Genomic DNA, 72089 nt, shown 5'->3' with positions numbered 1-72089 from the left:
GAAATACTTAAGTTCATAATGACAAAAATAGACGTTGTCTAGGCGAGTCCGTGTGCACACTGCAGAAGGGCTCGGTGTGCACTCGACCCGATTCATTTAGCCATTTAGAAGGATTTGACAGAAGCTTTTGTATTTCTCTATTTCCAATTCCTCTTTCCTAATATTTAAAATTACATAGGTCTTTACAGTCATCATTTTAAACATCTTGAGTTGAAACTCATTTTAATCACTTACTTTTTTTTTTAAACCATTTTAACCATGTAAGTGTGTGGTTTAAAGTTGTTCCACCATCGCCATACCCACCTCCAGAATGCCAGTTTCTTTTAAACAGCAAATTTGAAAACTGTGATCCAAAAGAATTAATTTGATTCCTAGGACAAATTGGGAATGATGGGATCCCAGCACAAGGTCAGGGGGCATGTTGGGGCCAGGACCAGTCGGGGTGGCTGGAAGCCTGTCTGGTGGAAGCCTGTCTCGAGCAGCAGGAAGAGGCAGACCTGGGTGCAGTCATGCAGATGAATAGGACGTGTTAGGTCTGAGGGACACGGCAGCTGGGAAGGGACAGTAAATGGCAAAGTCAGTGGCAACAGAAGAAGGCATGAGGGCGACAGGCTCAGGACGCTCTAAGGCAGGTCTTCCAGGAAGAAGCATCCAGAAGGCCTGATATTCTCTTTGTGGCTGCAGGACAAGAGTGGCTTTTAAAGTAATGTTGTCCGACCTGTTTTGCTTCTTGGCTCTTTGGGCTCCCGTTCTGCTCCATGTTCACTAGGGAAGGAGTTACCTCCTGTCCCACCGGGGAAGACTCCACATTGCATCACATACAAAGCGTGTGGCTGCAGAGCACTTTGGACCAGAACTGGTACCTAAACTCTTCTGGCGAAGACAGCTCTCTTCCTTCTTACTCCAGCCCAGTGAACCTAGCTTTTGATTTTTGCTCTTGTCCATTACAGTTTCGTGGTTGCTATTGCTGTTTGATAAGTGGATGAGGAGGCAAAGGCTTTGGGGAGGACTTGGCAGAGGAGTGGAGAGGGAGGATGTAGTATCCACTTCCCCACCTTTGCCATGAAGCAGCTCACGAAGCTGTGAGACCATGGAGCATGTGCCCTCAGAGCCCAGTGATCAGATGGGAACCAGCGTTAGGGAGGAAGCGGTGCTCTCTGCCTCTGTGTGGGGCGGCGTCTGTGTCCCAGCGGTGGGGTGTGCTGTGGGCCCTGTTCACATCATAGTCAAAGCAATCCCCTGCAGGATGGCTGTGCGGCCATCAGACATGGACCAAAGCAGAGTCGAGTGGTATCATGTGGTGACACTGTCTGGCAGCCCAGGCGTGGGCACAAGTAAGGCACCCCCAGGGATTGCACCCATAACCTGCGGACACCTTGAGGGAGGGTTAGGAACCTCCTCTCATTAGAGAGGCTTTGAGTTAACTCACCTGAGGTGACGTTATAATACTCCAGACCTTTGTAATATTTACTCCTCAGCTCCTCTGCCAAATGGCAAATGCACTAATTATGGTCTAAAGCATGAAACTTATTACTCTGTGGGACAATAATATCTCAACAAAGGTACTCATTTACAGGCAGAAGTGTCTCGTAAAAGATTTGCCAGCCACCGACAGAAGTCACTATTATTTTAAAGTGGCAAAGGTACTGCAAAATTTCTGCTCGGTGTAGGAGCCACGAAAGTTAATTCATTCAACCAGAAATATATTCTGAGATTCAATTATGAACCAGGCTCCAGGGTAGAACAGAGAAGCAGGGGCTGTTTTTCCCACTTGGAGACACAAATTTCAGAGGCGTCTGTGTAACACCTGAACTGAGCGTAGAGTGAAGAGAGGAGGCCTGGCGTCAACCTGGACACCCAGTAATGTGAGGAGAGGAGGGGACCAAGGGCAGTGGACAGTGTCCAGCCTCCCTCTCCTCAGCAGGGCACTTGGGGCCCCTGGCCATCTTCCACGCACGTGCAGGAAGTGGGAGGACCAGCCCATGTCAGGACTTGCCGTACTTACACGCGGCATTTTTCTTAACTCTGGCCGCTGTGTACAATCAGGACTAGCCTGCTCGGGACAGTCTTTTTCCAGAGTCCCAGATGAGAAGGATCACGCCTGGATTTCCTGTCCAGGCTTCTCCCATCTACTGAGGGGTGCTCCAGGCTTCCTTCCTCACCGTCTACCCTTCTGTCTCTACTTCCCGCTGGCCCTGCTCTCTCTCAGGTCTCACCTCCCAGCCCAGCGCTGTTTTCCATTTCGTTTCACTTTGCTTTGTCTTGTTGCCTCTGGTGGGACAGACACCAGCACTCATCAGGCATATCTGCCTTCCTACTCTGTCCTTACCCATCACCGATGCTCTAGTTCTGTTGTTTCCGTGGAACCCACAAATCCTCGCTCCTGTCAACAAAGCCCGGCCTTTGCAAATGAAAATCTTGGCCTTCACGTCTATTTTCCCTGAAACGAGCTTCGACACCCTTTTTGGAGACACCCAACACTGATTCCTTTGTTCAGGGCTGGTTGCTAGTGCCTCCCCCGCCCGCTCCAACCGCAGAAAGCCCTGGGCTTCCAGGGGTGGGCGCAAGGATTACTGGGAGGGAAAAATACATCCAATAATATTCCAAAATATTGCACTAAAAATCTAAAATAAAATGGTCTCCTTGTAGAAGAACATCAGGCCGCAGCTGAGGCTGGAAATCCTGAATTTGGAGCAGTGCTAATCTCAGTTACCCGATCTCCCCTGGCAACACTCGGAAGAGAGAGCTCAAGCAGAGAGACCGTTGGCCCCAGCCAGGCTGGCCTGTTGAGGGGCAAGTCTTGGAAGAAACGAAGGACAGTCGGGTTGAGGCTACTGAGACAGTGATGACTTGATAGTAGAAGAAGCGTAGTGAGAAAGGGGCTGGAGGAAACATAAGGGTGTGTGAGGGCCGAGGGGCTAAAAGTTTCAGTAAAACTGAAGATAAGCTGATTGGGAAGTGCCTGAGTCCAAGAGAGTGACAGTGCTAAATTGATGATTTTGGAGATGAAACAGTTTATGGACATTTGACTCAGATAAGGTCATGCCTAAGTGTTCAGAAAAGCATCTCGCTGCTCTCCAAGTTAGGCTGGGAATGCTGGACCTCCCCTAAGACCTGGAGCATTTCCCTTTGGATGCCCAGTAAGAGTCCATTGGCAAACTGCTTGGGTGGTTCTGCCAGCAGGAAAGACTGAGCCACTGGCTTCTGACTTCCTGGTCCCTTCACCACTGCTCCCCACCAGGAGCCACGCTGGTGGCTCCCCACTATCACTGTCAGGGAAGAGCAATGTGTTGGCACCGCTGGTGTCAGCCCTTGCAGGGTTTATAGACCCGACTTTACTGCTAAGTTATGGAAAACAATTCAAAGATGCAAGTCATAAAGGGTATTTGTGGAGTACTTTATACTTTACATAATTATTTTATTTACCTATTTTATTAATCCCCATGCCATTATTATACGTGTTTTACAAAACAGGGAAATGGAAGCCCAGAGAAGTTAAGTCCAAGTTCACAGAGCTAGTTTATTCTCCCCACCTCTCACACCTGGCCCAGGAACTGACTCCTGTGACACAGCTCTCCTACCTCTCAGCCGCACCCACGGGCCATCTTGTCCTCAACCCACATCTTGTCCTGCACACATCCTTCTACTAGGTGTGGGCAGTTCACTATGGTGTCAGCTTTCCTGTCTGTACACCATGTGGTTCTGTCTATACACCCGGGCAGAAGGCCCAGCCCTTGCTGCAGAGCGTGGCTCCCAGCAGCCCTCACGGATGGCTCTTCACTGAGGGAGCGAAGCAACTTGGGAAGATGCAGGCATTGAAGAACCTCTTGAAGACCCAGTGCTTCCTCCAGTGCATTGGCTGGGTAGCCCTGCAGTTGTGTGGATTTCCAGTGTGTGTGCTCACAAATTGCCTGGTGAAGAGCAAAGGCCAAGCAGCTTGGATTGGCCAGTCCTGGGGTATTGCAGGTAAACAGGACAGACAGTCTGGAAATGGAACTTTCATAGGCAGGTCATCTCTCCTGGGCCTTGGGTTTGAGGAAGAAAAATGCATGAAGGAGAACAGCATCTACCACGTGGATATAAAGGTGTAAAGCCAAACTTTAAAGGGAGAGAGACTGTCGCTTCTTCTGAAGGCTTTCCGTTGATGGTGGCGGAGTCTCTGCAAAGGAAGCACGTCGGAAGGAGCACTTCTCAACGGCAGTGTGAAGTGGCTTGATTACCTGCAAACCAGAAAAATATAACCAGCATATTTCTAGACTCCTCAAAGGCCAGCAACCTCCAGCCGGCCATTTAACCACTCAGGTGTGAGACACTGGCACTGTGCCCAGAGCCAGGAAATACAGCCCCGGCCTAGAACAGTTCATCCATCACCCAATTACCATGAAGTGTGCAAATAATCCAAACAGGCAGACGAACAACCCTCTGTGGCATGATGTGCTGAGGACAAGCACAGACTCTGAATACAGAGTAAAAGCATCACAGAGAGGAGAGTGATTACTTTTGCCTGGGGAGGTTGAAAAGGACTTCAGCCCAAGTCTTTAGTTCATCACAAGGTTTTGTGAGCTGACATAATCCTGTGGAATTAGTTATCCACAACTCCCCCCGCCCCCAGTAGCTAAATGAGCTATGTGGAGATTGGTATAATCCCTATATTTAATCAGCATTTAATATGTTAGTGTTATTACATGAATTATCTCATTTAACTCTCACAGCATCTATAATAAAAACACTCGTACCCCCATATTACAGAGGAGAGAGTGTAGCAGGATGAAGTATCTCCTGCAAGTTCACACTGAGCGGGCAGATTAGTGTTGTTTTAAGGACAGTCCCTGCTTGAACTAATGAGGGTGCAGGGTTGTGATCCCATGATATGGAGTCACATAGATCAGCGTTCATTTTTGAGGCACCGAATTAGCAGCATTCATTTAATTAAATAAAATTAGTGCAGACTTCTCAAAGAAGTTTTTCCTTTAAACAGCATCCCAGCTGCCCCTGCCCTCTGGATAGAAATGTGGGTAAAATAACTACTCGCGTGGCATGTCATGAGCTATGGCTAATGGCCGGAGGAGATGGGCCGAGTTCAGAACGTCTTTCATCTAAGCTTTGCTGGCAAGTTATACTTAAAGAGGCAGCTTTTTTTTTTTTTTTAAGCTTCAGCTCAAAATATCCTTGACTGAGTGTGTCAAACCAAAGCACCTAATTGAGATGACTTAGAGTAATACCTGCCTTTGTCACTTAATATCTTCTAACCACGAAAATCCAGAGGTTTTTACCTGTACCACAGAAACCTCACTTCCAAGGGCAGCGTAATCACTCTGTAGGCTTTTAACCTCCCGAACTCAGACAAAGGAACTTCAGAACTCATCTCCACTATTCCTTACTCCCTCGCTGGAAAGTTCACGATTACTTCACTCTTCCAGCAGAGTTAAGTAGAATCCCACAACAGATATCCATTTAAAGAAAAGTGACTTGCCAGCGAATTAATTATTCAGTACAGATCTCAGAATAGATGGTATTTAATTGCTCGAATTGTAGCCTGGAGTTGCCTGGCTTTGAACCCACTATCTCTACTCAGTAAATATGTGACACTGGCTCGCTCATTTAAACTTGCTATTGATAATCTGACTTTCCTCATCGGTAAAATATGGAAAACTGGAAAGGACTACAAGTTTCCCAGAGATCAGACGAGTTTAGTTTGGTTAAGATTTTAAAGAAGGCTGAATACCTACAGACGCTGTGCTGGAAGCCTTTCTCTCCTATTCCCACATTAGTACATGACTGTTGGCTAAAAGACATGTCCTGGTCGCCCTGGTAACCAGGTGTGGACATCACTAAATTAACTCTAATGGAATCAAATCAAATCAAAATTCAATCTGCTGCTTCTGGCGGTGCTCCTCCATATTCTCTCCCCGCTTCCTCCTGCTATCAGTACGGGCAACTCAATAATCAGGAGGAACACCCCCACGATCTTCAGTCCCTGAATGACTATATGGAACAGAGGCATGAGATAAATAAGGCTAATGTCCTATTTGCCATTACTTTTTAAGGAATTTATATGATGAAAGTCATCAGGGAGCTGACCCACACATGGCGCAGCAGACCTCTCCTGTCTCGCCTGCTGCTCCCCTCAGCAGTGTATTTCAGTCAGTCTGCCTGTTCTGTTCCCCGCTTCACTCTGGTGAATCCTCTTTCCCTTCACACCTCTGGCATATACCCCAGTTCTTGTGTGCATAAATAAATAAATATAAATAAATAAATCTTAAAAAAACAATGCCTGCACTCTTAGCACAATGCTAGCATGGAACTTTACTAAGCATGTGAGAAGATACTGGTAAAAAAAATGGGAGCGTGGCCCCCAGAGTGTGTGTTCAACTTCTGGTTGTGTTTTCTGAGTGAGTCTCATCTGAGAGATGTTTCAGAAAGAAATAAGAAATGGGAAACAAATGGAAAGTCTCCTCCCTGTTCTGCGTGTGAGAAACCTGAGGGCAACGCTGGGAATTCTCTGCATTCTCTCCGGGAGGCTGGGTCCTTCATGCAGGGAAAGCAAGTCACTGCAGACTTCTAAGTCCAATGACTCAGAAGCCCTCATCTGACCCAGAAAACCTCCAACCTGATTATAGAAGGCACAAGGTCAAATAGATAAGAATCTGAAAGCCAAACAGAAGTCTGTAATTAATGCCAACAATCTGCCCTTTATGGCTGCAATGTGGTCGCTAGTTGACTGTCAAATTAACTATAGTTCATTTCCTAGTACAGTCCACTTACAATTAAGCATCATAATGAAGGGAAGTAATGGCACTCATGATTTAAAATAGCAAGTACTACAAAAAATAATGTCATTGGACTTTGGGATTGTGAGTACATGGCGTTTTACTATTCACCAGGGACGTGTCCCCACCAAAAGAAGTGGGAACAATTGATCCATATCTCTTGTTTCTTAATTTTCTGTTCTCATGGTCAACTTTGCACAGAACTAAGGTAAAATCATGGCTTCCTTACTCGTGTAAATTGGATAAATCATTTCTCTGGACTGGTTCTACCGTGTTTTAAGTCTTGGCTAACCCATGGGGTTTCTGGAAGATGAACCCCCCTATAATGAAATAGTAAGTTCTGTAGTGATTGTGGCTAGAAAATAGGATCGTGGGTACTGTGCTGTCCATGTCACCCATCTCTTCCGTAGATGTGACCTGTTGTAAAAAAGAGCGTTGGTGTAGAGACCTGAAATTCCTTAATGAGCCATTTTCAGTCCGGTTGTTTTATTTTTAGGAGCTTGGTTTTAGTGGGGCTTCTCAGGAAGAAGAGTGTTTAAGGACTACAGGAGACTATTTGTTTCCTAACCTCTTGACCTCAGTGAAGTGTCTGGCTTTCTCCAGGCACATTCTATTATCAACAACAGGCTATGCCAGGCCCACAGGACAGAGGGGTTAATTAACCCTGCAAGAAAAAAATAGCTCCACAGTACTGATAAGAATGCAGCCACACTGCCTCCTAAATCAGTTCCGGGGATCTCAAAGAAACGTGGGCTAGTAAACTTTAATATATTCCCTTCCATTTAAATGCCACCCCCCATTCTCCTTGTGTTAAAAAGCAAAGAAGTTAGCAGGCATACCTAGTAAAGATAAAGATGTACCTCCCCAAGGACCTAGCTGTTGCACTCCTGGATCTGCTCCACAGATGGACACTCGCCTAGGCACACGGGCACACCTATGGCTGCGTGCAGGTTGCAAGCTTTTAAAGAAGGTCCTCCCAGAAATAGCAGAAATGCTCCCAATAAAAGAATGAAGAATAAATTCATGCAGTGGAAGCCTTTCCCATAATAAAATATGTCCACTGTGATGTATTCAAATATATAAGTATGAATAGATACAAGAACATAATATGAACGGAAAAAGCCAGTGTTTGACCTAAGTGTTGAGTTCGCCATTTGTAGAAAAAACAACACTTACAAAACGAAATTAAGTACTGTTAATGGATGTGTGTGTGTGTGTGTGTGTATGGCTTTATGTAACTTAAGAGCATGTCTAGAGGTCATTAAAGCTCTAAGTCGGGATAGTGGTATCTCAGAGCAGAGGTCTGAGGTAGGAAGAAGAATGGACTCAAGGACAGCACCAGCTAATTCCAGCAAACCTCTAACGTATTATTTTGTACAAAAAGATCTGAGTAAATATGGTAAAATCTGACAGTTTACCAAAGCCCCGTGGTGTCTGCATGAGTATTCTGCATATAATGTTCTTGATTGGCTTATGCCTAAAATATAGCGCCTGCCCCTGTGTGCCCTTGAATGGCTGTGCCTGGATGTCATGGCATCAGCTGTGTTCATAACAGGGAATGTGGTCACTGCTGCACAGCAGCAGTTGAGAGTAAGCCAGCATGCCCTGGAGACAAGGCCCAGTCCACTCTTAGCATTGTGGAACTGTAACAGGGGGGTCCCCAGGGAAGGGGGAGGTTCCAGGTTCTTGCCCCACCCAAGGAGGGGTGGAGCTGAGTGGCAAAGAGAAGAAGCTGGAGAGGAGACTGAGGAGAGAAGGAGGCAGGATGGAGAGCCAGAAGGAGACCTGGAGGAGGACATGGAGCAGAGACATGTAGAGAAACTGTGCTTGGTTTTTGGTCCTGGACTGGTTGAAACAGATGTGGGTGAGAGACCCGTGGGGCAGTTAACAATGGCCACTTTTATGTTGATTTAAATTTTGCTCTTTTCCTCCCAGACTTGTCTGGCTGTTTCTGCCTCTCTCCAATGGGTCCCCACCAGAAGGTGCCTTAGACTTGTGACAGGCTTTCGGGCCTCCGTGGTCCTGCTTCGGGCGAACGCTGTTTGGCCGGGCATTTACCCACCGGGGATGGGTAACTTCGGGAGCTTGATTTGGAAACTTTGTTTTTCCCCTTTTCTTTGTTGCACACTAATTGTATTAAAGTTCCTTCCATTAAAGTTCTTATATGTTTTGTCTTGATGCAGCAGATGGCAGAACCTATTTAGAGTGGGCTGGTTTGGGGGCTCTGGGGTGCCCCCCTCCCTGCTCTGTAACAGAAGCTCTAGGGGCAGCCAGCAATGTCACCTGTCGAGCACCTGTTAGGGACCGGGCCACGTGCCACACATGCTCCTGAATCCCTTTCGCAGCTCCTGTCATTCACCAAGTGTAGGTGTGACCTGGCCGAGCTGCGGTGGTGAGTGGAGAAGGGACTCTACCCAGGTCCTCTGGGACTCTACCCACCACTTCAGCTGACTCCTCTGATTGTGCCCATCGTCTTTACAAATAGTTACTTTACAGAATTTTCAGTTTCAAAAGTTCGTAAAGCTCTGATACAGGAGGTGTGCGAGTCCCCGTGTCGCTGCCACGACACCGGCTCAGACTCTGGCACACCTGCCAGCCCAGCCACTGCGCGGCTGTGACACCTGGGGGCATCTGAAAGCCTCCTGTCAGCAAGCGCTTGGCCGGGATGGCCAAGGCCTACCTTGATGACAGCTCTGGCGTCAGCAATGTTCATTCACAGTTTGGCTCTGTTCAGCAGCAGGCCTGAAACAGAGATGTCGTAAATCCCATCAAAATCTCCTCCATTATGTGACACACTTTGTTAGAACAGAATAAGGGGTTCGGCTCTGTTGGACCAAATCAAGTTGGTCTATGCGGAGTATCACATTTTAGATTCAAATCCCTGTTAAACCCTCTACTTAGGCTCGTGGTTAACAATATTTTTCTATCTGTCTGCAGAGATGACAGGCAGCCCAGCTCTCGAGCGGGCCCAGCGGCCTCCGCGCGGCTGCTTTTAGAGGCAGGCTCCATAGATGAAAGGCAGAAATCCCACCACCCCAGTGTCTCCTGATTAGCCTGGAGAAAAGCTGAATGACAAACATGTTTCCAATCTGCCTGGCCCACGCAGGGAAATGGGGCAATCTGGCCTGAAAGGGGATTTAGACTTTTGTTGTGTGCAAGGGAGGGGGGATGGAGAAAAAAGCTGATTTAAATCCATCCACAATGCTTTCCCACTTGGTGATCTCTCAGATAAGAAACTGCTTGGCTGTGGTTCAGACCCCTGCTACGCCCGTGCATCCTCCTTCTGCTTGCCCCGCCCCCAGATAATCTCGGCCCTCTCAAACAAAGTCAAACACTGCAGAGATTATTGCAGTGGTCGCTGCAGACACTCGCTCCTTTGGTCAGAATCTTGTCTGTTGATTAATAAAATTGACCTACATTAAGATTCTCTATAGAACGTCTAGGTTAAAATAAGCATCTGAAACAGTGTGTACATTACCTAGTGATTTACTCCTCTCACATCATCCTGCACTAGTTTCAGAGTTGTAATATCTTACATAAAGTGATATTAAGGCGCGGCAATGCTAAGAATTCAATATGTGATTTATTTGTTGGAGATGCTGCATTAAAACAGAATGTTTTCATTTCTTCCCAACAGAGAGAAGAGCCCCACAGATATTGCAAAGTATATATACATAGCCGAAGCAGAGCTTCTTTTAACCAACGTAAGTCCATAAATAATTTGTGACTTTTTATTACAGGTGGGCAGGGCTTGGATTTTGGAAAAATCCACGAGCCACATAGATGGAAATACTGCCCTTTCATAGTTGGCATTCCGGCTGCACACACATCATCTTTCTCCCTTTTCAATGCATATTCTTGGGCGATGTTAGTATCATGCTGGTGGAATAAAGGGGTCCCTTTAGGGTGTGCAAATGAGCAGGGCACCTAAAGATGGCCACCTGGGTATTTGCAGGGCTGCTTATTGGCGCCAGTACTGGGCTTCTTCAAACACAATTATCAAGACTGTCTTCACTGACCTCTCCTTGCTCCAGTATTTGGGGAACTGCATTCAGATGCAGATTGACCTAAATCCCATCAACCCATTCAACCATGTTTGTGAGTGTGCGTGTCTGTGTGTGTGCACGCACACAGTCGTGAACACACATCACACGTGTTTGCACTCCCATAGTTTCCCCGGAGTATTTAAACCCCCAACGTAAAATCTCCGAATGAGGAGAAATGCTTATTTTCCCAGACAAATTTGTCAGTTGCGCTTGTGCTCTTCTTATAAATATTTCATAGCAAATATTTAACATGATTCTTCCCCCAATCGGATCAGCTTTGAAATGCTCCTCAAAGTGAATTCTCCCCTAACAATAGCTTGATGCAAAAGCTTTTTTCCGTCTCCTAAGCACAAGGTCTGCTGCCATAGCAGCACGAATAGTTCTTATTTAATAGAAAAGAAAAGATACTTTACATTAATTCAGTGGTCGGGGTGGGTGGGGGCCGTGGTGGGAGCCTTGCGCATGCGTACATTGGCTTCCAAAATGGAGGCCCAGCCTGCCTTGACCTCCCCTCCCCCAGCTTCCTGCGAGTGCTGCGCAGCCTACATTAGGACCGTAATGGGAAGTGACAAGTTTATGTAAATGATCCACAGACGGATTTTGCTCTTGTAAAACAGAGCAGTTACTTTGGGCTTTCTAATTATTTCATGCCTTGTGGTTCTCTGATGGGGTAGAGATGACTCTACGTGTAAAGTACCCGGTGATTGACAGACTTCTGTCCCCCTGGAGCTCATTAGGGCTCGGGCTTTGGAAGATGGGAAATAACCCTACCAGGCACCAAAAAAAAAAAGGAAAAAAGGCATTCACCCCAGCACCAGTGACTCCGTAGGTTCATTTGTTCGGATTTATGTTTTGGGGGGAAAACAGTGCTATCAGGAGACCACACTATCGCCTTCCTGATCCTAGCAGACTGTCTGCTTTGGTGCTTTGATGTTTAAAACCTGGATTTAGAGTCACACAGGCTGTGTGATACAGAACTTGAAGGGTGTGAAGTGCCAACAGGCTTTTCCACAAGGAAGTGGGGGGTGAGGGGAGAAGAGGGAGACACCTGGAGCAGGTAGGGACCAGACCCAGCTCTCACCAGCTGCATTTTGCAGGGTCAGCAGGACTGTTTCCCAGTTGCGTCCTGGGAGAAAGCAGTGGAACCACTGACTAGGAAAAGCTGTGCCTCAGTTTACCTTGGCAAGAAGGAGAAGAGGTGCTGGGGTGGGGGCAAGATTGTGAGGAAACAAGCAAACTTCTAAACCTGGAAAGACAGTAAGGTCCATTTATCTTAGTTTTCCATTTTATGGATGAGAAAACCAGGAGGCAGGCAGGCGCACGTCTGGCTAGCAGCACAGCCAGAGCGAGACTGAAGCTTCACACCCAGTATTTATATCACTGGGCAGAAGCAGGAGGGCCAGGATTAGGGGAGGCCAGGAGCGCTGGGGTTTTGCCATGGACGAAGGCAAGATGAGGAAGCCAAGCTCTCAGTCCAAATGGAGTGGGGTCAGATTTTTATCAGCTATACTTAGATATGTAAAAATTAGAACGTTCTTTTTTGTTTCTGTTACTTATCCTGCTTTCAAGTCACGTGCCGCTGGATGGAAAGGAAAAAAAAATACCTAATACCTCCTAATTAAAGTGAGAGGTGTATCTCAGATTTAGAAAGTTTTGCTCCACTTGCTTTATTCTCTTTTGAGTCAATATTCAGCCAGGCCCAATGTCCAGACTTCTATCCGTGCCAATTGTCTTCCTTCAAAAGCTTCCTAGTCCCTGTGCCTGCTCCCCCAAGAAGACATCTGGTTATGTTGTGTCTTTGTAGTGACTGGAGGAGCTGACTCATTCAAGTTCAGGTGCATGGGCTGTTTCCTGGTTCTTTGATGCCTTTTCAGCTCTGTCCACTATCAAATGGATGCACGTGCAAATAAGCCAGCCTCCCCTCCCCTCATCATCATGAACACAAGTAAGAGTCTCTCAGAGGGAAAAAGTCATCTTGGCACTTTAAAAGGAGAGGGGAGATCATTCCTTCAGAATGATATTGCATTAAACTATGAGACACTAACATACATTTTTAATATTTGGCAAATTGTGCCACAACCCCATGCTCTCCTGTTGCCCTCCCCTACCTCTGTCATCAGCAATGAAGGGTCAGAGGAAGTCTGGGTCTGTTATGAAAGTATAGTAGATACTATTAATTGCATTAATCACACATTAAGCAGAGCTGTGCATATTTTGACCTCCGGCTATATGTCAGCCGCCCAGAGCCAGAAAAGAAGGCACAAATCATGAACTAGGGACAAGGTAGTGAGTCCCAGGGCCAGAGGAGCAAGTAAGCGAAACAGGGACATGCACACAGATGTATGGAGAGGCAAAGAAGGCTAGCCACCACTGGACACACGGAGGCGTGCTGCAGAGCTGAGAGCTGCAAGACCACAGAAAGAGAGGACAGCTGTCCAGCCCATTATAGGAGGCGAATAAAATATCGATTTTAGAACCACCGTGGACAATGCAGCAAAAGGAAGTACAGGCCTGTTTAACCTATGAATACAGCCAGGGAGATACTATGTAACTTACTATCTTAGTCAATTTAATAATATAGTTTTTAAAAGTATGATTTATCCCAGGAACTCAACAAAGATCTAATATCAGAAAATCTGTCTTTTAAGAAAAGAAAACCTATGGATGTAAAATATTTCGTGAAGTTTAATATTTTTTTATGATAACATACTAATAATCTCAGTAGCCAGAAATGGAAGGGAGATCCTTTAATATGATGACCTCTATACCGAAAAATGAAGGTCAACACGATAGCTGATGGAGAAACCATTGAAACACCGTTCCTGTCAGTTCAGGAACAAAATAAAGGTCTCACAATCCTTCACACTTTTAACCTATCGTTGGATGACCTCACCAATGACAGTTTTAAAACAAAGCGAGAAGAAAAGAGGGTTATAAGATGTGGTGGTTTAAAAACATCCATAATTTCTCTGACAGTTTCTTCAAAAAATTGAGCGTACTTTCTCTCCCCTTGAGCTTGGACTGATCTTAGGGAGTTGCTTCTAACAAAGAGAATAAGATGAAGTAAATGCTCTGTGACTTCTGACAGCAGGTCAGGGGCCTGCACTCCTACCCCAGAGAATATGCGATAATAAATGTCTGTCATTACACTGCAAAATTTGGGGATATTTTGTTTGCAGCAATTAATAATTGTACACAAGCATTGGAATGAAAGTAAATTATCACTGGTTGCTGACAATATGATCACCTACATAGAAAATCCAACTGCAAAAACTATTAAAACGCATGAAACTTCTGTAAGTTTGCCTTAATGCAAGATCAACTTACAAAAATCAGTAATGCGCATCTATCCCAGCAACGATCAACCAGAGAGCGAAGTATGACTCACAGTAGTAGCAGAACTGTAATGCATCTGGGAGTCAGCCTTACAATAAATGCATACACATTTCTGGGGAACAAATATTTAAATTTTATGAAATAATAGAAGAAGATTGAATGACTGGAAACCTATATACCACACCCTTGGTTGCTGATTTAATAGTACAGATTTTTTCAGTCTTCCTCAACTAATGTATAATTTCAAAGCAAAGACAACAAAAATTCTAGCCTGATTTCCCATCTGGCGGGATGGCTTACTACCTATTGAACACCTTAAATAGCATCTTTTACTTTTATTGCTAAGGTTCCTGAGATGAACTTCAGCTGTGTCGGCATCAGGGGCCTGTGTCATCCCAGCAGCCTGGTCTTTTCCATGTCTCAGCCCTGCATGCCCTGGCTCACCTTGTTATTCACTGAGCTGCAAACTGTTGCTGTGAGTTGGGCTCTGATATGAGAGAGCAAAGGAGATAGGAGGAGGAGGAGGAGGGAGGGCACAATGATCATAACAATGTTTGATTATGTAAAGATAGGACTCCAGTGAAGGCACTTTCACTGTGAAGCCAGGAGAGCACAAGATAGGAACCCAATTGTCAGTTTCTGAATAAACTCATGGAGCATATTTATTTGCATTAGTGAAAACTTTGCTGAAGCGAGGACTTGTGTGGGAAGTCTAGAAAACCTATGGGAAGAAAGGATGCCAGATTTGTGTGTCTATGCTACTTAGCAGACCAATGCAAACAACATTTTTATTGTCTTTGCAAATGAAGTAGAAGGCTAAAAATTGTAAACTACACTAGGTATGAAGGTGGAGAGAGAGAAATGTGAAATAGGACTCTATCAAAAAGAACATAAGATCCCCAAACCAGGAGTTCTTTTCATCACAACCCAAGAGAGGTTAGCATTAATGAGGAATGCCATCAGAAAGGGGCATCCTGTAACCATGCATCCAGAAACCATCCTTATGCATCGAACACAGTGATTCAGCTGTGAAGGATTATCAAAATGCAAAGGCAAATATTGGCCCCATCCCTAAAATCTGCACACCTTCAAAAGTGTTCACACCCCACTTCTCTTGACTTATTCCTGTTCATGCTTCAAAACTCAACTCTGATGACAACAGCTCTGGAATGTTTCCCTTTACAACTCTCCCTCCCATCCCAGTTTCTACTAATGGCCCCATCTGGACTCACCCTGCATTGCCCCTTTCATAGATGTGTCACCCACATGGAATTTGCTTCTTTGTCCCTCTCCCCACTGGGCTTCCAGCTCCTTCATGGCAGGGACTGTGTCTTTAATTTTGGTCTCTCAAAGACCCGATCCAGCATCCTAAAGAAAGAAGGCTCTCATAATATTCAGTTAGGAATGAATAAATGAATGAATGCCATCGTGGGAGATAAAAAGAGAATCGGATATAATGTCTACAAAGAGAATAGCATCACTGGGCCAGATGTGAGGGGTTGTAAGAAGGAAAGAAGCAACAAAGGTGCCCAAAGGCATGGAGGGAAGTCATCAGAGGCGGAAGAGAAGATGGAAGTGGCAAGTAGGAACTTGAAATAAACAAGCAGACAAAAAAGTAAAGGAGATTTAATTCAAGCTATGACAGGGAGAAAGACAGAGAAAAATATTTCCAGAAGCTAAATAGGAGAATGCAGTGAGAATATAGGAGGAAATAAGTGCCTTTCGAGAGGCAAAGACTCAGTTTTACCTGAGGTTCCTACAGAACAAAGGTGAAAGATGAGGATTAGATTCGAGAAACAAAAGAATGGAAAGGATAACAGGATATAAAACAAGGGATGCCTAAGCAGGTATGGAAAGAACTGAAATGCCCAATGGAAGAGTGGACTAATAACAGTGAACGTTGGCTGAGCGTTTCTTTGGGCCTCCATCTAACAGGTCTTACCCTCACTTACTCTTCATGAAGGTAGACCCTGCTTTATAGACAGAAGATGATGGCCCAGAGTGATACAGTTCATCAGTGGTGGCGATGGGACCACAGTCTCTGAAAAATGGACCTTTCAGTCTCCAAAGCTCAGAATCCAAGACAAAAAGGGGGGAGACCAATAAACTAATGTGGGGAAGTAAGAAAGAAGAGACTGGGAGGAACCTGGGTGCGCCCATCCACCAGGTGGGCTCAGGCAACTCCAAGTAGGGGTCACACTTGGAGGCAAGTAGCAGGAGATGGTGCGAAATCAGCCTCCCATGCTGGGAGGGAGTAATGTAGGCAAAGAAAAGGAAACACAAGAAGGAATGTTTCCTTTTATGCATTAGAGTCTGAGAATCTGTCTGCAGGAAGAGACATAAACTTGTTAAGACTTAAAGAAGGCGGTACGGGCTAACAGCCAACTCCAGCATCTCTTTACAGGCCTCTGGTTTCTTCAGAAAGTGGGCAGTTGTCTACATAAGGTGGGGGGGCACTTAAGTTTGGTGGAGAAAGTGCATTAAAGCAGAGGAGGGAATGCACAGGCCAGGATGTGGCTCTAGAGAAAGGGCTGGAGGGAAAAAGGTCCCCCAGCCAAGAGAGCGACCTTAGAGATGAAATGGAGAGCCGACATGTCTAATTGGATTTATGAAGTGTTGCTGTAGGGTTGATTTAGAAATGGGGTTGGAGACTCCTACACAATCTTCAGCAAAGGCAATGAAAATTAAATTTTAACATTCTGAATATAGTTGGCTTTCTTATATAAAATGTTGAAAGTTGCCAGACCAGGACATTGGGTTTCTATGGAGTCAAGACAGCCTATTTTATAAGAGATGGTAAATCCGAATGACATAGAATATAAAACTTTGAAAACAATTCAACAAAGTATCACGTATCAAAAGATCAAAAGCCTCGAAAACAAAAAGTCATACATTTGTGCCGCACTACTCGGAATTCATCTATGGAGAGGTAGATGATCGACATAGAGCTCCTGCCCCCATTCTGTCCCTGGAGAAAGAAGTGAGGACAGGGAAGTTCCCAGCAGTAACAGGCTGGTTAAATAAATGGTGGTGAGGACTGGGAACTTTACCATTGAATGTTGCCCACCCACAAAAAATGCATTTTAGAGGCAGTCACTCATCAGGCACATTATTTATTGAGTGCCTTGTGTGTTGTCCTAGGCACTGCCCTAGGTTCACGTTTGAGAACAAGTAAATGTCTCTGCGCTCTTGGAATTTATGTTCTGGTAGAGAAGAAGGACAATATGCAAGGAGACAAATAAAGGGGCAGCACAACTCGGGCGGTGATAAGTGACAGGCACTTGTACAGCGCCTGGAAAGCAGAGGGAAGGAAGGTAGAGGGCGGCTCAGGAGTAAGTGTCATGGATGTTTTACAAGGGAGCCAAAATGGGGTCTCATGAGCACAGAACTGGCCATACAACAGGGCAGCATGTCCTCTGGCCAGAAGTGTACTCTTCTGGAAATCAGGATCTTTATCCCTGACTGGCTGCGGCTATGGGAATTGCAGCAAATACAAAGCACATCTGCTCCCATTGTACATTTGGGGACAGAGAAATGACCCCTGTCTGGGTCCATGGACCCAGAGACCCCGATGAGCCAGAGCTGGACCAGGGATTTATGGATTACTGGCCTTCATGTGGCCTCCCAAGGAGGCTTCTGTCTCCTGGTATCAGTGCTAACTTCATCTCTGCAAAAGCAAGGTCTCTGAAACATCTTCAAGCAGGGAGGAAGTGCTCACCTTCAAGAGCACATAGATCCTGCTAATTACAGAGTTCAGAGGAATCTGGGACCAAGGATTCTGGGGTGCATCAACCCAAAGTTCCCTGTCCGGTGTGTCAGGGACCTAAGCCTAGGGCCTCCATCGGGGTTTAGTTTCTTTAGAGCTTTGTAAATTTTATGATTAAATCCTGGTCTTGATCCTTGACTTTCTGTAGCCTCTGGCTAAGGAAGAGTTGAGCACTTTGTAAGCTACCAAGGAAGTGTTTTAACTGTCAAATAATCATTGTCAGCTTTTTATTACTTTTTCCACAGTGCTGCTGAACTTAGCAACAGTCACCCAGTTCCACAGACCCTACGTTACATGTCCTGTATTTATCAACACCTGATACATCTTAGTAGCTGGGGCATTTTCTTTCACAATATCATCTCAGCTCACCATCAGTGAAAGCTCCTAACAATGCTCGCTTCCTCCGGGCAGGTTTGTCTATCCTGAGGGGTGCCCACTGCCTGCAGGTGTACCGATCCAGCTCCAAGCTTCTGTATAAGCATCTGGTTCTCAGACCACTCCCAATAGATTAGCATATGGGGTAGACCCCGAGAGACTACTCTTGGGATCCTGTCCCTGGAGGGAAGTAACGGATTGGGTGGGACTGAAGCAAGAAAATGGGTGTGATGCAGTCACAGTGGGAGGCCTTACCCTACCCTGCAGGGACTTCTGAAGCTGGAATAGCTTTTAGAAAGTTCCAGAGTCAGGGCTTCCCCAGTGGTGCACCGGGTTGAGCACAGCGCTGTGAAGCTGTCCACAGCCTCTGCAGCACTGGTCCGATTCCTGGCCAGCCAGGGAGATACCCACATGGCACAGCAGACCTCTCCTGTCTCACCTGCTGCTCCCCTCAGCAGTGCTTTTGGTCTGTCTGCCTGTTTTGCTCCCCACTCTGTCTCTGGTGTGTAAATGTGTCTCCCCATCTGGAAGGGGATCTGGATGGTACATTACGGCATCTGCTCTGGTTACTTTGGACCCAAAAGATGTTCAAATAGATCAATACACCAAAAGAGAAGTCAGGTAGGAAGAGAATGTGCCTAGATGAGCTCTTCTGGGAGGACACCGTCAAGGCTTTAGAAATGGTCTGTCTGCTAGTGGCGGGAATCTAATATGGTGTGTCTCTTGCTTACTGCATTTAATTGATTATAATTGTTTACTTACAAAAAGGTTACTTTTAACTTTAAAATTTTCTGAGGATACAGTTGGACATCATGTAAGAAATTACATAAAGTATTTTTAATTTCCCTTATTGTTTTATTTAAAAGATTTATGTTGTAGCCTTTGTTGATTAAGTGAGCTAAGGATAACATACTGGATTTTATAATAATTACTAAAAATATGCTAATTCTTCTAAACTTAACAGTTATATTGGTATGATATTGTGGTATTCCTCTGGATACTCAAAATCTCTTTGTGAGAAATTACCGTAAGTCCTACTTTGCTGATGGACAAAATAAAATATAGTGAATAAAGATATCCAGCCAAAGCCACACTAATTTCTGGCAGAAAAGACACCCTCAGCTTCCGATTTGGAATGCTGTTTTCTAATTATTCAACTGTCCCTCTCCAAGTACAGTTTAGGTCAAGGACATTCAATACCCAACTCACTTGTTCTGAAATGGCCTCTTAGTTACCAGTGCTCATTAACTTTATGTCATTATTAAAGCAAGGAGGTGGGGAGGTAAGTGGGGGAAGTGAAGGAAACAGGAAATAATAAATTAATTTCTAACCAGGGTCAGCTGTGTCCCAGAGTGCACAGCAAGACATGGTGCGTTGCTCAGGGCTGGTATTGGCAAGAAGGTGATTTTGAAAAGGTTCTTAGCGAGCGGACAGAAAATGCCGAAAAGATACAAAATATTCACTGGGTGAGCTTAATTGTTTCTCCACAAGGTCTCCCTTCTATATGTCTGTTCTTTCCAGAGTAAGCTGACATTAAAGCAACCTAGAGATGAACACAAGGCATCGTCATGAAAAAGGGAATGAGAGAGAGAAAATGAATGTCCAAGCATGTTTGCAGTTTGTCGCACAGTTCAGACAGCACTTCAGTCTGTGTAGTGTTCTTCAAGCAGGCTTCAGTCTTTTTTGAGTCACATTTTAGTCAGGTCATCCGTACAGCAGTGATGCCTCGAATAAAACTGTCCTCTTGAGACAAGTGAGTAATCGTTAGGCATATGAGATACCTGCATGGTCAAGACTTTTAAGATTTTATGCTATGAACATCATAGATGTTATGGACAAGGACAGAAAACACTTGTCAGAGACTGAAGTTAGAAAGAGGTAACAGAACTTTTCAAACAGTGATCAAACGTGGCATCACACTGATGTCAAGTCGCTCTGGACCTTCCACAGAGACTTCGCCAGCTCTCTTAGCCAGCGGCGCCCGGGTGCTGGCTGGGCTCTCGCAACGCCGTTGTCACAAAGCACAAAAATGTTCAAAGGTGGGACTGAGGGCTGTTCCAGATTAAAGGCGGTAAAAGAGACACCCCCACTAAATGTAACAAATGAATCTGAGAAGATCAGGATTTTTAGAAAGAGTTATAAAGAATATTTTAATTGGGTACGCTTGAACATGCACTATCTATTAGGTAATATGGTAACAATACCGTGATCGTGGAGTTTGGGTTGTAAGGGAGAGTTTTTAGGTAAGTGTGCTGGTGTATTTAGGGGTGAAATGTCATTATCAGTATGACTTAACTTTAAAATGGTCAAGATAAAGAAATGTTCAGCTACAAAAGGGACATGCTGCATGTGTGTAGCCAGAGGACTGTTGCTGTGTGTGCGGCTGCTGAGGAAGGGCGAGGGAGGGAGAGTGACAAGCGCGTGCGGCGACTCTCGGTCTCGTGCTGTTCTCTCGGACGGTTCATAGGTTTGACTGTTTTTCTAAAAGCGGTAATGAATGAACTCAAAATGAAGGGGATTCTTCATCCACAGATCTATCCATGCCCGGCAGGGCCCCAGGCAGAAGGGACAGGGGCTGTTTCTCAATTCTCAGGTGAGAGACCCTTTGAAAGAACTGGTGTTCAGAGTGATGAGTGTACTCTTTCCGTTTCCACTCTTTGGCCAAAGGATATGTATTTCAAAACAACTTTTGATCTATATGAAGTGCTACCTATCTGCTATCCTCGATTATAATTTCATTTTATTTAAAAAAATGAACAAAGTTTGAGCTTCAGTTGCTGCCTCTAGGAACTCGGCAAGCATACTTTAGAAATACATGGTTTATAGTCAAAAGCATTGACAATCTGGCTTCAGAAATTTGAATTTTGAACAAAAATATGCAACATGAGTTGAGTATGTAAATGCTTTTTTCAAATTCATGAAGTCACAGGAAAATAATTGAGTTAGGCTGTAATTGATATTTTTATAGGTCAAAAACAGTTGACAAGAGGCAAAATGTACTATATGTTTTCTATTTACCAAACAGATCCAATTGTAATGTGAGGTGCTTTTATATCTGATCCTATATTTCGAAAACACAAATAATAATGAAAATCATTTAAAGAAGGATGAAAAATTGTTTTTTCTAAAACAATTGTTCAAAAAAAAACTGTTCACTTGAGTCATTGAAAATCCTTGCAGTTTCTTTAATTATTTTGTTTTAAGCAACATATTTTGAGGAAAAGACAGAATAACCTAAACTGACCTTGGCCAGTTTCTATTCTGGGTATTTTCTTGTGGTTACCTGGCAGAATCAATTAAAAGTATTTTTTAATGTTAGCACAGACTTAGCAATTATTCTGAAGGATTTGATCCCATAATCATTAATGTTCAGTTTCCTTTTGTTTCTATAATTCTATTTCTCTAATCATGGTGAAATATATATGACAAAAATTTACCATCTTAATGACTTGTCAGTGTGAGTGCCGTGGTGTTCAATACATTCGCTTTGCTGTGCAACCAGTAAGTCCCCAGAAGTTCGTCCTGCTTAAGAAACTCTGTAACCATTCCATTAATAGCTCCTCATTTCCTCCTGCCCCCCAAGCCCTGCCTTCCAGCACTGTTCTGTCTCTACGACTTGACTACTCTAAGCACCTGGATAAGTGGAGTCTTGCAGTATTTGGGACTGGCTTGTTTCACTTAGCATAATGCCCTGAATGTTCATCAGCTATAGAATGTGTCCAAATTTCCTTCCTTTTTATGGAATAATACTGTTCCATTGTATGCACAGACCACATTTTGTTTATCTGTCGTCCATCAGTGGATCCCTGACTTTCTTCTATCCTGTAGATATTGTGAATAGTGCTCCTGTGTCGATGCACAAACATCTCTTTGAGACCCTGTTTTTGTGCTTTGGGGTCTATGCCCAGAAGTGGAATTGCTGAATCATAGGCTAATTCTACTTTTAATTTTTTCAAGGACCACCATGCTGTTTTCCACATCATCCGTACCGTTTTATATGCCCACTAGCAGTGCACAAGGATTCTAATTCTCCACATCTTTACCAACATTTATAATTTTATGGGCTTTAAAAAAAAATAGTATCCATCCTAATGGGTGTGAGGTAGTCAATTTTATTTTGAACAGGATTTTTATTTTTTTATTTTTAAAGATTTATTTATTTCTTTATATAAGCACTGGGTATAGTCAGAAGCACGGGAGGGTGAGAGAATTCACCAGAGCCAGAGCGGGGAGCAGAGCAGGCAGAGGGACCGAAGGACACTGCTGAGGGGAGCAGCGGGCGGCAGGAGAGGTCTGCGCGCCATGTGGGACCCTCGCCCGGCGGCCGGGGATCGAACCGGCGTCGCAGAGGCTGCGGGCAGCTTCGCAACCCAGTGCTCAACCGCTGCGCCACCGGGGAGGCCCCTGAACAGGATTTTTAAAGCATACTTTGAAAGTTACTTTACAAGATCACAAATATTTCTCTTTGAAAAGACTGTGGGGGAAAAGAACTATTAAATAAATACGTACCCTGGATCATAGTAAAATTTACATGACAGCATCCATACTGATTTTAAAAATTGACAGGCAGTGATAGGCTTTGCAAACTGTGTTTAAGGAATTATAAGGTTGCTCTAGAGAAAAGGGACCGTAATGTCAAAGATGTCCCTGAAGACCGGATAAAATTGTTTCATGAAACATTTGAATGGAGAAGTAATATCTCTAAATTAATATTTTATGCCTATGATTTTAAATATGTATGTTTATCCAAATTAATAAATTATACGTAGACAATTTCCTGTTTTAACTATATCCCAAAAGTTTATATATCAAATTGAAAAAAAAAAAACAACTGAAGAGTTCATGTATTCAAAACAGTCAAAACTTGGAGGCTACCCTCTCATTGAGCATGCAGAGTATGTGCTGGTTCCACTGTTTCCATGAGACGTCAGTTACTTCTCTTGTAGCTAAGATTTGGGTCCAAATGAATTGATAACCAAATCTATCCTGTCGTTGCATGCAGCGAGGTGCAGGGGGAGAGCTGTTCTGTGGGATGAGGAAGGAGAACATCACCTTGTCATATTCACGAGGAGCTCAGTCCCACCTAGAGGTGGTGAAGACACGCTGTGAAGAGTGGTCCTTAGAGACACCTCCACAGTTCCGTTATAAAATTCTGTCTTTAAAACAACTGAATCATTGCTTTGAAAAGTTATCATTTATCTTTTTCTTCTCTCATGAGAAGATTAAAATAAACAAAAAGCATGAGACTCTGTGGGCCGCTGTCATAAAAAGAAGTGGTAGAAAGCTACTACTTGGGGAAGCAAAATGAGGGGTGATGAGGACCCTTATGGATAGATGTTGGGGGTAGGCCTGGAACCAGTGGTTGACAGAGAGTCCGGTGTCCTGCAGCCAGGAGAGAGCCTTGGCTTTCTTTCCCAACAAAGAAACATATTATAGTCACTTTAACCTCATGGTGGGATAGTTCAGAGATCACAAGGGAAAAATTTACATTAAAAGAATGTGGACGCAGAGAATGAAATCAAAGAAGAGCGCATGTCTTTTGGAGCCTTGCAAAAGAAAAGTTTCAAGGAAGCAAGGAGACAAAATGAGCTATACCAGAGAGTTAGGGGAAAAATGCTTTTACAACTCTATCAAAGGGAATAAAAACACCAAAAGGAAGTGAGCCACTGAAGAAAGAAGAACGAGACAAGATAGAAACCCACTCTATTAGAGTCCTTCATAGATCACACTGCAAACTGAAATCCCTCCTGCTCATTAAAACTGTCTACACATGATATGTTTTTCTGTAATTCTTGAGACCCACAGGCTGGCCATCAGGGAACTGAACTCAATATGATTAAGCTTTCCTTGTGCACTGTCTCCCTTCACCAAAGGCTGGTGTGGCACTGAGCTAGCTACTGATGGGGGGTGCTAGGAATGTGTCTGGACGGCACAGCCAGAAGCATCCACCCTCCTGTCTTGCCCGCTGATGTGAGTCAGGTGACTGTACAAGATTTAATTGCCAGTCTTGGTAAATGCTGAGGGAGCACTGCCTGAGCATCCTCTGTGATCTCTGTATAGATGAAAAGTTTGAATCATCCCTCATTTTTAAAATTGTCTGCTCCCTTTTATTTATCTAATACACTTTAATATTATTGTATTAGATATTAGATTTTATACTATATATTAGATGTTAGATATTATACTAATAGAATATATTAATATTACTAATATATCTTTTAATATAAATAATATACAGTATATGTACTATATAATGTAGTATTATATTAATACTAGATAATATTAGTGTATTATATATTATTAATATTGGGTGAAGGGGCACACCAGATAGCTGTTTATTTTGTCATTAATTTTCTAAACCCAAGTGGTCAAATTCACCGTTTTAAGATAATCTTTTTCTTATTCACAATATCTATGCTTACATTAATGTTGAGTTTTTTAAATAATTTTTTATTGACATAGCATTGCATGATACCATTACGTAGGTTTCAGGTGGCATCACTATAAATCAACATCTGTATATACTACATCAAGTTTACCGCTAAGATACTTAAAACTAACCACAAAGGGGGCCTCCCTGGTGGCGCAGCGGGTTGAGCACAGCGCTATGAAGTTGTCCGCAGCCTCTGCAGTGTGGGTTCAATTCCCGGCCCGCCAGGGAGATTCCCACATGGCGCAGCAGACCTCTCCTGTCTCGTCCGCTGCTCCCCTCAGCAGTGCTTTCGATCCACCTGCCCCTGGGGGCTGTCTTCTTGTCTTCAGGGGGACTGCGACTAGCAGGGGAGAGGCCGTGATGCTCTGGGCACACACAGGTGTCTGTCGGGGTCCGCGCTGCGCAGTGAGGTTCCGGTCACCAGACACGGTTCTGTGGACCATGGCATCTAGGAATCAGGCAGCCCGCTGCGGTGGGGAAGCAGCCCCTCCGGCTTTCGCTCAGGTGTTCCTCCAGGCTCTGCTTCAGGCAGATCCCAGCACACTCTGCATGGAAAGAAATAAAATGGCGATTCTGCCAATCCCATTGGGTTTTTTTGCCCTGTCCTCTCACCACCACCACTTTTTCCTCTCCCCTCCTCTCCGTCCCTCCCAGGGCTTCCCTGCTGCAGAGAGTGTGCGGAGAGTGTGGTGTCACTGATGCTCAAGTGAGAGCCTCTGTGGGTCCCTCAGAGCCCAGGCAGCCCCGATGTCAGCTTCCCGAAGCACACGCATCTTTATTAAGTGGCATGAATCTGGAACCCCGTCTGAGTTTGTCTTTTTTCTCTCTTTCACTTTGTCTGGATTTTTGCTCCCCTTTTGCCTGGAAAAGTGCAATTATTCCATAGTGACTGATTTTCCTGGTAGAGGATGGAAAGGCCGTTATTAATTTGTCCTCACGTTAATATACTTCACTTCCTTTCATCTTTATTACCCATCTATATCTTCCTCAGAGGTCTTGTTTACATAAAACAGGACTCTTGGATGCAGAAAGTACTTAATGAGGCGCAGCATAACCACTACAGAGCAAACACGGTACACTCACCCTTTATAATTATGAATCATTTGACAGTATTAAAAACGTCTTCAGTGAATGGTGCCAGGCAGCTTCTTTCTAGATTCTTTTTATTACTATAAAGATCAGCCATAAACTAAATTATGAGCTTGGTCTGACATTCTGGCATTAAGCTTTAACAGTAAGGGCATATATCTTGAACTGTGATCAGATTACAGGCTTGAAAAATTTGGCTCCTCGTATGCTCACCTTTCTTCCTCACTTCCCTCCTCTTTCAACCATTTATACACAGGACACGACACTCAAGAGAACTAAGACTTCAGAAGCATCAGCCCCCCACTTGTACTCATACCTCCACTTTCTCCCCCAGAGAAACTCTGCCTCAGCAAGACTGTCTGAGAGTCTGTGTTGTAGCTGGTGCCATGAACAGAGAGCTGGGAGCAAAGTAGTTCAGTGTCAACATTTAGTTACTGAGCACCTACTGTGCACCTCTCCTTGTCTTAAGTGTCGGGGAAACCAGCTGTAGGAGTAGTTGATTCACTCCTGCTGGGATGAGAAGGCCTATGAAATTCAGGGACCAAGCAATTTGGGCTTTGAGGGATGACTAGGAATTTGCTAGATAGGTCAGAGGGAAGGCTGTGTCAGACAGAAGGTCCAGGCTAATAAAGGTCTGGAAATGTCACCATTTGCCAGGGACTGGGGAAGGCTGCCACAGCCTGGTATGATGGGTTTATAGGGGTTCTAGGAATCCTTCCGAATCCATGGCTGCACTGGAAGATGCAACTGGGGGTGAAGGATTGATGGCCTGGGAAGAGACTGAAGTCTGTGCAGAGATAAGTTGCTCAGTCACACAGAGGCGATCTCCCTTTTCTGTGTGTCATAAGCACGGCTCCTAGGGAGATTCAACGATGAATAACATGGGACAACTTATTCTTTCACACAGACTTTGTTTTGGAAAGCCTTCAACATGCATGACACCAAACTAGGAACTAGTGTGGAAGAGAAAAGTGTGGCCCTGTCCTTCAGGGGCTCACAGTCTCCCCGAGTGTATTTGGGACATAAGTATCTGCAGCCGAAGGCAAAACGAGACACGGGAGTGATAGGAAATAGAGAAAGATTGTGGAAGCAATGAACACCATCTGGAAGGCTTGACGGGGTGGGGGGAGATGTGTCAGGGTGCAAGGCGTGACAGGAGACAACAGCAAGAGCAGTCGAGGCAACAGGAAAACCCTGAGCAAACTGAACCGTCTGAAAGGGACCAGTTTTTGTTTAGGAAGAGGTAGGGGTGGAGGCTAGCTCTGAGGAAGGACTTGATGGGAAGGTGGGCAGGGATGGCGGGGAAGCCTTGGGTACTGTCACAAGAAAACTGGGCCTTAGGAGATTCATTGACACTTGCTCACAGCACTATCAGATCAATGGCCCAGTCTAGGCAAACCCAGTGCGTCTTTCAAACCTCCTGCTCTTGATTTAGTAATGGCTGCTGAGAAGACTGCTGGAGAAGGATCAGAGCTTAGGGAAGAAGAAACGATTCGGGTAGCCATCAGTTACATAACTAGCCTGAAGAGCCCTCCTTCTGTTTGAATAGCAGAGAACCTCTGGGGTTCACTAGACAATGGTTTAATTATTTCTGGGCATATCTCCCTTTTATTCGCCTCAATAAGATCTCAGGAATATGGAGCAACATTCATCAGAGGCTTTTTTTTTTTTTTTTTTTTAATAGAGGCATGTTTTATTTATTTATTTGTTTGTTTGTTTGTTTGTTTATACAAGCACTGGGTACAGTCAGAAGCACGGGAGGGTGAGAGAATTCACCAGAGCCAGAGCGGGGAGCAGAGCAGGCAGAAGGACCGAAGCACACTGCTGAGGGGAGCAGTGGGCAGCAGGAGAGGTCTGCGCGCCATGTGGGACCCTCCTCCAGTGGCCGTCCAGTGGCCGGGGAAGAGCCGGGGATCGAACCGGCGCTGCAGAGGCTGTGGGCAGCTTCGCAACCCAGCGCTCAACTGCTGCGCCACCGGGGAGGCCCCATCAGAGGCTTTTATAAGAAAGCAATCCTACCCTAATCAGCTCAACAGCAGAACTGATATATCATCAGTGAATAACACTGGCCAGGTCCTTGGAAGTTCAAAAGTACCATAAACACACTACAAATTGTTATTAGTAAGCAAAGAAGGGCCGATATCTTTCCAGCACCCAGAGTAAAAGACTGATTCGGTCTGAAGACCCGTCGGGCCACGCTGCTCAGGACCTTACTGCCGCTCACGTCCAGGGCAGTGCTGCTTTTCACCAAGAAGAGAAGACACTGGGAATAAGCAGGGTCAGCTGGCTCAAGAAAACCCTAGACTCCTGTAGAAGAGGTATCTCCCTTGCCGAGAACAAGCAAAAACACCCTAGGTCAACTGGGAAACCTTAGGAGGTAACAATAGGACACGGCAGAATCTTGGCGGTGGGGAGTGGAACCAGATTATTCTAGGGTCTAGAAAGTGTGCTTCAAATCAGGGATCCCAAGGACACCCTCCCTTTGTAAAGGTTCCATGGATGAAATTTGATAGCAGGAATCTTTAAACATGGATGAAAAACAATTTACACTGTTATTTTCCATGACCTACACCTGACATTTAGCCACATTTTCTTTAATTATGAGCATAATCAATACACTACAGTAGTATTAGCACTATCTGTGATTTTTTTCACTAATAAAAATCACAGTTTTCATGTCATGTTACAGTGTTTGCAGGTATCTTAAAATATCATTTATGCCATCACTACTTTGAATTGGGGTAGTTACTAAACAGTGCTAGGTTTTGTAAGTGTCAGTAAAGAAGTACATACATTACTATATCACAAATGTATTTTTTTTTAAAGATTTATTTATTTGTTTATACAAGCACTGGGTACAGTCAGAAGTGCGGGGGGTGAGAGAATTCACCAGAGCCAGAGTGGGGAGCAGAACAGGCAGACTGATGAAATACACTGCTGAGGGGAGCAGCGGGCGGCAGGAGAGGTCTGCAAGCCATGTGGGACCCTCGCCCATTGGCCGGAGATCGAACCGGTGCTGCAGAGGCTGCAGGCAGCTTCACAGCCCAGCGCTCAACCACTGAGCCACCAGGGGAGGCCCATCACAAATGTATTTTTTAAATACATAGACTATTTTTAAGGCAGTTTTAACTTCTGATAACACCTGTGTGCCTGGGACTCTGCAGAGGACACATGTTCACTGTTCCCAGGAGAAAGCCAGGGGTGAAGACCAAGGGTGAACTGTGTCTTGCTCAGGATTCAAGGACAGTTAGAGGTATGCACAGAGCAGAAAAAGAGTAAAAGGAAAAAGGATCTACTTGCTGAAGCCAGGCAAGGGAATTTGAGGAAGATCACAAGCAGAAATGAGGGCCAGCGTAGCTATAAAGGGAATTCAAAAGCAGAGGAGACCAGGCTGGGGTGTCAAACAGCTCAAGCGGGAGGTCACTGAGTGCGGAGAATTGTGTCCTTCCTCAGGCTTCTCTTCCTGCTGCCCAGAAGCCCAGCCACACATTGTGTCTGGTGTCTGTGTGTGTGAGCTCTCATCTAGCTCATTTGCTCCTATCTCCCTTTAGAGGCTTACTTTTGGGGAAGTTTATTTTGTTTGAAAAACATGACATAGACACATGATCTATGCTTCGCTTTGGCATTTTCCGTTCACAATGAGAATGGATCCATTCTCATTTCCATTTTGAAAACCTTTGCTGAAAGCCCGTATGACCCCAGGCTTCCCTCCAGAAGGAGAAATTTAGAAAGTGGCTGGAAATGAAAGACTTCAAAAAAACGTCTGTTGCTCCCCTTCTCTCAATGCAGCTCGACAAGTCTTCCCTGGGTATTGAAGGTGTGTCCAGCTCTAACTGATACTGTGAAGGACAGAAAGTAAAAGAGGTGACCCATGCCCTTTAGGTGATCATCTTCTTGGGGAGACTGCACAGAAATATAATAGTTCATAAAGTACTCTGACTCAGAGTGGATAAGCCATGAGAGAGGCTATGCTCTGCTGTTTGAAGCCCTTGAGATTTGTAGTTTTCTGTCACGTAGCCTCCTCAGCATGTTCTCACCAAGGGGCCAAACCGGCAGCATCAGCACCCCCGGGCATTCATTAGTAATGGGAGTGCTCAGGCCTGACTCCAGACATGCAGAGTCCCAGGCTCTGGGCCAGGGCCCACGCTTCTGTGTCTTACCAAGTACTCCATGTGTTTCTGCTGTACTGAGCTTCGAGAAACTCCAGTCGTCTTTGCCCTGGATGCCTCTCCATATTCCTTCTTCATCCTCCTCCGAGAGCACAGGGCCTGTCCCACAATCCCACCTACTCCACGGTGCAGTGAGGGCTGAAGAGCTGAACGCATATACTTATTGCTTATGTTCTAAATCAACAGCTCCTTGACAGAAGTTTTAGATTTAAGTATTTAAGCAAGAGGCCTTGTTTAAAATGTTCCCACTCAAGTGAAGATGGCTATGTACCCCGAAAATGTGAATAAGGATTAAAGGGGTGAATTCTAAGTACAATTATTATTCCCAATGTGCTAGTTGATCCACCATCCCCCAAATTCCACTGCCTTCTAAACTAAAACTGTAAAGAAAACCAAATTCTTGTTTCCTGTTCACGGAGAAAACTTAGAAGCTGAGAGTAGAAAGTAACTTTTCTAAGGCCCCACAGTTCGTGAACGGCAGAGTTGGGTTGGAACCCAATTCTGTCCGACCCTAGTACTCCTTTTCTTCATGACAGAAATGAGCAGTTTTCTGAGAGAACACAGAGGCCTAAGTCATGAGTCAACCCCATCATCCTGTTACCAGCCTACCAGTAATTTGTTGGGCATCATGTCATCATTATGCCTTTAATGTTTTTTGCTGGAAAAATAAGAGATTCTGCTACTTACCACCCACTTACCTGTGAGCTGGAATGTAGTGAGGTATGTAAAACTTTAGAGAACTAAGGATGAAAAGTGTTATAAATAGTATTATTACAAGTAGCAATAAATCAGGCAAAGAATGTAATGTGCAAGTTGGAACATAAACGAGAATTAAGCCTCATAAATATAAAAGAACCCAAGGCATGCGGTGCTTTGAATCCTAGCAGTAAAATGCTTAATCTCAATTTTAGATTAACAAGGCACCCAAGGAGCCACCTCAGATGGACACATTGAGAAGATGGGGGCAGGTTAATCATCAGGAACACTTCCAGAAAAGTGGCTGTTTTGATTTACCTCTTAAATGTTTTTTAGGAAAAGCGATACTAGTAAAATTTGACTGTTCACTCTACGCCAGAGACAGTTTCTAAGCTCTTCACCTCATTCCCGTGGTCACTCTTGCCAACAGTCCTATGAAGTAAATCATGTTATTTTCCCCTGTTTTAAAGAATGGGGGGGGGGGGCGGGCGGGGGAGCAGAGCTCACACTGCTGTAGGAGAACAGCCAGAGGAAAAGGTTAGACGGTCCTCCCCGGAGTGTACAGACTCACTCTACTACTTGCAGGTTGAGAAATGACTGTTTTTAAAATCTCTTCTTCTCTTATTAGTTTGTTCTGTTTTTCCCTCTTTCTACCATTATCATCTCTGGCTCAGTCTCATTTCTCAATGAATGTTGAAATAATCTACAAAAAGGCAAAACACCACTACCATGACCATGACCTTGTCTTCTTTTCAAATCAAGTCATCTAGACAAGAATGTTAATTAAGCGAGTTTATGAGGAGAAATGAGTATTTGCCCTGGCACTTAGTATAACAAAAGGAATGCGAGTATATTTACATAAGTTTTCTGTCCTCAGTGACAGCCCTGGTCTTCACAACCTTTCTCAATCCCCATTCGATTTTTTTCACCTAAAAACCCAGTCCCAAAATGACGTCTTGCAGATAGCGCTCTCAATGTAATTCCATTCAAAGTGCATCCAAATTAGTGAAATTCTTAGACCCCCATAATGCTGATCTGACAAGGCCCTGAGTAGTATGTGCCGTGTCTACCTTCCTCAGGGCGGGGTGTAGCTGGGAGGACGAGGCTGGAAACCCCACCTGCCCTGTTCCTGGAGCTTCCTGGATCTGCTTGGCCAGATCCCCTTTCACCACTTACGACATTTGTGAGCTTAAGAATTTCCTTGATCAGACATTATTACCCAAAATCGTTAAATAGGTTAAATAGTCATTTGCGAAGACTACGTGACTGTACAAAAAATCTGTGTTCATAATAATCCTTGGTCTCTCCTGGTGCGTGATAAACACATAAAATTAAATAATACTCCTGTATACCATTATAACCAGTTACACCGTTTAATTATTTTCTTCTCAAAGAGCTACCAAAAATACAAAATACTTGCAGATTTAGTAAGTAATGTACATTACTTATATATTGAGAGATAATTTAGTTGGTTTACTAGAAAGTGAAATATTTGTGCTTCGAAATGGGTAAGTGTGTGTGTGTGTGTGTGTGTGTGTGTGTGTAAAAGAGGCCCGATTCTTCACACCCACAAAATACCGTCTCTAACACCATTCCAATCAAATGCCCAACAGGGCTTTTACTAGTATGCTGCAATTAAAATAAGATTTACCAGACAAAATAAATAGGTGAAACTAAGTAACATTTTTGAGAGAGATGAGCAAGGATGAAAGACAATTTTGATCAGATAGTGAAATACAGTAAAAAGCGAAATCAGAACCGCGAGTTAGTTCTAATATAAAATTGGCCATGCCCACTAGTGATTCATGTAAGAAGTGTGCTACCTATAAGAATGTACTAGGGGATATGGAAATTTAAACTGTTTATAAATGTCTACTCTCCCATTAGAAATATGGGGAGAGAAACTCAAGCCTTTGTTTGTGCACCTCACACAAAACCAAATGAGTTCTTTTCAAATCAAATGCTGCTCAGAATTAAACACATACCAAAAAAAAAAATGCAACGGAAGATGCAATAATAATCTTGTATCAAAATAAATAATAAGTTTGAGAAGAAAATTGGTGAAATTTTTGCTGTACAAATTAAAATTTTAAACTGTGAACTCTAAAGAGACAAATAGACTAAGTAAAACAATTGTAGTAATAATGAAATTTTTATATCATCTTAAATTATAAAAAGTCTACACCAATCAATTTTTGAATGTCAATATAAAACCAACTGTAAGAAATGATATGGAGCTGTGACACATAGACAAGAAAATAATATGACCCTAGTAGATAATTAGGAAAAGGACAAAACAGGCAATTCATACAAAAGGAAGTATGATAATGTTAATAGAAGAATATTAACATCACTATTAATCAAAGAAATTTGATTAATATTTTAAAGCAGTAGTGGCACACCATCTCCAACTGCAAGATTAGCAAGCACTGCTTTTCAATAAAAACACTCTGTGTGCTAACTTCAGACAGACAGAATAGGACACGCACATATTTCTAATGTCAGGACAGAGGAACACAAGTTCTTAAGCCCTGCAAATAGAATTCACCTGTGTATTGGAAATAAAAAAAAAAACCTTAAAAAGATGAACAAACTGTGAGCACAAAGGTATTTACAGCTGTGTTATATTTTTTATTAAAATATCTCGATGTCTCAGCATGTGCTTCCCTTGCTCCCTGGCCTGCTTTCTCAATGTCCATACGCTAGCATCTCCCAAGTGCCCCTATCACTGTCCCTCCCCTTTGATCCCTGGCACAAGTTAGGGATTTAGTAATTACCGAATGAATGAATGAAGAAAGGCAGGAATGAATGAATCAAATGAGTCCAGTTAAATAGTAGCAGATTGCGTTAGCATGGCTTTTGATGAAATATGAACCTATTAATTTGCTAATTATGAAAATTATGTTGCAACTCGGAAAATGCTTCAGGATAGCAGTGCAAAGTTGGGGAAAAAACAGAATACATAATTGCACATATATTATGATTGTAACTAGATAATAGTTGTAGGCCCATGGACCAACCCTGGAAGATAATATGTAAATTTAATAATGTTTTTTTGTTGGAGTCATGGGATTATGGATGTTTCCTTTTTTTTTTTAAGCATATTAAATTTTCTCTTTTTATGACTGTAAAAAGGCAGGGGAAAAATGCACAGGCCTTGAGTCAGAACTTGGGTACCAGTTCTGGCTCTCCTATTTAATAGCTTTGTGACCTTGGACAAGTTACTAGGACTCTTTGAGCCTCGGTTTCTTCATCTACTAAATGGGGACTATAATAGCTACCTCTCAGAGCTGTTGTGAGTTTAAATGGCCTAATGCATGTGAAAGGATTTTATAAACTATAAAGTACTGTATAAATGTGATGCCAAGGTTATGAAAGGAGTCTGTGTTTCCTGAGAGAAGTCAGCTTTTTACTTCTTACAAATTATTTACATTTAGTCATTTAGGTATAATGCAAAAATAATCCCAAAGTCATTGCAAGGTCACATGTCCTAACTGTGCTCCCCAAATAATAGTAATCCAGGCCCAACCCTGGCCTATCACAGTGAAGTCTATTTCCTCCTGGCCGTGTAGAAGGCACCTGTGGGAATGAATGGAAATGAATCCAAAGTGAAAAGCTGTCCCCAGATAATCAAATGAAGAAAGATGTAGACAATCTATTGCTAACTTTTGAATGTTAATTATCTAATAAGAAATCAAAAATCTAAGAGGGAACTGCCTCCCTCCCATTTCTGTCCCTGGTCACCCTGTCTTCTTCCCCCCAGATGGTGACCATTCATGCTTTATCATATGTCCCTCTAGGATATTTCATGTATGTCTAAGCAAACACAAATGTTTTTTTTTCCTTTTATTTTTTGTTGTAAAATAGCACATCTTGGTGCTATTTCCGTGTCGGCACTTAGAGTTTCCTTATTCATTGTCTTGCAGCTGTGTCCCATTGCATTGAATGGGTGCGCCTTTGTTTAATTTATTTATTTTAAGGCAGTGGGGGTAGAGTGACTCCTAAAGAGCCATTGCTTGCTCCTCTCCCAAACAAGTGGACAGGCCTTGACATTCTTCTCAGTCCCCTGCCCTGTCCTCTTCAGTTAGCCCTTCTCTGAGAAGTACCTCACATGGTCACCGGGTTACCTGACTTCCAGTGCGGCCTCTTCCCTCCTGCCATTCAAACTCTTTCTGCTTCAAAATGGCGGTAATTGGAGTGTACATGTCCCTGGATTTTGTAAGTCTTGAGTTGTTACATGCACTGGTGACTCTGACTAGGTCCAGCAATGTTTGGAGGATATTTGGGAAGAAGGGACCACCCAATAAAACACGTCTTTATCTCGCCATGTTATGCCCTGAGTGAGTGCTTCTCAAAGTGGCCCAGCAGTGCCAGCTGGGAACTTGTAAGGAATGCAGACCTATGGCATCAGATGTTTGAGGGTGGGACCCACCATCTGGGTTTTAACAATCCATCTAAGTAAATCTGCCACATGCTATGACTTAAGAACTGTTGCTCTATTCTAATAGCTAAAATCAACAAACAACTATAAACCAGAGATACACTATGGGGACGGGAGGGAGGGAGGAAAGGAGGGATTAGGGCCAAAATAAGGGGGGTGGGAATTATATGGCGAATATAACCAAAATGAAAATGCATATATTGTGCAAAAATGAAAAATGATGTAAGAATTATATAAAATATAAAAATAAACAAACAAACAAAAGAACTATTGCTCTAAAATGCAGGATTTGTCTTTTGTACTGTTACTATTTTTTTACACTGATGTCTTATTTGGTTCCCCTATATTCCTGCTGTAAGTAAAACCATCCGATACTTTTCTTCTTCCTTCTGACTTATTTCACTGAGCATGGATCCTTCTCGCTCCATCCACGTTGCTGTGAATGGCATGAGTTTATCTTTTTTGATTGCTGAATATTATTCCATTGTGTATATGTACCACATCTTCTTGATCCAGTCATCTATTTTTGGGAATTGAGGTTGTTTCCAGGTTTTACCTATTGTAAATAGTGCTGCAATAAACATAGGGATACAGGTGTTCTTTTAAATCAATGTTTTTGTGTCCTTTGGGTAGATCCTTAGGAGTGGAATTACCAGGTCATATGGTAGCTCCATTTTTAGTAGACCGAGGAGCCTCCAGACAGCTTTCCATAGTGGTTGGACCAGATTGCACTCCCACCAGCAAAGCAAAAGCAGACGATTATAAATCAGAGACATACTGCAGGGGAGGAGGCAGGAGAGGGACCAGAGGGTAGGAGGGAGGAGCACAGGGGACCGAGGTTATGGTGCACGGTGCATTGGTGAAGGAAACTCTATGGGGACTATGCCTCAGGGGGTGGGGAGAAGCAAATATTGTTTAAAAATGAACAATGATGTAAAAAATAAAAAAAAATAATAGAAAAAAATAAAATGCAGGGTTTGGTAGGGGAGGGTGGTTTTTAAAACATGTCAGCTCATTGAACATCTGACAGTCAGGTTCTTTGTGGGGACACCACGAGTTGGTGACCTAGAATTCCATGCATTTTACTAGTGGAAAAAAATCCCAGAACTATCTGCTGATCTCCCCATCTCAAATACAAACATAATCGTCTTCTCTTTAATCACGTTTCCAAAGTCATCTTTGAGGATTTGTTTGCTGCTAGCTCAGTAGCACCAGTAGATGACTAGGAGCTGGTGTATTTATGTTTAATTAAAAATACAGGGGAGAAAAGTTCAAAATTGAAAAGATTTTAACTGAAAACTTTATAATTACAAAATGGGGCTTAACTACTAATGATTTCACTGTCGCCATTTATTTCACTTGGGCTTTTTTGTTTTGTTTTGTTTTTGTTTTTTTTTTAAGATTTATTTATTTATTTATACAAGCACTGGGTACAGTCAGAAGCGTGGGAGGGTGAGAGAAATCATCAGAGCCAGAGAGGGGAGCAGAACAGGCAGACTGACAAAGTACACTGCTGAGGGGAGTAGCGGGCGCGGCAGGAGAGGTCTGCGCGCCCTGTGGGACCCTCGCCTGCGGCCAGGGATTGAACCGGCACTGCAGAGGCTGTGGGCAGCTTCGCAGCCCAGCACTCAACTGCTGCGCCACCAGGGGAGGCCCTATTTCACTTGCTTATTCATTCAGCAAACATTTACCGGCACTGAGTATATGTCAAAACTCTACTGAGCGCTTGGAATTCTAGAGTGAATAAGATAGGCAGGAGGATAGGCCTGCCCATTCAGCTATCATACAATCTACCCACAGAAGATCACCATCCTATTTGTATTGTCCCCAAGTTCTCAAACAATTGGACAGAGCTTCCAGAAAGAAGCACACATTTCCTGTAGCATCAACCAAGGATATCAAATAGCTTTGAAATCAGTTCCAGCCAGTTGGCAGGATCTGCTTGGAGCATAATTTTACAATGGATTCTCAAACAATATTCTGGTTGGGCACACCACAAAAGGAGTACCTTTCATTTCAGCACTTGAAGAACAGAGTCTTGCTCTACCTTGAGGGTAGGGGTGCTTTTGCTCAGCATTTCCTGGATTATAAAATCAAAACCTTTTGCCTTGTCTCCCCCTGAGGCTACTAAATTGTGGGCCTTGCCTTCTCCTTTGACTGTCCTTCTACAAGAGCCGCTGGGAATGGCCTGGACAACTTCAGAGTCCGCAATCAGTGATTTCCTGATGTCACATAAATTAGCACAGAATGATTTTCTCTGAAGTGTCTGAGCCGAGATCCGAGTGCCTGGCTCTGCTGCTGTCTTCTGCTGTCTTCCGGACCCCTGCCTTGCTCCTAAGCAGTGCTATGTGTTTGCCCAAACGAGAGAGCACATACTCTCCCCTTTACAACGTGGTTGGCACTGCACAGATGTGAACAAACTGCCCTTCTCCATCCCCGTGTCAGCCAGCCTTTGAAATAAATATAAAGAAGATTCCCTGCAAGCTTCTTGCCAGAGAACACCACAGGGGACAAGTGGGCATCAGAGTTGAGACCCCACTGGCTAGGATGGTTCCCCACCAGCTCTGCAACCGAAGAGTGTCTGTGCCATTTCTAGATTGCTGCTTGCTTGATTGCCTCTCTTACAAGGAAGTCATGGATCCCTGTTTAGGCTCCTTGAAGGAAGGAAGCTTGAACCAGCCCGACCTGGCTCATGAGGCCAGCTAGAGCTCTCCTTCGGAATGCGTGGTAATAACGCCTGAGTTAAGAAATGACAAAGATCCTGGATCTCCAAGAGTGTTTCTCCAGCCAGTTTCCTTTGAGAATAGTCAATATGGAAACCCCCCAGGAGAGTTTTTAATTAGCCCTATTAAGAATAAATGGAAATTGTGTTTATCCTGATTTATTGAAGACATTAGAAATCATTTTTCTTTGCCCCCAAATATTGCTTTTTTCCTCTTTTTTCCTCCCACTTTGCCTCTTTACTCAAATTCATGCAGGTGCACAGTACTTGCTCAGCCTTAATTTCTTCAGCTGTCTCTCTGTCTCCTTTTCTTGTCTCTTCAGGCGCCCCAAAACGTACTTTTTTTTGTGGGACCCTCGCCCATGACCGGGGAACGAACCGGCGCTTCAGAGGCTGCGGGCAGCCTCGCAGCCCAGCGCTCAACCGCAGCGCCACCAGTGGAGGCCCCAAATGTACTTTTCTTAAGCTCTTATTTTATTTTCCTTTTCAGTCCTGTAAAAGTGCAGGTATGTTCTGGAGCTCTCTAATTCTAAACCCCGACCACAAAATGATGCTTTGTGATTTTTGTTAAATTGTAAACTGAGCATCATGTCAGTGCTTCCTGCAGTGGATTAATTATAACAACGATCAGGTCCTCCTCTGAGGGATTCTAATTTTAGACCAGTGTGACATCTGACTAACAGACTGCCAGCTCTCATCTAGCTCTAATGATAATGGCTGGAAGAGCCCTGTCTGTTAAATCAGAAGCTATTGTCTTTATAAACAACATCCATCTCTCCCACGCACCCCAGAACACAAGAGTGACACGGAAGAGTAAAGTCAGCTTCCTTTTGTGTTGCTTTTCTTCCCATCTTGTTTTGAAAGAAAGATGAGCACAGACCAGGGGGCTGGGGGAGCAGGAGTAAAGGGGAACACCAAGAGCTGTGAAATGCCATGGACGATCAGCAGAATTTTTTGTTGTTGTTGATTTTTTTTTAAATGGGCTTTTGTTGGGACTTTCAAGATTGTGGCTATAATACCCATGTCCATTCACTGGCTCTCAGCACAGCTTTTATAGCCAGTCATAAACTGGAAAGGAAAGGTGCGTTGTGAAACAGTTGGCACGTCTTTAACAAAGGTAAGACAAGCTGGCACCACTCTAATTTATACCCATTAGCATGGGGCTCAGTGGTGATCCTCTGGTAGAGGGCACAGCTAATAAAGAACTTCAAAAGCAGAGAGAACAAATTATGAAATGTAGATTAGTGTGAGCAGTTTACATTTTCAACTACGGCAAAATGAAACTTAAACTGCTAAGATTAGCAAAATCACTAGTTGTTCCTATAAATAATCCAGCAATTCTATAAAGAGATACAGATTTCACACAATGAGTTTTGCTATAAAAGACCCAGTTACCATAGATAAAATCTATATTATGTAACTTAAAAGAAATGAAATGATGACTCGTGAAAGCACTTAACAGTTTATCTGTCAAATCTACACTTGTAAAGATTTTGTGTGTGTGTGTGAAGACAGAGAATAACTGATCTCTTTGTCTAGTAACAGCCCTCCATGTTTCTAAAAATTAAGTGACTCCTTAATCCTCACTTTACAGGCGAAACAACCCCAGCCTTATCAGTTTTTCCTTGAAACACCCACTTTGAAATCATCAGTTACTTGGTTCTTTTACTTCTGGATCTTTTCCCCACTCTCACTTTTCTCATAAGAGAACACAAGTAGGTCTCAGTAAAGATTTCCCCAAACTTTACCCAGAAGCATTTCTACTTCTTTAACTTTCATGTTCTTTTCTTTCATTTGCCCAATTCCAGCAAACCCATAACCAGACATTTCTGAATTCCTCAGAGAAGAGATCGGAACACAAATCCAAGCACTAAATCTGTGGCATCATCTCAGCTCTGCTTCCTGTGCCAAGCGCTGGAGGGCCTGCAAGCCACGGGAGCTCACCTGCAGCCCATCGCGCTGGCCTGCAACCAGCAGCTGTCCAGGAGCTAGGCCCTCTCTTCACTCGGCCTTGCCCAAGTGCTTCCAAAGCAGCCCACAGACTCTGTTGTCGGTATACACTCGTCAGAGGCTTTTTAGTGCATTATTTTAGTCGTGAGAAAGTTGGAAAAGTCAGGCTTTTTTCTGAGACCCCAAAGATCAAAGAGAACTCAGAGAAGAGCAGTCGTTTGAAGAGCAACAAGTCTACTATTCTTCACCAGAAGTTCTGTGAAGTGTGGGTTTGGTGCCCTCCGTACTGTGTGGCTTGTGCACATTTCACATGCCAAGGAAGTCTGCTGAGCATTGTGGATTGATCGTTGGCGACATGGACAGCCTGGTGACTTTTTAGGACAGCAGGTCTCATCATGGAGTGAGAGGAAGGAACATCTGGGTGTGACCTCCTGGGGCCACGGCGATGCTTCCACAACCCTCAAAAGCTGTGGCGTGAACACCCACAGCTGTGCAGTGCCCAGGAGTCACACAGAAGTAAAACAGGGATTTACTTCTGTGAAACCAGAGGAACTCTACTTGCAATAAATCTAAAATTCTCCCGCCTCCCCCATTCCACAGCAGATCGCATGGTGAAGGTGGCCTCGCACCCTGTGACCCCCGTACACCAGCACGGGCATCGCCCGGGTGCTTGGGAGAAAGGCAGAACCTCTCCCCCTGCCTCAGATTTATGAAATATGCCTTTTAACAAGATTCCCAAGAGATCTACGTGCACATTAAAGTTTGAGGAGCACGGCCTAATAGATGGCTTTCTCTTTTTATAAATGTGAGCCTGTAAAACGATCTTACCCTATTAAACTGCCTCACCAGGAAGGTAAAAACATTAATTTAGCAAAAATATTGCAATTACAGTTCTCTTGCAGAGCTATCAGCAAATGCTTCTGTCTTCGAGTTCATAAGATGGCCTGTTTCACCCAAGCGTTAAGAGGGTGGGAAGGTCAATATGCTCTTCGCCAAACGTCAGCTATCCCCTGCCATGTCCTTCTCATCTAGTATCTCTCTAGAATCGGGTTCTTTTTTCACATTTTTCCCCCCATTTGGAGCCTAGACTTCAAAGGAGGACCAGGTGCTGTAAGATTAACAGCTGTTCGTTATTTTAATTTACTGGAAGAGTCTAGTTCCATGGCTATCTCATGGAGACACAGAACACTCTGGAAGAGCAAGCAGCCTGGGAGACACTCACCAAAGGTCAGCACGACCCTACAACTCAGAGCAAGAAAATCTTAAACATGGGGGGTGGGAGGTGGGAAAATTTTATAGGTTCCCATTTGGTGTGATTTGGTAGGTTATTTTGGGAGCCTGGGAATGCTATTACCATTCATTTATATGGGAAAAAAATTGAACATTCCCAGATCCCAAAAATAACTTACTAAATCATACCAGATAGGAATATTTTCTTTCGGTTAGCAAGGAAAACCAAGGCTAAACCTGTAGGCCTCTAACTTGAGGGAAATTACCTTTCTTTGAGATAGGTGTGTCTTCCAAACCAGCCTAGATTATTTCTCCATCCTAAAGTGTTAGAGGAAGAAGCAAAGTAAGTCAGTGGATCCTTTGACACACTGTACTGCTTCTCTGTGGTTTTATCTAAAGCTTGGTGGATCTCCGAGGCAGATCCTCTCTGTCCAATTAAAAGCTGTTTCCACCTGGTTCCTAGAATGTCCACGCAGACTGTGGGATTAGAACAAGCTCCATAGGAGACAAGAGGCTTGTCAGCTACATGCCGTGTAGAACCCCCTGCGGTCTCCCCTGGACAGCTCGGATTAGAGCACTTCACTGTGTCATGGGCTCATGCCTGCACTCAGCTTCTAGCTGAGCGAGTACATCTTGGGTTGTTCTAGAATTTGCATTCTTAATTTCTACACTAAAAACTGAGTAGGTTCAAATTTTCCATCAAAGTTGTTGTTAACTATGAACATACTTACTCATCCAGCTTTAACTTCACTGTGTTCCTGTCACCTACTTAGTTTTTTTTTTTTTTATTGTCTTTCCCTAGTAGAAAGGGAACATGAATAGTAAAATTAGAAGGTCATTCAGAAAGAGAACTATTTACAGCATTCAGTGCCTCTGAATGACCATGGATGCATATGTTCAGTCAAGCTCCAAAGACAAGAAAAGAATCAAATAGTAAATATTTTAAACTGCTTTTGTAAGCAGATCTTTATATGATCTGTTTCTTATCATCCTAAGTTCAGTCTTCCACTGAAATCAACTATGATGTAACAGACTTGGGACAGAGTTCCCACCAACCCACACACCCACCCAGCTTATAAGGCATCATCTGGACACCTACATATTATGATCAATAGTTAACTGTCTCGTGTTTCACTTAATGTGAGATTTCCTCTTTGAGGTCCTGCATTTAAAAAAAATACACAAAGAATTAAATTTCGCTTCAAAGGAGTAATAAAACGACTGTTATGCTTGGCCCCGAGGACTAAATTATTTCCATCCTCACGAAAAGCAGACAGCTGTAGGTCTATGCCCAGGGGTTGACTTAGGGTCCTAATAAGGAATCATCAATTCTTTTCCCCCAAAATGACTGCCTTTTGCCCCTAAAAAATGACTCAGGACTAACTACTCTCAAAATGAGGTGAGATTCGCATTTGCACGACAGGAAGTGAACTGGTAAACTTTGAGTGACGTGTGGCCACTCTCATATTTTCACCCTGTTTCCTGGACTGGAGGCATCACTGATATGTAAACAGAAGTGTATTCTGATGAGTTATGAAAAATCAAAGCCACCCCAATGAGTTACCTATTTAGTGTCTGGTGTGTTCAGGTGATGCCAAGGCAAAAGGTGGGTGAAAGCGAGTCACAGGTAGGGAAGGAGCTCACTTTGATCTGAAGTGCGTGTCCACAGCCACCTGTGCGTGTCCACAGCCAGCTGGGAGTGAGAGGTTACTGCCTGGCTTCTCACGATGCTCTGGGGGCAAGATGAAGACTTATTCCATGTTCAGATTGCTCCCAGCTATGGCGTACAGTTCTCACCGCCATCACTTTTGTGAAATTAATAAGGCTTGTTCACTCTTAATTTCCTAGAGTAGAGATTATCACTATCTAATACATCAAAAATAGAGAACTGCTCAGATAAGCTGAACAATTTGTGTCAGTTATGCATAATTCCGTGCTCAGCCTTCAGCATCTGGACTGAAAGGTCGAATACAGAGACGCCTAGAGAGAGAGCATAGGCGTACCCCCTGGACCCAGGTGAAATAGGACCTCCAACCGCACTTAGGACAGTCCTGTTGGAGAAGGTTTTATGGCCGTCTCACAGATGAGGAAATTACTCCAGGTCATCAGGCTACCTTTGCACATTTGGAAAATACCAGCGCCAGGAAACCTTTTTTCCAAGCCTGTGCACATTAAACCCTCAATCTAGTGTTCCCCAAAATGTCATGTACTCACCATCCCTTTAGGTGGCCCAGGGAGAGAACTTTCTAGCGTTTAGTGCTCCAGCTTCATTCTGAGTGAGCATCACTGTGAAGCCTGTTAACCTGCAGAGCCTGTCCTCCCCCAGAGCTTCTGAGTCAGCATTGCCTGGGTGTCCCGTGGGGCCACCGTGAGCTGTGCCCACGGGTGAATGTAACAGGCATGGGGAGTGATGGCAGCAGCAGTGGAGCCGATGTGCCACGGACTGTGGAGGAGCGCCTCTGCAGCCTGATGTCTGGGGGTCCTGGAGGCCACTATTTACAATCAGGACAGGAGCAGGCCTCAGCTTACCAGATACAAGCATAAACTGGGAGCAAAAGGATCCTCAGAGCATCTTAGGGGTCCTCAGCCCATTCTATGGCCAGTCAGAAAAGAGACTGTAGGAGTCCAGAGAGCGGGACCCTCCCCTCATTAGCCAAAAGCCCGAGGAAGCCTCCTCCACCCCGCACCAGGCTCCAGAAGCACGAGGGCCATTACAGCTCCTTCAGGTCCATCCGGTTTTTAAGGGCTTCTGACTGAGGTCACTTGCATAATTAAAAAACAACTTTGCACCCTTCCCTCAGAGAAAAGCTCAGACACACACACATACACGCACACATGCACACACCCCACCTATGATTTCAGGGCTTTCTCAAAAGGCTCCTCAAGGTCACCTACAGAAAGCCCCCACAAAATAAAAGCAAGGCATAGTGAGTAATTATAGGATGAATAACCCATGATCTCCACTCAGGCCAAGAAACACAACGCTGCAGCCCCAGCAGTGCCTCTGGTGACCCAGCCCAGCCCGCCCTCTGCCCTTCCTTCGGAAGCGGCCCTCTCCTGAGATTAAAAGCAACCGTTTCCTTGTAATTCTTTACGATTTTATCACCCAAGTGTGTGTCCTGAGACATTGTCATTTAATTTTGCTCACTGTTGAACACCTGATACAATATTGTCCATTTCTTTTAATCTACAAATTATCCTCCATGCCTTCCCCCCCTTAATTATTTACCTTTTTGAAACAATCTCGGGCCATTTAGCCTCCAGAGTCTCCCACAGGCTGGATTTTGCTGACTACAGACCCTTGGTGCAGGGCGGTATGTTCCTCTGTCCTTGTTATTTCCTGCAAGTTGGCAACTGGGTCCAGAGACTAAGTCAGATTGAGCTTGGCAAAGCTCTCGATGTTGTTCTGTTCTTTCATCAAGAGGCTTGTAATGTCTGGCTTTTGCTCCTTTTGATGTAAGCAGCCCATTGATTCAGTGTCAGGGTCTATTAATTCATTAGAAGCTACAAAACTGTGCCTTTCAAATTGCATCATTTTATTGTCATTTGTTAATTGTAATGTTTATTATTAATTATTTATGCCACTTACCTTTTGCTTTGTTTCACAAAGGAAAGGCAGATAAATGTTTGATTCTTCCCTCTAATCTACTGGGTTTTCAAAGTGATGAATTGGTCCCTGTTAGCTCCAGAAGATGACCAACATGCACAACATCATGCGTATATCTACAATATATGCATAGTACATGTGTGTAGACAGTTATGTTTGTATGTACATATGTATTTTACATACACATATGACATATGAATGTTTATATATGAATATATAAAGATAAATGAACTTACAGATTTAAACATATTTGATAGATTCCAAGGCTTTGCAGTTCTTATCCATTTTGAAAGCTCATCTTGGTCAGTGGACACCTTTTCAGTTGGTTTCTAGTCCTAATAAGTCCACTCGACTTATAGGATGTCCCAGGTACAGCCTGGAATTCTTCCATTTTCCTAGTAAGTCCTCTTTTCTTTCAGAGGGGAACTTTTTTTTCAAGCCCAGGTTTGGAATCTAGAGTTGGTTGTTCCTAGACTTTGTCAGTGAGCAGAGCTAAGATATACACCAGAGATGCATATGTATTTTTTAAAATCATGATGCTTCCTAAGTTCATAGCAATATTCCCAGCACAAATCTGGGAAGGTAAGGTTTTTACAGGGCTCATGGACCAGTATTTCTTGAGTTATTCCACATTGATTATAAGTTTTTGTGCCTTTTGCCCAGAACCAGTTTTTGCTAGACATAAAATTGTGGCACACCATTTCTTTGTTTGGATATCTTAGATATGTTATACCATTTTCTTTTGGCATAAAGGATGGGTGTTAAAAAGTCTTATGATAACCTAATTGGATTTTCCTTACATGTTGTTCACTCTTTATACATAAAGTATAACAGTTTTTTTTTTCCTTTTCTTTAAAGTTTAGTTAATTTTACAAGAATTTTCCTTGTATTGATCATTCTGGACCATATTCCAAGGTTCATGTGTGTGTGTTTTTTAAGATATCTTTTTTTTTTTTAAAAGGGAGATAAATTCTTTTTTTTTTTTTTAAGATTTATTTTTATTTATTTATACAAGCACTGGGTACAGTCAGAAGCGCAGGAGGGTGAGAGAATTCACCAGAGCCAGAGCAGGGAGCAGAGCAGGCAGAAGGACCGAAGTACACTGCTGAGGGGAGCAGCGGGCGGCAGGAGAGGTCTGCGCGCCATGTGGGACCCTCCTCCGGTGGCCAGGGAGCAGCCGGGGATCGAACTGGCACCGCAGAGGCTGCGGGCAGCTTCGCAACCCAGCACTGAACCGCTGCACCACCGGGGAGGCCCTTTAAGATGTTATTTTAATTGTTTTTTTCTATTTCAGGAACTTTTTCTGGGTTTTAGTATTTGTTTTATTCCCTTGCATTGATTTATTTCTCTAGGAACACCTATTATGTGTGTATGTTCTATTTTCAGTCTTTGTCAAATTGTCTCCAGTCTTTTATTTCTTTCATCATTTCTTTTTGAACTTTACATTTTCTCTCCGGTTCACTTTCTTCTTCTCTCAAGGAATGATCTGTTGTATTTGTTCACGCTTGGATTCCTTGTCATCTAGTTGTCTTTCATTTTAAATTCTCTTTTGACATCTATTATGTCACTTCTAAGTTAATCAAATTGAATTTTTGTGTCCCTTCATGTTTTGAAATAGCATATGAAATTTTTATCTCTTATTTGCATATGTCTTTCTAAGATGTTTCATAGCCTGTGGAGATTATTTTGCTGTCAATTCTCTTTTTGATGATAGTAACTTTCATAGAATTTGACTTTAATAATTTTCTGTTGCCAGTTTATACGTAAAATTAGTTTTCCTGAACTTTTAGGCAGAGTTTTGGTTCATACAATGTTCCTGGCTTTACATATCTCTCTCTCTGCCTCTCTCTGTTGTTCTTGTAGATTGTTTATATTTGTGGCAACTACAAATACCCTGCCAGTGCTCCTCAAAACTGTCAAGGTCATCACAAACAAAGTAAGTCCGAGTCACTCTCACAGCCAAGAGCATCCTAAAGAGACACGATGAATGTGACGTGGCATCCAGCTGGGATCCTGGAACAGTAAAAGGTAAAAACTAAGGAAACCTGAACACCGCATGGGCTTTAGTTCATAATATGCTCAATATTGGTTCACTAATTACAATTGCATTATAATGATGAAAGATGCTAATAACAGGTGTGAAGTATCTGCCATCTCCCCGTGTTGTTTTCTCAAATTCTCTATAAATCTTGTGCTGTTCTGAAAAGTAACATATATTATCCACATGTATGCTCAAACACACACACACTCACTCACTCTCACACACACCCCTACCTGCTTTCTTTCTAAGATTTCCTGCTGTTTTCCCCACCACTCATTTTCGTCAGAGCCTTCCCTTCCTCTCTGAGCATGAGCCCTACGCTGCTGCCAACCTGGGGTAGTTCAGTTGCTCACAGAGACCTGATCTTCAGTCACTGTGAGCCCTAATATGGGGATGGGGTGTCAGCAGCATTTTGGGTGGGCAAATACCTGACAGTCCCCATTGTTATCAAATTGATCTGCTTCCGTCCCCAGTTTCTCCTATGTTGGGGTTCTTCCATTCTCTTTTTCTTCAAATGCAGCCCCGTTACTTCCTCTGCTTACTCTTACAGCAACAAGCGTAGGTCTCTGGCTTGTGTTTTAAGGTTCATGGGTTAAACTTGCTCCTGTTTTTTTCATACATGTCCACGAATGTTTGATCTTATGATCTGGTTGCTGTTTTTCCTTATCGTTTGAGATCCTGGGCTTTCCTAATGTGTGTGTGTGTGTGTGTGTGTGTGTGTGTGCGTGAGCTTAAATGAGCTATCATTCATACAGTACCAATTCGTCCTGTGTTTTTTGTGGGGAATTCAGGAAGACCTGAAAGCCTGCTGCCACCATATCCCCAGCACTCTTTAAGGCAGTCGTCAGCCTCAGACTATTAAGACAATGAGGATTTTCCTCATGATAGCAGACCCAATGGTGCATTTAGCTGTGGGTAAGCTAGGCTGCATTATGGATGGTAGAAGCACAGGCTGGATTTTTCCATGTGTTTAAAAGCAGAAACTCAAGGCTTCCTGTCACATGTGGTATATAGCCAGTTCCGGTCTGTGACAGCGGCATGAGCAAACACAGTTGAAATCCATTGACCGTTCTAATAATTCTGTAATGCCAGAGTTTTCCTCATTGACCAGTCTCTGAGGAACAAAAGGAACAGGCAGAATGTATGCACATGTAAGCTTGTGCCAGGGTATGCACAGAAGTAGGGAATTTTACTGCCCCTCTCCCTCCAAGCATAGCTCTGCCCTGGAGGTGGCTCAGGAAGACAGCGTCCATCTTGGGCCCATTTTTGGAAAAACCCCTAACTTTCAGGCCCCCTCCTGGGGCTCGCTCTAGCTTTCATGATCAGAGGAAACATATAAACTGTAAGAGCATCTTGAAGAGTGTTTTCAGGACCATCTGATAAAAAGGCTTGGTTTTTGGCCCAGAATCCACCAACCGGATTCGACTGCTAACGTGGTGGACACAACACTATCGGTGAATGGCTAACTGAGCAGAAGTAAACTTGTTAGAAATAACCCACTCAGCCTCCCACAATTTCTTCCCCAAGGTGTTGGTAAGTCCCAACATGAACTTACACAAATGTCGCTTCTTCTGTCTGCCCTTGTCCTTTCTTCTTCAGGCAAAGGGGCAAGGGGCGGCCTAGGTGAGGATGTGAAAGGCTCTCACAGAACTCGTTGCCCAGATGCCAACCCCTAAATAAGAGACAATAGGCTTCACAATATTTTATTTTAAAATTGTTGAAAGGAGACAGCAGCTCTTTCTCCACAGAACATGGTCAGGATGAGAGGCCACCCTCAGGATGCCACCCTAACACAAACTGCTCCCCACACACACCACTGGTTGGGGTTTGTTTTCTTACCTTGCAAAAGTTTATTTTATTTCACTGCTCCATCAAAATTATTTATCTCATTTATCATACAGTTCCTGCCTAGTATGTTTTGCCAGAACTAACAGGCATGAAAATTATGTTAATGGGCTTGGACTGGCTTAATGTACTTCATATAATCAAGAAGCTAAACAGAAGGGGCTCTGAAAGGTGCTCATTCTACCAGAAAGAACCGCTGGCTCTTGTAAGACACGTTTTTGGGGGAGCATAACTGCCAAGGATCAAACCACCAACAGCGCCCTGAGAAAAGACCTGTTTATTCAAAGGAGGAAATACACTGGGGGACTTATCATTGTATCCCGCCCCATCGGGCTCCCTCGGTTTCCGGCAACCAGTGGCAGTTTCATGGAGTGAGCCTGGGAAGTGATCTGGAAGGGATTCTTAACACGAAGACTAACTGAGAGAAAAATTAACTTTCGATTTGGGGGAGAGGCCAGCTCAGTGAAAACCGTCCATTGCTTGAGGACATCAATGCATGTACACATTGGGTGTCCCCATAATGCTGGCCCGCACCCTCCTTCCAGGGCGCACTGAGGAGGGCCAGGCCGGGCCATAAAGAGGGCTTTCTGCTCCTCTGCAAAACGAATATCCAAGGATTTAGTGCAAAATGGACCCACATTATCATAAATTCTCCTCCATAAATAGGTCTTATAGAAAAAGGCCAGTAAGCTGGCGAAAGAGCTGGGATTTTGAGGAGCGGTTTTAAATAGCTTTGTGAGCTTGCTTTGTATATTTATACATACATGGCCATTTTGTTTTTAACTAACCACGAAAAGTTTCTTGAGAGCCAGCAACTGGGCTAGTCTTTGGGGTACAACAACAGCCAAACACTCATACACACACACACACACGCACACACACACACAGATCCTCATCAGCAATATGGAAGGAATGCTAAATCCAGATAGAATCAATGTGTGTGAAATGAAAATAGAAATCGATCTGTTGTTTTCAGTCATTTAAATGATAGTCTCAGAGGGACGGGTTGATGTGTCAAACTTATAGACTTGGACTTAGCTGTTAACAGGTCCCAGAGAGGTGCTCGAAGGGATAGAATATGTAAAATACATAACCTTCCTTTTTATCTCAGACACCATCCTGAATGCTCTTGTCCTTTCGGTGCGTTTCCCTGGGGAAACAGAGACAGCTTCCAAGTTCTTGCCTTAGCTTTATTGTCTTTGTGCAATATGCCCTCTCTTGGGAACACGTGCCACTCTGCTTCTTTAAGAATAACAAGGCAAAAGCACGGTGGATGTCCCCACACCAAAGAGCAGGTGGCTGGGTGAGGGCAGGCGCCGGGACAGGGGGTGGAAGCAGGCTTAGGAATGCAGGGCAAAGGGCCTGAGCAGAAAAAGGCATGGTGTCACTTGAATAAAGGCCCTCCTGCCGTGGCTCGACCACAGCCAGACCTCACACCTGCAACCAATGCCAAACAAGAAGGCTTGGTCTATGGAAATAAAACTGCACACCTCCGAAGAGCAGAGGCCCATCAGGCTTATCACTTACTTTCTACTTGAACCCAGTACAAGTCGGTTTCTTTCCTTGCTGTTTGTTGTAATAAGGAACAGCTTTGGTGGGAGCGGGGAGGGGCCACAGGGCTAGAGGGAGAAGAGAGAGGCAGAGCATGAGAGGGCCTCGGAGGCAGAGGCGGGAAGAGAAAACAAACTCTGAAGGGGTGAAATAACAGAAGCAGAGGGGAAAATAGAAACGGAAGCAGATTCTCGCACATGCATCCCCCGCACCCCTTAAGCATTTTACTGGCCGTCAGTCGTGCAGGTGGAACAAGGTAATAGCCCCTCTCTGCTCTCTTCAACACCATGATAGACGTTAGGCCTGTGAGTTATGCCACAGTTTTAAAAGATGTTGACCAACTGTTGTAAGTCCAGAAGCATTTGACGAGGAACATGAGAATCACACAATCTGTAAAGACAGTGGAGATATGGCTCGAGAAGATTTAACACAAAATTAACTCCGTTTGTAAAAGGCAGAAAAGCAGATGAAGAACATTTGCAAGTCCTGACCTTTGTAACACAACCGGGACCAGTGAGAAGAGATCAGTTTGGGGTCAAAGTAGGATTTTCCTCACAAAGGAAATGAAACTTCACAAAATAGCGAGGGCCCTGTCTCTAGATGTATCCCAGAGTCAGCTGCTAAGTACTCGTTAATTAACGAAAAGAATTCTATTAGGGAGAGCGCTCAATTTTAAGTGACAAAAAATAAACTTTAATTACTTAATCCAAAAGGAAATGAGTGGGTTCAGTCTAATTCTAGACTCAGGCATAGCTAAATCCAGAAGCCCTAGACGCTGCTGTCAGGAATTCATCCCTCAGTTCTGCATGCAGCATGTTGGCTTCATGCTCAAGCAAGTCATTCCTGCGATGATGGCACAGGTGACAATTCACAGGTCTGGTCGCACACCACACCCCCTAGCCACACCAGTGGGAAGAGTTTCTGCTTTCCGATAACCCAGCAATTGCTGAGATTCACTTGAGCTTGCATCAGGCACCTCCCCTGAAGCTATGGCCGTGGAAAAGCAGCACCGCCATTTGCCAGCACCAAGTCACGTGCTCCCCCTGCACAAGACTCGGTGGTCACCACATGTAATACTTTCTCAGGCCAGGTCTGCGTCACTGGCACATCCTGGAGAGAAGAGAAGGGTGGGTGTGAAGTCAACACTCCCTCCCTTTTTGACCATGTGGACTGAGTTGCCAATGGAAAATCAAGATGCTATTTTCAGAAGAGGAAAGCTTTTCAGGGAAGACAAAAATAATAGCTCTTCTATAATAGTTTTTCACAGGAAAGGAGAGAGGCCTACACAACTGTCACAGCCTTTTCCAGTGAAGATTATATTTGTTGACGAATTCACACTTGCTAAGCCCAGACCTACGTCGTGCAATTAAAGCCAAGCTAATGACCTTCAGTTACTTAATCCCTTATATATTCAGTAATAGTGACATAAAAAGTGACTTAATAGGGCCTCCCCGGTGGCGCAGCGGTTGAGCGCTGGGCTGCGAAGCTGCCTGCAGCCTATGCAGCGCCGGTTCGATCCCCGGCCACAGGGCGAGGATCCCACATGGCGCGTAGACCTCTCCTGCCGCCCGCTGCTCCCCTCAGCAGTGTACTTCGGTCCTTCTGCCTGTTCTGCTCCCCGCTCTGGCTCTGGTGAATTCTCTCACCCTCCTGCGCTTCTGACTGTACCCAGTGCACGTATAAATAAATAAATAAATAAATAAATAAATAAATAAATCTTTAAAAAAAAAAAAAAGTGACTTAATAAATGTCCCAAACCTGTGAAAAATGCTCTCTGATAATGGAATCTGATGGGGCTTTTTTTCCATTGAATTTGAGGATACAGTGAGAAACTGTAGATCTAAAATATTTAAGTATATCAGTTCCCCTCCAGTGGATACTATTGACTGTAACAGTGCATTTTTCTGACATGCTATAGAATCTGCTAGGAAGATCTTCACAAAATTGTTTTCATTTCTTATGGCCTGATATGAATGATCATGAAAGAAAACAGAGGCATTGCTAGTTGGTAGTTATTATGATACCTCCAGGTGTAACATAGGACTCCTCTCCACCCAACACATGGTGGTGTAATTATTAGTAAGAAAGCAAAATCTAAAACAAATCTAATAGAAAATAAAACATCTAGGTCTTTGTTTTGTAGTGACAACTTGTCTCATGATAAGCGCAGAAAACCCAGGAAAAACAGCTACAACCGTGTTATCCTGCCTCATGAGGCAGGCCTTCAGCGGGGAGGGAAGAGACTGAGGAAGAGATTCATTAGCAGGGTCACACGAGAATGCTTCAAGGCACCTTTAGCAAAGCTTCTCATTATGTTTCCTCCCAAAAGATCTCAGTTCAGAGCTCAAGCATCCTATGTCCCAGATAGTCAAGGGCAGTTATTTAAAAGGAAGTGCTTATAATTCCACCTTTTCAAACATTGCAAAATTGAGTACAGCTAAATTTGTGTTTCTTCATTTGTTTATGGTATCCAGCTAGAATCTTAGGTATTGCTTTTGCCTTCACCTTCAGCAGTCTCAACTAATTAACCATTTTTGAACTGTGAGAAGGAAATTTCAATTGAAACTTTTGGGAATAGTGATAGTTCGCAATTACATAGCTCTGAATTTGTCCCAGGCATGATTCTATTCAGTACAGTTCAGTCACAACAAACAGTATCACACCCAGCTAAGGTCCAGAGGCCTATACAGGGCCTCTGAAAGGCCATCAGAACAAGTGAGACCTGAGTCAGGGACTGAAGAGGGAGAGGGTGGGAGCGCGCCCAGGACCAGAGCAGGCCTTCCCCGCTCTCTGCAGTTGCTTGGGCCGCTTGTTCCACTTGCCATGTCAGAGGTAGAACAAATATAGAACATCTTTTTAAACATTGGAAATCTGAATTTTAAAATGGATGGATTTAAATAAATTCTCTGGGGAGGAAGATATTTTTGAGAAAACCATAAAATCCAGAAACCGTGAAAGAAAAGATTGATCTACTAAATTTATCTCAAAATTTAAAACTTCTGTAAGAAGAAATACCACAAATAAAGTGAAAAGACAAACTTGAGTAAAACTTTTGCAATACGTACTGCTCTGTATAAAAGGTCTCATAAATCAGTAGGAAGAGAGAGGGAAGAAGGAAAGGAGGAAAGAAAGGCAAAAAGAGAATGAACCACAAGAAAGACTCCTTCATATATATGGGTCAGTCATGATTGTCAAGATATAAACATCATAATTCAAAAATGCAGATGATGGGCCTCCCCGGTGGCGCAGCAGTTGAGCGCTGGGTTGCGAGGCTGCCCGCAGCCTCTGCGGCCCCGGTTCAATCCCCGGCTGCTCCCCGGCCCCGGGAGGAGGGTCTCGCATGGCGCGCAGACCTCTCCTGCCGCCCGCTGCTCCCCTCAGCGGTGTGCTTCGGTCCTTTTGCCTGCTCTGCTCCCCGCTCTGGCTCTGGTGAATTCTCTCACCCTCCCGCACTTCTGACTATACCCAGTGCCTGCATAAATAAATAAAAACATAAAAATAAATCTTTAAAAAAAATGCAGATGAACACAACAATGAAGAATCCTTGTTTATGCTGCACATCTAAATTTAAAGCAAGCATGCCAGAGAGTGTGTGGCGTGAGAGTAATCACATCTTTCGAACACAATTCGGCGAAACGTCAAAATTCAAAATGCACGTGTCCTTTGGCTTTGCAATCTGATCAACATCCAGAATCCAGAACAATAACGAAATCTGGGTTTTGACCAAAGAAGAAACAAGCCATGCAAATGAACACTATCGCTCCTACGTGATTGATGATGTAATTTATATTATGAGGGAATGGGAGCTTTCTCAGACTGGCCTGAGGGATAGCAGGTCACCTTGGAAGATTATTTATGAGCAGAGTTAATAACAAATTCTGAGTCTGCTTTGATCTGTGACTTGCTTGAATTGCTTTTGCCTTTGCCCTCCCCAGAACGATCATCCTGTAGAAACGGGCTGTTCAACACCCAGCATACCATGTAGGCTAGTGAGCTCTGAGCCCCACTGCACAGGGGCCACAGAGGACAGAGAGAAAGCATGAGGCAGGTGACAGGCCAAGGGCCGTGTGACTGCATGGGCGGGTGTGGCTCATAGAACAGCAGTGCCTGAAGCGGGTCTTGAACAAGAAGAAATTGGAGAGCTGCAGAGGGTGGGAATGGGCGTTCCAAGGGTAGGGAAGGGCAAGGCCAGGAGGCAGCAATGGGCAGGAAAATTGGAAACTTAAAGATCAACCTAGAAAAGATGGGAACTGCAGCAGTAAGATTCTCGATGGTTATAGAACCATTTAGACCAAGGGGAGGAGATGGAAACCCTGGTTCTCGAGATGTCTTGCATGGCGTGTGCGCAACTTTATATCAATACGTTCACAACACCAGCACTGCCTCAAAATGTCCGCCATGTTGTCTGATACGTATATTTATTCTAAATTTTCCTTTAAGTTTACTTCTCTTTTCTTTAGCCTCATCATAAAGCATAATAGCCACAGTGGGAGGAAAACAGGTTTGGTACATCAGGGAGCATTCTTATTCACGTAACATAAATATATAGCTAATAAAGTGTTTCTGAAAGTTCACAGTTCACTGTGGACCAACAAAGGGACACATGACCCACCTTGAGACACACTCTTCACTGCGCACCGAGCACATGACACCTGTCATATGTTCATGTTTATGTCTCAGATGATGGCCCAGACCAACCACAAAGTGTGGCATGGCAGAGCACAGACAGCACTCTCAAGCGTGGGGCAGGCAGAGTCAATGTGCTCAGTGGGGCCACAATGTGGGCAGCCCCCTGAGCTGTCTGTGCTGGTTATTTAAAATGTCCTATGAACTGACGTGGAAGTGACACAAAATCAAATAATGTAACCAAGCAAACAGCCTCCTAAAGCAAACACCTTCATTTTCCAAAACCTGACAACGTGATATTAAATATCATTTCAAAGTAGTTTTGGCTCAGTTTTGACTTCCAACCTTTGAGGAAGGTTGTTGGATCCCACTTAAAAGGATGACTCTCCTCTCGGGAGGAAGACCACAATACCACAAGAAACAAGAAAAAAAAAACACAACCATCAATTATCTTACAACATTTACTAAAGGCAGGAGAGGTTTCAAAATAGTGTGGCAGGGGTTGGAGTCGTGGCGTGGCTTCTGCTTTATCTGTGTATGTGCCTTCTCGTCTCCCCCCAGCAGCTTTCTGGGTCATCAGGGAGGGTTTCTAACTGGGATTATCATTGTGTACACGCACCTTGCTTCTTGGAAAAGTGAGTGCCGGATCCTCCCTCGGTCACAGAAAGGAACCAGGACTCGCTGCTGCTGGGGCTCTGGCGCTAGTTCAGCAGAGTCTGTTTCTAGCCCCGGTTTATGCCCAGACCATAGCAAGACCCTCTTCTTCGAGCCGCCAGTGAGGCTAAAGTAGAACTTGCAGGGTGTACGCCAGACGCTTGGAAAAATAACCAAAGTGATTACATCTTTGGGAAAAAATTCTCACACCAAATAAAGGAAAAGACCCGGGCTGTATCGCCTCTCAGGAGAAGCGTGAGGGCAGAGATGGGACTGTTCCTCAGGTGGCAAGAATCTGCCCACTCTATGCACATGGGTGTAGCAACACTGAAATTGACAGGGGGTGACGTGTGAGTGAGAGGTCCCTGATTGTTTCTAGAAAATTCCCAGTACGGGAGAGGGGGGCAGCAGACATGGCAGGTACACTCTGGAGCTAGACTCCGAGCCTCAGTTTCCCTGCCTGTAAAAACAATAATATTGCCCACCTTGATAAGGTTTTGTGAGGATTCAATTTGTTATTTCATGTAAGATGCTGGAGCCAGCGCCAGGCTCGTCGTAATCGCCACATGTTTGCTATTACTGTTGTTGTTTTTAAAGATTTGTTTTATTTATTTATGCATGCAAGAACTGGGGTAGAGGTCTGTCTCACCAGAGATAGACTGGGGAGCAGAACAGGTGGATCTACTGAAATATACTGCTGAGGGGAGCAGCGGGGAGACAGGAGAGGTCTGCTGTGCCATGTGGGTCAGCTCCCTGGCAGGGGGTCGAACTCAGAGCTTCAGAGGCTGGGGATAGCTTCATAGTGTGGAGACTTAACCCCTGGGCCACCGGGGAGGCCCTGCTATTCTTGTTTTGTTAGATTACATTAACCGTTAACACCCTGGCTCTGTTCACATTAAGAATAAGAAATTTGAGGTTTAAATAGTGCATGAGGTGAGATGTTGAGTACAGTGAAATTGGTTACTGATGGGGGACTGGGCACTTCATCCTCGCGTCTGGCCTATTTGTGTTGTTATTTGAGGCAGCGTTGCTGGGTAGGTGTGAACATCTTCATTCCAGAAGGAATGGTGGACACAGGGACGCTTGGGGTCTTTGCAGTCAGCTGACTGGGCGCAGCAGTGCCACACACCAGCTCCAGAGGGAGAGACGCTTCCTTGACACAGTGCGCAGGAAGCATCCCCTGCCAAGGTCCGTGTATTTGACTTGCGTTCATGTGGCGGACAGACCTCCGCTATCTGCCAGTCGAGGAACATGTGTGGCGGCGTCTCTCCCAGGCAGCACGGGGGAGGGAGAATGTCTCCAAGGCCGAACTTTACAGAGGATGTGAGCGGGCTCTGCATCCATGTCAGTCAATAAAATTAGATCCTTACATCTCCCTGTTCTTGAAGACATTTAATGAGTTACATATTCATTGTTTTAAGGGCACTCCAGTAACAAGACAGCTTGCGGGCAGAATAAAGAACCACGTAGGCTCGGATGCCATGAAAACGTGGTGATAGGAAGTAACCTCAAACACTGTTGAAGTTTTCTGAACCAAGTGGGAGTCTACCCGCGGGAAGACTGTAGGGCCCTCTGCGGGGGGTGTAGTGCTTGGCAGATGTGGCGCAGTGGGTGTTTAAATTCTGGGGAGCCCGGCCATTTACTGATCCAGCTATTCATAGGAGCCCTTTGCGGAACAACCACACCGGTCTCCGCAGTGTCACCACTTGTACATCTGTTGAGAAGCTGCGTCTCTTGAGAGAATAGAGTTGGACACCAGGGGCCCTCCTGGGGCCGACCAACATGGAGTCGATGTCTGGACAGCTTTTGAGAGTATCAGGGGTGCTGTTAATAACCACGACAGGCCAGCAGGCATAAACTGAGTCTGACCTGGCCAAATGGATATGGTCATTCCACCCGGTGGCCAGATTTAGGGTCCTCTATTAGAGTATGCCATATCTCTAGTTAATTACTTCTGTACAAAATTGTTTTTCTATTTAGAATAGCAATAAGTGAGAAACTGAAGTTCAGGTTGGTTAACTTGTATGAAGGTTTGCAGACCAAATGAGTAACTGTAGGAAAGCCAGGGGCACTAGAAACACACCCACTTTGGAGATTCATCCAGATCTTGCCCTAAGGCCTTTGTGAGACTCCTCAGAGTGTCCTCAATTGGCAAACAGAGCATAATTTGAAGACTGTATATGTCCTAGCCCACTTCTAGCAGATTGGGTCTGAGCAGTTAAATAACAGGATCACCACGTGAGCACAGTCCTGAGCACCAAGGTCTGTTGTTCAGATCACTCAAGCCAGAGATTCAGTGGGTCACGAGTGATTTTGATGTCTTGCAAGGCAGTAACTTACAGCTAAAGTTAGTTATTTAACTTGGGTAGTTGTGGAATCAGGAGCATCATATAAAAAACAGCTCTTGTGGGTGAGAGGAAATAGGCGAGGAATTAACATGTGCTGTACCTCTTCATACACACACACACACACACACACACACATGTACATCCTTTGATTTAATCTTCACAACTCTAGCAAAGAGATGTTATCCTCATTTCCTCATTTAGTAGCTTGGGAAATCAGAAAGTTTGCGAAACTTGCTCGAGGACAGTCATTTATGTTTTCAGTAGATGCTTTTATATGGTCGTGATCAGGAGGCGTGCATGAAGTTGGCAGCAGAAAATCAACTTTCATCTTCTGCTCACCTGGGAAGGGGAAGAGAAATAAATTTTGTGTGGCCTCTGAGAAGACACTATTACTTAAATCTACCATGAGCCAACAAAACCTAGAGACTGATCCGGATAAGATGATTGCTTTCCTCAGAAATGACCTCTCTTCGTTGTCCACGATTTTGTTGCTCCAAGCAATTCCCAGGAGATCTGGAGGATCCTGGAGCAGCCTCAGTGACAAACAGGGCAGTGGTTTTCATATAGTCTGTTAGCAATAGCAAGAAAGTCCGCTTGGGCTAATGGCTTTCCTTGTCTTCAATATCTGCGCTGGGTCATTAAAGTAAAGATGAAGAAATTGGCATTGAGGGGTAGAATGGAAAGAATCTACAGCCAAGAATTGCTGGGAAAGCATTCAGTCACAAATGCAGTGAGAAAAAAGTGGAGAGAGCCTCAGTCTGTGTGGAACCAGGCGCCGGCCTGCGGTTCCTGACTCCCAGATGAACTTACTTCAGGTTGGAATGTGAACAGACTGAGGTTTACACTCCAGAAATTACCTATAATTATCGTTTTGGATTTCTTCTACATAAAAGGAAATAGGTTATAGTTATGCTGCAACAATCCACTTATGTATAGTTTTTGTTAATTCTGTGATAGGAGATGGGAGGGTTCAGGGACGACTACTCTCCAGGTGAAACGTTAGATGAAAATGTGTTTCGTGTCGCCACAAGTCAGATAAATGAAATGACCGGGACTGTTAATGCCAGTACGCAACTCTGAAATCTGGCCCTGGTGGATTTCAAAAGTGAAAGAACAGTGCAGCCAGCCCCATACAGACTGTTGGTCTGTGTGTCAGCTGGACAGCATGTTCAAGATGGAAACATTTTTGGCTGGCCTTCTGCAGGACATGCCTTCCCTCTAGAAAAGTCCCTGGGGGAGAAACAGCCTGCCCGCTCCTCCAGGCCCTTGGTCAACTCATCATTTCTGATGCATCTCAGACGTCACCTCTGCTGTGAAGCCTTCCCTTTAAACCCCGGTAGGTGCCTGCGAACCACTGTGGCCACTTGCACAGACAGGACTTTCCCGTGTCCCTCACACACCACGTTGGCATTCCAGAAAGGCCTGCCGTGGGTGTTAGCACACTGGCCATCAGGGCTGAGTTTGGTGACCAGAAGGATTAGACTTGGAGGTATTGAATCTCTTCCTCATTCAATATCCAAGAAATGCCATGCATAGCCAGTGGAGGACTTCTCTTCAGTACAAGGAGAAGTTACTTGTGCAAATGAGTGTCTGTCAGCTCCTATGTGGGTGCTGTCCACTAAGCTTTGAGTTCCCTGAGCCCAGGTATTAAGTCTGTGCTTATTTAGTATGGATTATGTGTGCCTCATGCATAAATGTATGTTCATGCCATAAACTGCAGAGAAAATAATATATATAACCAATCTCCTCTTCTAAAAATACCACTCCCTAAGTTATTACTTTCCTTGTACATTTTGCAATGTTTTACTGTACTTTTTTTTTAAAGATTTATTTATTTATTTATATAAGCACTGGGAACAGTCAGAAGTGCAGGAGGGTGAGAGAATTCACCAGAGACAGAGTGGGGAACAGAACAGGCAGACTGATGAAGTACACGGCTGAGGGGAGCAGCGGGCACGGCAGGAGAGGTGTGTCACGCCATGTGGGACCCTCGCCGGTGGCCAGGGATCGAACCGGTGCTGCAGAGGCTGCAGGCAGCTTCGCAGTCCAGTGCTCAACCGCTGCCCCACCAGGGGAGGCCCTGTTTTACTGTATTTTTACCATAATCCTCCAATTTGTGAAGGAATCCACATTTTAATTTCTAGCCCTGAGCTCCAAATGCATGTTGGCAATTTGCTGCTTGGCTCTCCATAGGCTTCTCAGTGTCATGGTCAAAACAGAGCCACAGAGGTTACCCTCTCCCCCCAATACTCTCTTCTCCTTGCTCTTCACATCTCCACGTCTTCAGCATATCTCGTATCGTCAGTCTCTGATCTGACCGCTGCTCTCACCCTGGCCCCAGCCACCATCCTCTCCCCTGAGCAACTTCCATCGCCCCTATGCGAGGCAGCAACCTAAGTGCTCTTCTCAAAACATCCATCAGGCCATATCATTTCTCTACTCAGTAGTCACCAGTGGTTTCTCAAAAGATGTAGAACAAAATCCAAGCTCCTTCTTAGTGGCATCCATTGCTCAGCAGGACCTTTGCCGCACCGAGCTCTCCACCGCAGATGTGAGCTCCAAGCGCCCGTCTTCACCAGGCACCTGGGCTTCTCCTTCCCCTTCACACAGCGCTTTGCTTCGCTTCACTGAAATGCACTGCTCGGTCTGCTGCCGCGCTGCCAGGTCATCCCAGTCTCAGAGTAAGCACTGGCTCCTCAGAGGAGCCTCTCCGACCAGCTCTCGAGAGTGAATCTCCAAGCAGCCTCTGGACAACCCCCCATTTTGTTTGCCTTGAAAATTATTTTGTTCATTGTTTCTCTCTCCCGGCAGCACACAGATTCACTCACCACTGCAGCCCCAGCTCCTAGGTAGGACAGGCGCTCCTTGTGGAGGAAGACGGAGGCATTCTCTAGAATACAATAAAAAGCCATCGTCAACAAAAAATTTGACTTAGCTCAGTCACCAGGAAGCCTTGTTCCAAGGACACGTGATGCTTTCTTTGTCGTCAGAGACAGGAAGAAGCCAGGACTACACACAAAGAACAATCTAGGGGGAAATGTCCAGCAGTTTGCGCGGTGACCACATCGCCAACATGGAAGCGTGTCAGCGTGCTGGGGGACAGATGTTCAAGTTGCCTGCAGGTCCCCACAGCTGTGCGGGCCGTGGTCTGTCAGGACCCTCACCTCCCAGGACAGACTGTCATCCCCTGACAGCCTGCAGCAGACCCAGCCTCCTGCGCCACGCGCATCACCCAGCCACTCGGCTCGGGGAAAGAGGCTGCAGCATCAATGGATTTTATAACCTACCTGGCGGAAATCTTGGTCCTGCCCTGATCCAAACTGGGTACACTCTGCACGCCCCCTCTGGATGCACGCATTTTGTCTCTGATCTCTCTTACTCTTCCTGCTAGCCACGCCCTGGCCCCACCTCTTCCACTAAGAGGGTGCTTGTAGACCAGAAGTACCCCAGAGGCCATCCGTGACTCTGGGCAGTATTCATGGCGCATCTCCACTATCTCCTCATCTGTGTCACGAATCGGCACAGTCAGGGACACAGGGACAGTGCCCAGGGGATGGAGGGTACTGTGACTGTCGCTTCTTACAGCTTCATCTGGCCTGCCCTGTCCTGTGTCGCTCCTGGGCCTCCAAGGACTCCCTGCTCTCTCCCTCCATCACCATCCACCCAGTCTAGACAGTTGCAGTGTCAGTAACACAAATACAAAAGGAAATGACTTGCTTGGTAACTGTTTCTTCGAGAGCCAGAGAGGGAATCAGAAGCGCTACCTGCCTGTGAGGCGTGCTTGCTGTCACATGTGGGGGACACAGTGGGGGCTCTGGGATCCAGCCTCTGAGTGACCTGGACGAGCCAGCCTGCTCCTGCCACCCATGACTCCCTCTGAGGCTGACCATCCTGTTTTAGGTCCTTTTGTGATCAGCAGCCACTGTCTGGTTGTTGCCTCCCACAAGCAGGGAATGCCACGTGTGTCAAGAAACAGCAGTCTGGGGTGTTTCTTGGGTCTCATGGGGTACCTCATGACAGGTGCCATGTTGGAAGGCAGCCATGAAGGTTCAGAGACAGGCAGTCAGAGGAGGGCGGTGGGGGCTACCCATGTCATGAGGGGCTGTGAGTGAGTTGCAGGACAGGTGTCGACTGAGCTGGGGTTTCGGGAGAGCTGGTTAAGAACTCAGATGCTGGAATAAAAAAAAAAAATAGCAGGTTTTGCCATGTACTGACTGTGTACTAGCAGATTCCTAGCCAGCTCTCAGCCTCAGTTTCCAAAAGTGAGAAAGAATCCAGTGCCTCCCTTCCAGGATGCTGAAAGGGTTGACTGTGGTACCCCTGTGAAAGGTTAGACCTGGCTCCAGGCATCCGCTAAATACATCGATAAATCTCAGGTTTTGCTTCAGCACTTTGTAGAATTTGTTTCCAGAACCATTCACTGGTTGATGGTGATTAAACGTGAGTTTAGTTAGACTTACTCTTTGATGACCTGGTTGGCAGGGTTTGGGCAAGAACATTCAAGGGACTTCCCGTCTTGCGTTCCCCATATTCCTGTGAGGGCTGAGAATTGAGGAAGGTGCAGTGTTTCACACAAGTAACCCCCTGGGCAGCCAACACGCAGGTGGTCGAAGTCGTGGTCGAAGCACCACTTCACAGGACAGTCGTGGGGCTCCAGGGACACCAAAGCTGTGAAGCTACCTAGTGTCTAAGGGTCATTTTCCTTTCCTCTTGCCTTTGCATGGTTGGCAAAGTGGTTAAAGTCTTTATTTAGTGACTTATAAAGTTCTCTTTTACCTAAAATCTAAAAAGGGACCATTTCTTTCCACGATATGTTCTTGGAACGCTATGTGTTTATTAAACATTTTTCTCTAATAATCCCCCCTTCCTTTCTTACCCTTTGATCCTTTCTTTCCCTTGTAGTCTCTCCATCTCTCACATTCCTTTCATTTACATTTTGCAGCAGAATCCTGGTACAAGAGCTTTATTGTGGCACCAATCACAGAGTGGCTTTTCTAAATGGCTGTTTCTACAGAAAAGAGTAGAATCCTGGCAGGACGCATCCTGCCACAGTCTGATAGACGCTCTCTTTCTGAGTCAGGAGAAAAAAAAAAAAGCTCTCTTGGCATTCTATGCAAATGAGTTTTGTCTAGAAGTTGGAAACACATTCGACTGTCTCCTCAAGCAAAGATGTCTTTTCCATGTCAGAATTCTTGGGAGTCCTTCCCTCCAGAGTGGTATTGATGTATTTTTAATATTGCCATTTTCCTTTTATTGTTGCATAGAGATGCATTCTAATTTTGTTTGTAGTTTATAATAAAAAGGAACCCAGGGAAAATCTAGTAAGGGCCTATCGAAAGAGTTAAATCACTTCCCTACAGCTTTGCTAAGCGGAACTGATAGTCTTAGTCTGACTTAGAGAGCTGGACTAAAAAGCTGCCAACATCTGTTTTGGTCAGAGACAGATAAAAGAGACTAATTCATAACGGGAGTAACCCGTGTATGTCATTCCGTATTCCATTCCCCCTTTCACAAAAAAAATGCACATGATATAGATAGACAGATAGCTGTCTCCCTACACTTTTCCACAGTGGAAATAAAAGAAAGGTGAAAGGCTCAAGAGTTGTAATTGATTTATTTTCATAGGATGGAGAGGAGACAGTGCACCCACATCGCACCACTCTCCTGCAAGGGCAGGTCTTGGCCATTTAACAGAAGTGGCCTGAAAATTGAAAAATGGAGAAGCAAAGGTAGCTTTCCAAATGCTGACAGAAACGGGTGAGAGCTGACATCCCCAGCTAAAACGTAGGAATTGTGTAAAAGCTTCATTTTATCCATGAGTTATAACTCCTCCCATGAAAATAGCGCAAGAACTGCTAACGTGTAGCCAAAGGAAGTAGCCGCAACCCTTTGCTTTCATTATTGGCAAAGCTGCTAGCAGGCAGGCAAGAGAAGGAGTCAGCTATCCCAGCAACCGGTGACATGAGGAAGCCACAAGACTAATCAGGACATGGCTGTGTCAAGAAATCAACAGCAGAAAAAATGTTTTGCATTTGACAGGAATGCAGCTGTGGAGGCCAGGGAGAGAGATTTGCTTTCTTTACCTTTTAGGCTGACGGGAGGAATGGCTGGTGGGGTGAGAATGAAGACTGTTCATTTAACTTTCTTAACTACAAAGAGTCAAGACACTTGCTTAACTATGAATTACTTCAGACGAGTAGCTCAGACTTAAAATCCATTTTATTTTTTAACACTAGTCCTTGCATGACTGAAACAGTGTTGTGATAGGAAGAGGGGCTTATGGCTTCCTCTTGATAATGGACAAGAAAATACTGAGTCAAAGCAACCCGGCGGATGAACCACATTCCCACGTTAACACCCAAGTCTGTGATCCCCAAGAGAGAAAAGCCCCACATTGGTCACTCCTGAAGTGGGGGGTCTAAGGGTAGCCACGCTTATTCTAGAGATTCAAATTCTCCTTACTACTTTAAAATAGACACAAGCTCTTTTTTTTTTAATTTATTTATTCATACAAGAACCAGGGTACAGGCCAGATGCGCGGGAGGGTGAGAGGATTCACCAGAGACAGAGCAGGGAACAGAACAGGCAGACTGATGAAATACACTGCTGGGGGGAGCAGCGGGCGAGACAGGAGAGGTCTGCATGCCATGTGGGACCCTCGCTGGCCAGCTGGGATCGAATCAGCGCTGCAGAGGTTGTGGACAGCTCACAGCGCAGGTCAACCGCCTGTGCCACCAGGGGAAGCCCATAAAAATAGACACAAGCTCTTCATGACTAATCCTACTCCTCTGTTCTTCTACTTTATTTTTTCTTTTCTATTTTGTTGTCTTTTCCATCCTCCCTTTCTCTTCCATTGGAAATTTGCTGCACCCCCCCCCCTGCAGTGACCCTCAGGGCTAATGGCTGTTGCCATGGTCCCTGAGGTCCGGCGTGGGCAAGGAACCATGCGCGCAGGGGGAGAACAGCAAACTCCCTAAGATGCAGAGAAGCCGAATGCCTGCCAATAAATAATGACCACCAGAAGCTGCCACAAAGATGATTAAAAGAAATGCTGACCACCTGGAACCTTATCTCGCTTTCTCAAGGCCCACAAACTTTATTCTGCTACAACTGTCTTTCTAAAATCTTTCCTTTTTCTGGTCATTGATTGCTAATTAAAAAACATACATAATTTAATAATTAGGCTAATGCAAATGAAACATTACTAAACACTGTGTTATAATAGAATTGTTAGTTTAATAATCTTTCTATTATGTGCTTAACTTTAGTACCTTTGATATTAACTGCATTATAAAATAAATTCACCCATGACAATTAATTATGAGTAAAAATGATAGTTAGTGCAACTAGAAAATAATTATATAAAACAGTAGAAAGAATTTATAGCCTGTCCAATTAGGAATGAGGCTAGGTCCAGATATAACTTCGGACATAAATCACTGCCCTGTCAATTAAGCTAAGCCTATGAGCAAACTGATCTCTTTGATGTTCACTGTTCCTATGCTTTTAGAAAAACATATATATACTGACCACTAGCTTAATAAAGACGCACTCAGATTTTCACTCTCTTGAAGTGTGTCTGTGTGTCATTTATTCATCGAATCCCTGACCACCCTGCGCAGTCTCTCAACCCTGAGACGGCCTCATCGTCCATCGCTGTGCTGGTCCGCGGCAAAATTGGTTAAGGTCTGGATGGGGAAATGTTATATTCCTGAATACCGTCATACAAGCTTTTGGGGCGCTGAAACTACAAGTGGGGTCACAGCGGAGGCTCAAATAACCACTCTTAACTGGAGAGGCTGAAACCAGGGCCACCCAAGCTCTCACAGTGGGGCAGTAGCTGGGTCAGAGCAGAGGCACCGGCTCGGGGCGGGGTGGGCTGGAGTCATTCGGTGCTTCTTACAGCGCAGATTCTAGAAACATTTGTCTCGGAGCAACTGTCTTGTTAAATAACAACTGTAATCTTTGAGATTCAAAACATAGTACGAATGTTTTATGCTTCTGCATTCTTTAAACATCTTAGAGCCTTAATTCACCAGAACTCAAAGAAGTGGCGTATTCTCATCATCACCCCCCAAAAAAATAGTCAAAACTTTTTGTCCCCCGCTTTTAGGAGAAAGATTTAAACTTTAAGTGGCTTACAGAGACCACCGATGTAAATGATAAAAATGTCTCTGTGTCCACCTAAGACACTCTCCGTTCAGGCCAATCTCTGAAATCTTCTCCAGGCAGAGCCTGGCGTCCTGAATGCATAATGAGCGTTCATTTTCAGAATCCTAATCCCAAAGCAGAACAGAGCCATGATAATGGAAGAAATATTGTTATGTTCTCTGTTCTTTCAAAGCAAGAAAAACGGCTACTGCCTTCAGAAAGATTTTCAACAAGAGAGAATATTCTTTTTTTCTTTGGATTCCAGATAATTGAATTTCTTTTTTCATCTGCCAAAGAATGTCAGTGCTCTGATCCTTCTAAGAAATCTGGGAGTAGTAGCCTGGAATTATTTATGATTTATGCCTACTGCCATAAAGGATTTGAGGCCTGGGATTCAAAGAATTGATATGACCAATATGCTAGACTCTGCTTGGACTTTTTGACCAAAGTCTTGTGCCTCGTGTACTGTAACTGTAAAACAAAGGCAAAGACTCAGGATGACGGTTAGCAGAGATATTTAGTCCTGGAAACAGTAGATCATTTTATGGAAACCAGTCCCAGAGAAGTAAAACAACCTGCTCAAGGCCAAAGGGCTGATCAGTAGCAGGACTGGGAGCAGAACCAGGCCCCCTGGCTCTAAATATTTTCCCTCTGTCCTGCCAGACCCCCTCAGAGAGGAGGGTACAGCTATCAGAGGATGCCTTTCTGGTGTCTGTGCATGCTAGGACAGGCCCCACCAGTACACCAAATTCCACCTTGATATTTGGACTAACCAAGGGACATCTCATATGGGCCACAAGCTGGCAGACCAGCCACCACCATGTCCCTCCTTTCCTTGCCACTGTCCCAGGAGCTACGGCTCCTAGCAAAGCCCCCGATTAAACAGACTCCAGGGAGAGCCCCTGCTCTGAAGCACCAGCACCCACCATCAACTGCCCTGGGCAGGGAGAGTAGGGAGAGGATGTCGCGTGCTGGGGCCACAGTGGGTGGTATCTGCAGACAACAGATGGGGGGTGCATAAGAAAGGAGGGGGGGTAATAGGATGTGGAAGTAAACAGGGTCTGCAGCTTGTCTGGGGAGAAGGTGCACAGCTCCCTGGGGCAGAGTGCTAGAGGGGGAGAGTGTCAGGAGGTCTGAGCAGCATGTGGCTGGCTTTTCTGTTTCTCTTGTGGAGCTCTGATGGCCAGGTCCACGTGTAGGGCTGGGGCGGGATGGTTGGAAAGACCGTGTCCTCTGGCAAAGCTCCAGCTTATTTCGTGAGGGTCCCGAGAACCATGTCAAGTGGACGGAGACCCTCCTCTCTCCCTGTGCCACGGCCCCAGTGTTAGCGCCGAAGTCTCTGACACAGAAGAGAGGTTGACTGAGAAAACATACAGGTCTGAGCAGGTGAAGTGACTCAGTGTGCCAGGGGAGTTTAACACTCATCTCTTCGGGGGATAACAGTAGGCATAAAACCAGGCATAAGCTTAATGTTTAAAATTTTTGATAGGCATTTTACTGATAGAAAGAATGGGTGTCAACTGATTTCTCACAGAATGACTTCCTTCATTTTTCCCCCAACTCTTAGCCAGCCTACTGGCTTGGCAAGTATAAGTGGCTAACCCAAGCAAGTATAATTCCAACATAAATACTGGCTACTATTTTCATCTATGCTAAGGAGTATTATCCAACAAAGACATATTGGAACAACCCTTGTCCATTCATGATGTAACCACTTTTTTGCTGTATCAGATCAGGGCTTTTGATACTCGGAGAATATTTCCTCAGTTTTGTTGGCTATTCAGTGTAATGATTGCAGGTATAATGCACATTGACATTTAAGATGATTTAGTAGCATGTTGCCCATCACTTGCTTAAGTGTAGATAGTCAAAAAAATGATAAATCAAGCCCTGGTTTGAACCCTATTTCTGTGATGTACGTGTCCCGTCACACTGACTTTGAATACAATGTGGGGTGACTGGCTGGGGGCTTGTGAAGAGGCAGCTGGGGCACCCTGTCCTGTGACAGGCCCTGTCACTGCCCTCAGGAGCACAGATCATATAAAAATGGAGCAACTTGTTTAGAAAGTGGTGAGTTTGGATTCCTTGTCCGTTGCCTCTGGATTACTGTTGTAACCCTAAGTTGCTATTATTTAATTTTTAATAGAGGGAGTATTTAACAACAGCCTCGCCAAATTCCTAAGAGCGTAACAATTGGCTCTCGTGAGCTGGTACAAGCTGGCCCCAGCATCCGCAGGGGGAGAGAAGACATCCTTGAGCATCAGGAAAATGTTGACTATTTCCTAAGATGTGTGTTCATATTAAGTAATAAAGTCGTTTATTAAGAAACTGAATTTTCAAGCCCTTGTCTAGTCTGTAGATTGGCATTTAGGTCCCAGCGTGTGTGGGGTTGGCGTCCCCTCCCTTCCTCACCCCCGCCCCACGGCCTTGCCCCCTCAGACACCCACTGCACAGAAGGGATTCATTTAACACACCTCATGAGCGCTTCACCTTGTCCTGTCCAAAATAACTCTTCCTGGAGCCAATTTCTTAGTGTAATTTATTCCAAACCTTTGATGGGGAAACTTGTACTCTTGAAGCTGTTCAGATGTGCAGCCAGCAGGGCGCTCTGGCCACACTGGCATCCCCGGCTGCAGATGCTGCGGCCAGCCCGCCGCCCGGGGACGCCACAGGGGCTTATAACATTCCTTGCGGGATCGTGGATCCATCGCCTGTAAATGAATGCATTATGCCTGTCCACGTACATGGTTTTCATCTGTGACAGGTATTTTATGGATTGGGGCCTTCATTTGAATGTTACATAATCCTCCTTTAATAAATAATGTGAATATTCAATATAATTGAAACAAGAAAGACTGTCTTTGTGTTGGCCTAACTGGTTCAAAAATAAAAGGACTCACCACAGACTAGAGGTGGATTATGAAAAAGATGCGTTACATTAGACGCTAGGACCGTGTATCTCACAGTCTAGTCATCAAGAGAAGTCTAAACCATACCAGGGTCTTTGCCTTTTTGTATGGTCATCTTGAACTCCTCAGACACAAGAAGCTAGAGAAAGGCAGCATTTGGTCAAAATATGAATTTAGCTAAACTAAAGCAAAGTCAGGATAAATCAGTTAAAAATGCTAAGTTACAAAATACTTTTATGAAACACTTTTTAGAGAAACTAAGTTGTATTAGCCGCAGAGTGAGAGAGAACCTGAAATTGATACCCATATTTAAGCAGGGCTCTCACTTCAGCAGCCTCTGTGTCTTAAAGCAGTTAGCATCGTGCCTAGCTGAACACGTTAGGAATTTCTAGAATGGAAGAATTAAAATCGTAATGACTGAAGACAATTTATTAATGTTATTTTAAAATGAAGCATGTTTGTGATTTTACATAGACACTGATTTTTTAGATAAACATCTTCTCTATTAATACTATTTATAAACATCTTCTATATTAATTTGGACCTTCACTAAATTATCATGTTTTGAATTATGGGCATCAATAATTAAGAAGTTAAGTACTCCTCTGTTTTCTTTGCCCAGGATCCTTTCTCTTTCTGTTATTCACAAATATCCTGGCTTTCTTTTTTTAAAGATTTAGTTATTTATGCATACAAGAACTCGGGTACAGGCCAGAAGTGGGGGGGTGGTGAGAGGACTCCCCAGAGACAGAGTGGGGAACAGAATGGGCAGATTGACTGAAATACACTGCTGAGGGGAGCAGTGGGCGAGACAGGAGAGGTCTGCTGCACCATGTGGGTTGCTCCCTGGCCGGGGATTGAACTCATGCTCAGTGGCTGAGGATAGCTTCATAGTGCTGTGTCTTAACCCCTTACACCACCAGGGAGGCCCCCTGGTTATATTTTAAATCCTGGTTTAAAAAGTAGGTTTCTTGGGCCTCCCCTGGTGGTGCAGGTGACTGAGTGCAGCGCTGTGAAACTGTCCACAGCCTCTGCAGTGCGGGTTCAATCCCCACCGGCGGGCAAGATACCCACATGGTGCAGCAGACCTCTCCTGTCTCACCCACTGCTCCCTTCAGCAGTGTATTTCAGTCAGTCTGCCTGTTCTGCTCCCCACTCTGTCTCTGGTGAATCCTCTCACCCTCCTACACATCTGGCCTGTACCCCAGTTCTTGTATGCATGAATAAATAAATCTTTTAAAAAACAGGTTTCTTCAGACAGTATGTATCATTTAACCATGTATAATGATATGCATCATTCTACATATTTTAATTAAGGACTTCAATAATTCTGAAAACCAAGAACTGAGTTTTAACAGAACCTATAAAGGAAAGGTTTTTTCTGTGTACCTAAAGAAGCTAAGATAGGTATTTTGCTTTCAGAAAATAACTCAAATCCTGGGGGGAAAAAACATAATTTAAAAGTTGCTTTCCCCATTAGGGCTTTGTATACTGGTTAAATTACACCCATCACTACTCAGGGACAAGCAGCTAGAAATACAGCATGTAGGTAGCAAAAAATACACAGCTTCACAGAATGAAAAACCTAGAAAATTGCTCCTCTTCTAGGATTCGAAAAATGCCTCAAAGAACTCTCTCTTTAGAGAGGAATCTAGATAAAGCAATTCTGAAATGATTTCTTACCATCCTAAATCCAGTCATTTGCTTTCCAACTTATTTCACTTAGCACTATCACCTCAAATTCCAGCCATATTCTCACAAAGGGCACGATCTCATTTTTTTAATAGCTGAGTCATATTCTATTGAGAATACATACCGCAATTTCTTTATCCATTCACCCGTTGTTGTGCATTTAGGTTGTTGCCATGTCTTAGCTATTGTGAATAAATCAGGTATGAATATAAAAGTGCATAACTTTTTTATTAATATTTTCTTATTCTTAGGATAAATAGATAGTTGAGGTATTACTGGGTCATGCGATTTTTTGTTGTTAGATGTTTAAGGAAAACATGCTGTTTTCCATAGGGACTGCAACAATTTATATTCCCTCAAAAAATAAATGATAAATGTCAGCTGCCAGACTCTTACATGGTATCTCGGAAAGAAGCCTCAGGCAAAAATGTAATTTAAAGCGTATATATAGATATTCATATTTTTATATATTTAAATATGAAATATATTTAATAGCTCTTTAAATGTGCTTATCTATCAAACTTAGGGCCTATGTTATTTCTAAATCTATTTCTATTAATTGATTTCTCCTCATATTAATGTATTTCCCCACTTCTTTGCACACCTAATCACTTTTTATTAGAAGTCAGTCATTATGAGTTTGTTATGGAGTGACGGATTTTTTATTTTTGTGTACCTATAAATATTCTTAAAAATTGTTCTGAGAAAGTTAAGTTGGGGAAACAGGTCGATGTAGTCAAGGCTTGCTTCTCATCTTTGTTAGGCAGGCCCACGGTCACATTCAGTGTAGACTTGACCCCACAGCTAAGGAAATACCTTCTAACCACTCTTCAGGAGGCCCTGAGTGTCAGAGAGTTTCCACTGTGAAGGGAGGGAGGATGAACCATGCCTGGCTCTGTGTGAGTTCCAGGGATTGTTCTACATGCTTCTTTCCCACTGGCTCTTTCCTTGACCTAATTTCTCTCCCATAGCTCACTGACCTGTGCTCAGCCAAAGACTCGCGGGCATGCTCCTGCCAGCTCCAGAGACTTTCCTCTCTGTGGTGCTGTCCTTTTGGGGACCCTGTCCCATGAATTCTAGCCGCGTGGTTCTCCTGAAGCTACAAACTCTTTCTCATAGGCTCAGGGACGATTGTGCCGCACCCTGGAAACATTCGCCAGGCAGTAGGTTCAGCCACTCAGAAGGCTCACTTCATTCCATCCTCCTTCCTCTGAAATCGTTGTCCTGTGCTGTCTGTTTTCAGATAACGAAACAACATTGTTTCACAAATCGTTGTCCTTTTTTTCCATTGTTTTAGGCAGAGAGATCAACCCACTCATTGGACTGATTCTCTCCCTGTTCCTCCGTCACTGTACAGTGTGGGGGGATTAAATGGCAGGCTCAGCGATGTGAACTCTATATCTCAAGGGTTAATACTGAGCAATTTCTATCAATTTCTGTCTAGCCACACGACACATGTGTACTAAGTGAATTCAGCATTCCTGCTAGGAACTTTCTTTTTACTTCCATAAATTAAGAGTCACATTTTTAGTGTGTGCTGCTCCACATTTTGAGAGCCTGGCCAGAGATGACTGGGACATATTTTCTCTCCATCTCTGTGTGCGTGGGCACGTAAGAGGGAGTTCCTGTAAACACACATGCA

Source organism: Talpa europaea (assembly GCF_964194135.1).
Source record: "Talpa europaea genome assembly, chromosome: 13".
NCBI classification, from domain to species: domain Eukaryota; kingdom Metazoa; phylum Chordata; class Mammalia; order Eulipotyphla; family Talpidae; genus Talpa; species Talpa europaea.
Note: the sequence above shows the minus strand (reverse complement) of the source record.